Genomic DNA, 71,171 nt, shown 5'->3' on the forward strand with positions numbered 1-71,171 from the left:
TGTTCATGTCAGTTTGAGTTTCCGACCGAAATTAATTTTCGCCTCAAATTAGACAAGAGCTAATCCAATGTATTTCAAAATGTTCCATGTTGATCTTGTGGAAGCTAATCCCATCCGATTTGCAATTTCAATCGGATAGTTGTAATCTGCCGGGTTACATGTTTGCTGCATAAAGTGTTCAAAGCCTGTGTGTAAGTGAACAAACTGAGAGCAGAACATCAGTCAAAGCTGCACCTGCTACAGGCGGGACCCACATACACATTTATGCCGGATATATTTCTCAGTACATGCACCAAGGTCTGATCCTTGTATGATACAGCAAACCGAGCCGTAAAAATAACTTTATTCGCCGTTTTGATGTCGAACATGTCCAATGTTTATTCCCCGATAAACATGAACAAACTCTGAATCAATACTTGTTTAACTTTGTATATTTGAATAATGGTGGCCCGGTGCAATATCAAAATACTTAATTTTTCCAAATCTATTTGACCTCCGCAAGTGTTGTGTTAGTTTTTTTTCTAATGAGCGGCAAGTTCACAATGTGCTCATTGGTATCATATTTTTAAGATTTCTGTTCCGTACATGTGATGCAGAACAATAATGGATGAATGAATGTATCTCGACATCCTAAAACATGCCACATATTTTTATTGAATAATGGGCAGCGTTTAATGAGATTTTATAACGTATTTTTTGAATGTGCTGGACAGTGAATATTGAGTTTGTCCCGACGTCTCGGTTCATGATTTCCAGTTTGTATTCTCATCATGTTTACGAATCTTTATCGATGGCAATTTTTTTAAATTGCTTACTGACAGTGAAAAAAGATTGCACACTTCATACTTTTAACAAATGTTACATTAACTACCTAGAACTACTTTGAAGCTTGTTTTTTGAACGTTTAAAGAATTTGTTTTACTACAGATCATACTACAGTGCCCACAGCGTGATGTATACGCTGTTTTGTGAAAGAACTTTACAGAACTCGAGCTCAAATACAGTAGTCATATTTTAATTAGCGGATTTTACTCAAGCTGGCTATTCGTGGGGGCGGCATGTGGCGCAGTGGTTATCACTGGGACTGCGGCGCTGAGGACCTGGGTCCGAATCCCGGCCCTGGGTCACTGTCCGTGTGGAGTTTGCACATTCTCCCCGTTTCTGCTTGGGTTTCACCCCCACAACCCAAAGATGTGCAAGTTAGGTGGATTGGCCACGTTAAATTGCCCCTTAATTGGAAAAGAAAAATAATTGGCTACTCTAAATTTCTAAAAAAAAACAGCTGGCTATTCGTGGGAGTTGAATGACGTTAACATATAAATTGTTTGTTGAAGTAATGTTGCTTTAATTAATTTCATATGAGGGTTGTTGCCTTAGTTATTTTGCCATCTGATTGAACTTGGATTCCTGTGATATATGTCTCAAACTTAGATTTCAACCCTAACTGCTGACATAAAATAATATAGAGATGTTCTTCTATACGTCTTTTTGACCTGTACGTACAACGCTGCATGCAATTAAATATTAATTTAAGCTTTTAAATCGGTGTGACTTCATCTGAAGCCTGCATATTTTTGTGTGCGCGGCAGGTTCTGATGCTTCAGTGAATTCAACGAGTGGAGAGCACAATACAACGAGTCCTTTCCAGGCGACTAAATCCAGTAGCCAGTTCTGACACCAATATTGCTCAGGAATCATGTTGTCTGTCCTTGTGTGTGGACGGGATTCGAATTGAAACATTTAATCGATAATATTACAATGCTGATTCTTGATTAAGTTGTGAGGGCACATTTTCAATTAGTATTACCTCTCAGTAATTATCAGCAAGCATTCTTTGAAAGAATAAGGCTGGTGAAAATTCATGTGACGCCAAGGATCCTTTTACTTGATGCTTTAGTTGCTTTTATCATCATATTTTCATCATAGAATAGAATCATAGAATTTACAGTTCAGCAGGAGGCCATTCGGCCCATCGAGTCTGCACTGGCTCTTGGAAAGAGCACCCTACCCAAGGTCAACACCGCCACCTTTTCCCCATAACCCAGTAACCCCACCCAACACTCAGGGCAATTTTGGACACTAAGGGCTATTTTGGACACTAAGGGCAATTTTGGACACTAAGGGCAATTTATCATGGAAATCCACCTAACCTGCACATCTTTGGACTGTGGGAGGAAACCGGAGAACCCGGAGGAAACCCACGCACACACGGGGAGGACGTGCAGACTCCGCACAGACAGTGACCCAAGCTGGAATCGAACCTGGGACGCTGGAGCTGTGAAGAGATTGTGCTATCCACAATGCTACCGTGCTGCCCGTTTTAATTCAGTCCAGCTCGTCAGTTACATTGCCCTTTATAATTCGGAACTGTATCCGTAGAGTATCATGTAGAGATTCATTTCTCAGTTTCCTTAATCTTTACCCATTTTGGTGGTCCGATGCACTGTCACGTTCAGTGGAATATTGGCTGCTGTTCCACGGTCACCGTTAATGTTTTCCAGAATCAGACAAAAAATGCATCAGAGTAGTAGGTCATTCGGCACCCTGTGCTCTTAGTATCTCTATCAAAAATCTGTTCCTGCACTGCCAGTCCACATCTCTCTCCAAAGGTTCTTGTGCGTTCCTCCCGTTCAGGTCTTCAGAAAATCTGAAAATGTAGAAAGCGTTTCTCTCGGCAGGCTGAATGACCCGCCGGCCAGACTAATATCGGTTCCCAGCTTGCAGCCGCTAACCCTGAAATGTTGTTTTCTTTGTTCAATAGACCTTCTGACAACTGCATTTAAATGAGTTGAGGGAGCGCTGTCGAGGTCAAAGCCTCCCGTTTCTTAAATATTAAAATGCGTTGCTCCACTGTCATCCTTCAGGGTTTCATTTTAAACCTATGGTCAATAATTGTTTACCACTCCTTAAAGTTTCCTCCCATTCACTATAACCAGGCGACTCACAACCTTATACACTTCAATCAAAGCCCATCATGAGTTCCCCTGTTCTAAGGAAATCAACACCAGCCCCTGCAAACTTTCCTCAGAATTCCAACTTTGTACTTCCGAAAAGATCCTCGTTAATTTCCTCTGGAACCCCGTCCTCCTTTGCGCAACTACAACATTTCTGTAATGAGGTCAAAAAACTGAAGGTAGTGTTCAAATTGTGGCCCTAGTGACATTACAAACTGTCCAGCATAACCTCTTTACTCTTATAGTCTACCCCTTGATTAAGGGAGGGAATTGCTCCTCTCTTTAATTCCTTAGAGGAGTCACATTGGACGGGAAACGGTAATTCTGTTTCTCCCTTCACAAATACTGCCACATGGTATGCGTTTTCCTGCAATTCCTGTGTTTATTCAAGATTTACACCATCCACAGTATTTTATTTTGGTAAAAAAGAATAATATCCCATCGGCCTTCTTAACTGCGTAATCTACCTTCCCTGCTACCTTAATGTAAGTATGACCGCATAATTCAACATCCCACAATTCATCTAGACACCAGTATTATCCCGTTTTGGGGCCATCTTTAGTCCAATCTGACCTTTCAAATGAATCACAATCCACTTTTCCGTGTGGAATATCATTATCCGATTATCTGCACACTGGAGCAACTAATGATGTCCGATTTCATTCTCCAGTTCTATGCTCATTATCAACCATGCGGTGAATTTTGCCTCATCTGCAAACCTCTTGATAATACCCGCTAAACTTAAGTCCAATGAATGAATTTACTCAAGACAACGTGGAGAATGTGTAACTAAACACCGCGGAATCACTCATAGAAAGATCTTCGCACAAACCTGTCAACCATTTCACTGTCTTACTGCCACGACGCAGATCTGGTATAGAGCTTGTCACATTCTTCTTGATCACATTGACTTCAATTTTTGAACCAGCCTTCCTTTGAAAAAACTTGAAACCGTCCAACGAGGTCATATAAACTCCATTAAGCTCATTACAATCCCTGCTCACTTCCTCCTCAAAATTTCAACACATATGTTCAGTCACTATCTCTCCGGACGAAAGCACTGCTGACCACCTTCTCTTTGGCCATTCACTTCTAAGTATATAGTTTTTCCTGCCTCCCATAATATCTTCCAATTATTTGCCCGCTATCGTGATTAGATCAACTACCTGTAATTATAAGGTCTCCCCTAGGACTATCTTTAAGCAAAGTTGCAGTCCGCAAGACATTGGAATTACCCATGTAATCACTCACTTTCAAGGATGACAATACTGTACCTTCTTCTATTAGATTTATATTCAATCTTTTAAAAAAATTCAGTAATGACAGGATGTGCCAGCATTTATTTCCTATCTCTATTTGCCCTTACAGAAGACCAAAAGAACTAGGAGCAGGAATAGGCCATCTGGACCATCGACCCTGTTCCGCCAATCAATCAGATCATAGCTGATCTTTCTGTCCACTCAGCTCCACTTACCCGCACGATCACCATAACCTGAATTCCTTTACTGTTTCAAAATCTACCTACCTGGTCCTTAAACGCTTCCAAAGAACAAAGAACAAAGAAATGTACAGCACAGGAACAGACCCTTCGGCCCTCCAAGCCCGTGCCGACCATGCTGCCCGACTAAACTACAATCATCTACACTTCCTGGGTCCGTATCCCTCTATTCCCACCCTATTCATGAATCCAGCCACCCACTACCCTCTGCGTAAAAAACTTGCCTCGTACATCTACTCTAAACCTTGCCGCTCTCACCTTAAACCTATGCCCCCTAGTAATTGACCCCTCTAACCCGGGGAAAAGCCTCTGACTATCCAATCTGTCTATGCCCCTCATAATTTTGTAGACCTCTATCAGGTCGCCCCTCAACCTCCTTCGTTCCAGTGAGAACAAACCGAGTTTATTCAACCGCTCCTCATAGCTAATGCCCTCCATACCAGGCAACATTCTGGTAAAATTCTTCTGCACCCTCTCGAAAGCCGCCACATCCTTCTGGTAGTGTGGCGACCAGAATTGAACACTATACTCCAAGTGTGGCCTAACTAAGGTTCTATACAGCTGCAACATGACTTGCCAATTCTTATACTCAATGCCCCGGCTAATGAAGGCAAGCATGCCGTATGCCTTCTTGACTACCTTCTCCAACTGTGTTGCCCCTTTCACTGACCTGTGGACCTGTACTCCTAGATATCTTTGACTTTCAATACTCGTGAGGGTTCTACCATTCACTGTATATTCCCTACGTGCATTAGAACTTCCAAAATGCATTACCTCACATTTGTCCGGAGTAAACTCCATCTGCCATCTCTCCGCCCAAGTCACCAAACAAATCTAAATCCTGCTGTATGCCCTGACAGTCCTCATCGCTATCCGCAATTCCACCAATCTTTGTGTCGTCTGCAAACTTACTCATCAGACCAGTTACATTTTCCTCCAAATCATTTATATATAATACAAAGAGCAAAGGTCCCAGCACTGATCCCTGTGGAACACTAGTGGTCACAGCCCTCCAATTAGAAACCCATCCTTCCATTGCTACTCTCTGCCTTCTATGACCTAGTCAGTTCTGTATCCACCTTGGCAGCTCACCCGTGATCCAGTGTGACTTCACCTTTTGTACTAGTCTACCATGAGGGACCTTGTCAAAGGCCTTACTGAAGTCCATACAGACAACATCCACTGCCCTACCTGCATCAATCATCTTAGTGACCTCCTCGAAAAACTCTATCAAGTTAGTGAGACACGACCTCCCCTTCACAAAACCATGCTGCCTCTCACTAATACGCCCATCTGCTTCGAAATGGGAGTAGATCCTGTCTCGAAGAATTCTCTCCAGTAATTTCACTACCGCTGAAGTAAGGCTCACCGGCCTGTAGTTCCCTGGATCATCCTTGCTACCCTTCTTAAACAGAGGAACAACATTGGCTATTCTCCAGTCCTCCGGGACATCCCCTGAAGACAGTGAGGATCCAAAGATTTCTGTCAAGGTCTCAGCAATTTCCTCTCCAGCCTCCTTCAGTATTCTGGGGTAGATCCCATCAGGCCCTGGGGACATCTACCTTAATATTTTTTAAGACACCCAACACCTCGTCTTTTTGGATCTCAATGTGACCCAGGCCATCTACACACCCTTCTCCAGACTCAACATCTACCAATGTCTTCTCTTTGGTGAATACTGATGCAAAGTATTCATTTAGTACCTCGCCCATTTGCTCTGGCTCCACACATAGATTCCCTTGCCTATCCTTCAGTGGGCCCACCCTTTCCCTGGCTACCCTCTTGCTTTTTATGTACGTGTAAAAAGCCTTGGGATTTTCCTTAACCCTATTTGCCAATGACTTTTCTTGACCCCCCCTTCTTGCCCTCCTGACTCCTTGCTTAAGTTCCTTCCTACTTTCCTTATATCCCACGCAGGCTTCGTCTGTTCCCAGCCTTTTAGCCCTGACAAATGCCTCCTTTTTCTTTTTGACGAGGCCTGCAATATCTCTCGTTTTCCAAGGTTCCCGAAAATTGCCGTATTGATCCTTCTTCCTCACAGGAACATGCCGGTCCTGAATTCCTTTCAACTGACAATTGAAAGCCTCCCACATGTCAGATATTGATTTGCCCTCAAACATCCGCCCCAATCTATGTTCTTCAGTTCACGCCATATATTGTTATAATTAGCCTTCCCCCAATTTAGCACATTCACCTAGGACCACTCTTATCCTTGTCCACCAGTACTTTAAAACTTACTGAATTGTGGTCACTGTTACCGAAATGCTCCCCTACTGAACCATCTACCACCAGGCCGGGCTCATTCCCCAATACCAGGTCCAGTACCGCCCCTTCCCTAGTTGGACTGTCTCCATATTGTTTTAAGAAGCCCTCCTGGACGCTCCTTACAAACTCCGCCCCGTCTAAGCCCCTGGCACTAAGTGAATCCCAGTCAATATTGGGGAAGTTGAAGTCTCCCATCACCACAACCCTGTTGATTTTATTCTTTTCCAAAATCTGTGTACCTATCTGCTTCTCTATCTCCCGCTGGCTGTTGGGAGGCCTGTAGCAAACCCCCAACATTGTGACTGCACCCTTCTTATTCCTGATCTCTACCCATATAGCCTCACTGCCCTCTGAGGTGTCCTCCCGCAGTACAGCTGTGATATTCTCCCGAACCAGTAGTGCAACTCCGCCTCCCCTTTTACATCCCCCTCTATCCCGCCTGAAACATCTAAATCCTGGAACGCTTAGCTGCAAATCCTGCCCGTCTCTCAACCAGGTCTCGGTAATGGCAACAACATCATAGTTCCAAGTACTAATCCAAGCTCTAACTTCATCTGCCTTACCCGTAATACTTCTTGCATTAAAACATATGCACTTCAGGCCACCAGACCCGCTGTGTTCAGCAACTTCTCCCTGTCTGCTCTGCCTCAGAGCCCCACTGCCCCTATTCCCTAGCTCTCCCTCAATCCTCTCACCTTCTGACCTATTGCTCCCGTGCCCACCCCCCTGCCATACTAGTTTAAACCCTCCCGTGTGACACTCGCAAACCTTGCGGCCAGGATATTTATGCCTCTCCGGTTTAGATGTAACCCGTCCTTCTTATTTAGGTCACACCTGCCCAGGAAGAGCTCCCAGTGGTCCAGATAACGGGAACCCCCCCTCCTCCACCAGCTCTTTAGCCACGTGTTTAGCTGCTCTATCTTCCTATTTCTAGCCTCACTGGCACGTGGCACAGGGAGTAATCCCGAGATTACAACCCTAGAGGCCCTGTCTTTTAAGTCGCCTCAACTGCTTCACTGGGCAGGGAATTGCACAGATTTACAACCCTTTGGGTAAAGAGGTCCCTCCTCAATTCAGTCCTAAATCTGCCCCCCATTATTTAAAGGCTATGCCCCCTAGGAACAATTTCACCCGCTAATGGACACATCCCCCTGCTTATGTCTTAACTATTCCTTTCCTCTCGACTCCGGAATGAACCTAGTGAATCTCCTCTGCACCCCCTCCAGTCTCGTACATTCATTGTCAAGTAAGGAGACCAAAGCTGTAGACAGCACTCCAGGTGTGGCCTCACCAGCACCCTATACAGCTGCAACAAAACGTCCCTGTTTTGAAACTCCATCCCTATAGCAATGAAGGACAACTTTCCATTTGCCTTTTTAATTGCCTGCTGTACCTGCAAACCAACTTTTTGCGATTCATTCACAAGGAAATCCAGGTCCTTCTGTAAAACACGATGCTGCAATTTGTTCTCATTTAAATAATAGTCCATTTTGCTGTCATTACGACAAAAATTGATTTCCTCATATTTCCCAACATTTCATTCCATCTGCCAGGCCCTTGCACACTCACTTAAACGATTCATATTCCTCTGCATTTTTCAGTGTCCTTTGCATATTTTTCCATTAATCATAGTGTCATCTGCGAACGTTGTCACCGTGTAGCACCATTAGCTTGCTAAACACTACCTCGTTAATGATAATTACCGTTTTTGTATCCTGACCTGCCATAACCTCTTTCCCGTCAATTATTGACAAGTTATGTGTATCCTCCACTATGAAGACCGACACAGAATACCCGTTCAATGTCACGGACAATTCCAAATTTCCCATTATTAAATCTCCCTTCTCAATCTCCAAAGGACTAATGTTTTCCTCAAACACTCTTTTCCTTTTTATACATTTGTAGAAACTTTTTGCACCTGTTTCTTTCCAATATTCTGACCTAGTTTGCTCTCATAATGTATTGTACATTTCTTTATAGCTTTTATACGTGGCTTTCTTTCGACAGTTAAAGATTTCCCAATCCTCTAGTTTCCAACTTATCTTTGTCACTTTGTATGCCTTTTCTTTCAATTTGATACCCTCCTTTATTTCCTTAGATATCCATGATTGATTTTCCCGTTTTCCTGCAGTCCTTCCTTTTCAGTGGAATATTCGTTTTCTGAGCACTGTGAAAAATCGCTTTGAAAGCCTTCCACTGTTCCTCCATTGTCCCACGACAATGTCTTTGCTCCCAGTCTACTTTCGCCAACCACGCCCTCATCCAATTGTTCATAAATTCACAAGTTCATAAGATATAGGAGAAGAATTAGGCTGTTCAGTCCATCAAGTTTGCTCCGCCATTCTATCATGGCTGATATGTTCCGCATCTGCGACCTACAATGTTACAGACCTGGAGCTGGATTGTGAAATCAGCCAGAGCATCTCCGACCTAGAAAACATGACCTCGGAGCAGCAATAGGAAATTTAGCCACGCGAGTGTAATCCCCCTCAATGTGACCATGGCTGATCCCATGCATGCCTCAGTTCCACTCTCCTGCCCGTTTTCCATAACCCGTCAACCTTGACCAACTTTGTCTCCTATGTTTTTGTGCAAGACACTGGTATTGGATTTTACCTTCTCACCTTTCATCTGTGTTTTAAATGGAACCATACTGCGATTGTTCCTTCCGAAAGGATCCCTACCTACGAGAGAATTCTGTGTTTGACAAAGAGTCAACTGCGTTGACAAAGAGTCACTGGACTCGAAACGTTAGCGCTTTTCTCTCCCTACAGATGCTGCCATAGCTGCTCAGAATTTCCAGCATTTTCTCTTTCCTTTCTGATTCCAGCATCAGCAGTAATTTGTTTTTAGATCATTACGTATTCCTGTCTCAATGCACAGGGCCAGATAGAGAATAGCTTGCTCCCTCGTGGGGTCCATTACATATTGTTCGAGTAAAATGTCGCACATACATTCTATAAACTCCTCCTCAAGGCTGTCTTGAACAACCTGGTTTGTCCAATCGACATGTGGATTAAAATCCACTGTGACAACTGCCGTAATATTATTGCATGCATCAGTTTTTTGTGTCTTGCCCACCCACCATAATGTTATTATTTGGTGGTCTATAAACTACCCCAATCAGCGACCTTTTCTCCTTACTATTTCTAATTTTCTCCCAAATGGATTCAACCATTTTCTCCATAGACCCAATATCAACTCGCACTTCCGCCCTCATGTCACCCTTAAATATCAGAGCTGACCACCTCCCTTACCTTCCTGCCTGTTCTTCCGAATTTTCTGATACCCCATGATATTTAACTCCCAGTCGTGACCACCCTGCAACCATGACTCTGTAAAGGCCACTAAACCATACTCATTGGTGATGATTTGCGTCATCAACAAATTTACCTTGTTTAGAATGCTACTAACATTCAGATGAGGTGCTCTGATGCTAGGTTTCTTTTTTACCTTCTCTATGAATCGTAACACCTCCATTAATAACATCGCCTGAGTTATTCTTCCCTTTAACGTTTTTGCATCGTTTTCCCTGTAGTTGAATCCTGCTCCCCACATGCTAACCTGCCGTTCAGCTTCTCATTATCCATTATTCTTCCCGTAGATTCATCCATCTACAGTGGCAGGATTTGAACCTAAGTCCCCAGCGCATTACGCTGGGTCCCTGGCTAATTATTTCAGTGTACCACTACGCCACTGCCTCTCCATTATTGCACACTGCGAGGAGACCGGCAGGGTTTGCAATAAGGTTCAGACCCACATTCTTAATTCCGCATAATAGTCACCCGTTTGCTAGTTGAATGCCTTACTCCTTCCTTAATTATCCTTTTTTCCAGTAGGTATTGTAAACCATAGTTGTGTTCTATTGTAGCTTGCTTGCCAACATTTATTTCATGTTATCACATTGTTTTCCTAATTTTATTTTTGATTCACTGCTGCACGTGCTGTAGTCGTCTTGCTTTCCTTAGCATTGAGTGCGCACTAATGGACTAGTGCGCTCTACGTAACTGCCTCATCTAACCTTGTAAAACGCTTGACATCAATGGTCTATAGGTTTCACCATCTGACCTTTGCATGTCTCGAGATTATGTAGCACTGCTTTATCTTTAGGAAGCTGCTACCGGACTTTTGTTCAATGGATCTTCAGTTCAGTAGTATTGTGCTTACAAGAAATTACAACTTGAGCAAAGGTTCCTTACTTGCACTTCAAAAACATTTTTGTCAAAACAAACTAAATTGTGATAATTTCCAACTGCCATTTTGCCCACTGCTTCCCTTTCTACCTGCCACACTTCATTTCCTTGAACAATGTCCAGCACGTTCTGAAATGCCATTTTGTTGGACACTGATTCGGCGGCCAGAAACTCTGTCATGAATAATTCAGAACACCTGTTCAGTTCAGAATTCCATTGACACAGTTAATGTCCCGGTAGTTAAAACCTCCACCGTTACCAACATGTTGCTTTTTACAAACCATTTGTTACTTTGCTGCAGCGTGTGTGCGTGGGTTTATTCCGGGTGCTCCGGTTTCCTCCTACAGTGCAATTACCTGCAGGTTAGGTAGATTGGCAATGCAAAATTGCCCCTTTGTGTCCCAAATAGGTGAGGTCGGGTTACTGGGTTACGGGGATAGGGTAGAAACGTGGGTTTAAGTAGTGGGCTCTTTCCAAGGGCCGGTGCAGAGTCGTCGGACCGAATGGTCTCCTTCTGCACTGTAAATTCTATGGTTCTATAATTTCAATTATTCTATTATCCTCCAAATATTTGGAGGTTTGTAGTTCATCTCAATAGTTTGATCACCCTTTCTGTTACCTAGTCCAATCATTCAGTCTTCAGTTGAAGGTTTCAATCATAACATCCCTCGTCACTGCTGAAAATGTTTCCTGAACAGATATTGCCAACGTTCATCTTTGTTCATTCCCCTCTAAATCTGTTCTGCAACCTTGTAATGAAGCTGATAGCCCCATCTCTCTTTAAACCACACTCATCTAATGGCTAAAACAGAATCCCACTAAGTATCTATCTATTCACTGAACTCGTCTTCTTTATTTGTCATATTAATTGCATTTATCCCTCTTACCTTAAATACTGCCAAATTATTGTTATTTCATTTTCGAAGTTTAATAACCTCAGCCTTCCAAATCCATTCAGTAACTGTCGATTTCCACTCAATGTCTAACTTTGGGAGATCCCAATTCACTCGGAATTTACTATCTCCGGGAAACACGAGAATAAACGCCGCCCAACAACATGATTCTTCCAAACCGCTGAGAGTCACTAGCCGGTCCATTGACTTGCAAGTCCTTTGCCTTGTGCATCTCTGACCTCCCGCAAAGCTGGTCACAACACACCAGGACTAATGTTTTACGTAAATTTAAACTGCCCAATTCATTTTTTTCAAATTCAGGGACAGTTTTGCATGGACAATGCAGCTACCCGGCACATCTTTGGGTTGTGGGGGTGAGACCTATGTTCACACGCATCAGGAATCTAATCTGGTCGTGCTGAACAACAAATCATCGACCCCTTTGTATATTTAACTTAAACAGTTCGCGATCAGAGTATTTCATCCAACACTTCAGAATATTATTTGCCTTGGCTATTGCCTAACAACTGCAACCTTTGACCAGGATGAGTTAACGGGTAATGATGCATTAAAAAAAAAATACTGTTCACGCTATTGTCGCACCACGTTCGGAGTGTTTGTTCCACCTCCATTCGACCCGCTTTAATTGTGGGAATCTCTCATTTTCCAATCAGTTTTGTGGATCTCAGCTCAAAGAGGTAAACAGGAACACTTTCATCTCAGATATTTCTCTCCAGTTTGATTACACTTCTCGTGAAGATGAAGTGATGAATGTTTCAGCCAAGAAAATGTATTAAAAAGCAGTAGATGAGCGTATTTCGAATCACAAAAACGGAATACTGGAAATGAAAACTGAATGTGATTAATTATTCTGATTGATAACGTACATCAATCTCTTTTCGGCCACGATTTTCGTGTAAGTTCTGTATTGAATGGGTTTTATTCTTCTTAATCGCCCCTCTTCGACGAAATGAACCATTTGCGGCGTTTTCTCTCATTCTAGAATTCATGTACCAGCCGTAGCCTCTGCCAAATATCTCCCATCATTGTACCGTCATTTTAAAATTGTTGTTTCTTATATTACTGTGTGCTGCTGTCCTTTCATTGCTGATACCGGACGAGAGAAGTTCAGCTGAATAACAAACATTCTAATTAATGGTTTGAAACAAACTTAAATGTAAATTTCAGTCAGATGTTTCAGTGTCTATTGGAATCTCAGATTCGGGGATAGGGAGACAGAAAAAGTAATTGTTTCTATTAGCGTCTGTGAACGGGGAAACCATTTGCCCGCCCAAGTTGTTTGTATGCAACACTGTATAGAACTGCCTTATATCGGCATTGGCTTTCTCCTGTCCTGGAAATTCACTATTCCATTTCTTTGAGTTTGCATCATATTAACAAATTATCCCTTCTTGGTTTGTCCCTGGCTCAAGTGCTGAAGGCTCATTGTCCAATTATTTTTTTCAACCACAGTCTAAACTATATGACCAGTAAAGCAAATGGGATCACAAATCCCTCTGTGTAATTCATTCCACAGATTGAAGGAAGTTGCCATTTTACATTTTGCCGTATTTGTGACAATTCTGCGTGAAAGTTTCAATAATTTCTTACCTCAGCCAACTCTAATTTTTAGCATCTCATTTCAGGTGAACCTGGGAACAGCGAAGATGACCCGTCAGGTAATTTACTTTATTGTCACGTTATGTGTTTTGTTTTTGCGTTAGCATTGGCATTGAATACTGAAACTCGCATTACTTTTTAAAAAACAATTTATCAATTGTCCGATTCCCGTCCGCTACCCGTCCGCTACCGTAACAAACATTAAAACATTGAACACACACAAGGCTGCCATTTGACCCTTGATGTACTTAAATTCTGAACCAATACTTTTTCAGGTTAAGATCAATTCACACCGCCATATCTCTAGATCGAAATGCCTGTGCACGTTAACTGCATCCAGGATTTGTGTCACAGATATTGAGGTGCAGATGCGTACGTCCCTCTAATTGTTCCACCAATAGTTTTACTGTATCTTTCATGTCACTAACCTCTGCGCTTTGAAAACTGGATCATTATTATATCTTCTGCATATACCTAATACATTTTGATGGTTGAATTATTTCTCCACTGCTCTCTTCCAAAACATTAAGGCATCCTATCCTCCCGCACAGCTACATTTGGCCATTTCAGGTAACTTGTCAAATAAGAAACATATATTCCTTCTTGAAGGAGGAAAATAAGTGGCATTACTTAAAAGCATTTGGGTGGAACCAGGTGCAGGCAAACTTTTGCTGGTGCCAGAGGAACAGCGAATTCCAACCTCACCAATCAGTGATGATGTGAAGATGAAATTGACATTCAGCCCCTTACATTTTGTACTTGCACAGGTTACAAACAAAGCTAAAAATCTGGAAATATCTTTCAATCCAATAATGGTCTTTGCTTCTCTCTTCGTTCGGCATGTCAGTCCTGAACGTTATGAAGAACTGGCCATGCAGCGGTACAAGGTTCCTTAACCTGAAATATAGTCTGTGTCCACTGCCAACGGGTGTGATACTATCACATAGAATTAACAAATGCCTTCCAATGGGTCCAGTCGGAAACTGTAACTCGGCACATTTCCAAAACAGAAAGAACATGATTCCATTTGGACTTCACCAAAAGCCTCATTAATTAATCTGCGCCGCCAGAAATGTTGCCATCTTAATCCAGCCCTGAATTCTTCAATGTGGGAACCAAGAGAGGATATTTTCAGCTAGCCTGAGCGCCTGTGTTCATTGTTTCGGCAGCACTGTTTAAACGAGGGAATTAGTCGATCAAACCATCAATTCGAAACTCTCTCGCTGCAAGTGAAATTTAGCATGCTCCAATCCAGTTGCTTGCTCTGCAGTCCTGGTGTTGTAAGATTTCTTACACTGTTCATTACTCGAGGGATTTATTAAGTTTTGAGAGATTAAGTTCACTAAACACACACAATTGCTTGGATCCCTTTCGAGAATTTCATGTTATGTAATGTTTCCATACACAGAGAAGCAGGCGGAAACACGATGCAGATCGAATCTCGAAGAATTGAACGCCTATAACCGACAGCAGCATCTGAAATAAACCGTCGGCAGCATCTGAAATAAAACAATACTAAATTCTGCAAAACTATATTTGCCCCCCAATTTTCCGAAATGGACTTGGCGACATCAGGTGTTTCTGAAGATAATACATGACAGTGAAAACTGGATGAATGGGTGGATTTGCTTGTAATCAGGGAATGTTAGCGAAGTGGTGTGGCAAGAGGCCCATTTTGGACATCAGCACAATATAGATCAGCTGAGATAGAGAATCATTTCTAAGCAATATGTTCGTGTAGGCAGATGCTGGGGATGCAGCTTCATACCCATTCGCGGACGTGATCCATAATTTTCATTTTTCAGGATGGTTAAGCTGATATTGACTGAAGAATTTACCGTGTGTGAAACGTATAATCCTTTTGCGTTCTCTAATAGAAAATGTTCAGTTACGACTGTCCGAAGGTGGAAGCCGCTGTGCTGGACGACTGGAAATTTTATATCGTGGACTGTGGGGCACAGTTTGTAATGACGACTGGGACAATGTTGACACAGGAGTGGTTTGTCGGCAACTCGGTTGTGGAAATGCGTGGGATGCATTCCATGTTTCTTCTGGGCCAGGATCGGGACCAATTTGGTTGGATGACGTGCAATGCTCTGGTGACGAACCATTTCTCTGGAATTGTTCTTCAAACCCCTGGGGAGAACATGACTGTGGGCATCATGAAGATGTCAAGATTATGTGTTCCGGTAAGGAAATGTTAGAATTGCCTCTTTCCACACTGCGATAGGGGGTAGTTTTTTGAAGGGCCTCTACATTGTAAAATAAGCTGGAAATATATTTATTTTCATGATAATTCAAAATAAATGAGATGCATTGGCTTCAAGTCAAAAACGTGTATGATGAGCTGGGTTAATCGTGGGGGAGACAGTATGTTTCGGACGGTATTCTTTGTATTCTTTAATGATAATAAAACGCTTTATTGTCACAAGTAGGCTGTCATTAACACTGCAATTAATGTACTGTGAAAAGCCCCTTGTCGCCACGTTCCAGAGCTCTTCGGGTATACTGAGGGAGAATTCAGAATGTCCAATTCACCTAACAGCACGCCTTTCGGGGCTTGTGGGAGGAAACCGGAGCACCCGGAGGAAACCCACGCAGACACGGGGAGAACGTGCAGACTCCGCACAGACAGTGACCAAGCCGGGAATTGAACCTGGGACCCTGACGCTGTGAAGCCACAGTGATAACCACTGGGCTACTGTGCCGCCTTCTTAAATGAAGTGAGGGAGTTTCCTGCGATCCTCTGTCTGCCTCTGTTTTCTGTAGGAGAACATGGATGGGGCCGGCACTCGCTGAAGGTAACGTGGCAGCTGGTAAATCAGATGATTGAAATCATTTTACCCGCCTCTCCAGGTCGACAATTCAGCGAGTTCTCACTTGTGACATAGCGCTGGTATAAAATGTAACCGAAAGCAAATGTCTGAGGATAACAACAAATAACGCAAAGATCAGAAGCGTGAACTCGCCGGATAAGCAATAAGATTCGAGGTTGAAGGTCATAAAAGTTATGAAATGAATGAAAATCGCTTATTGTCACAAGCAGGCTTCAAATGAAGTTACTTTAAAAGCCCCTAGTCACCACATTCCGGCGCCTGTTCGGGGAGGCTGGTACGGGAATTGAACCGCGCTGCTGGTCTGCCTTGGTCTGCTTTTAAAGCAAGCTCGTTAGCACTGTGCTAAACCAGCCCCGAAAATAAAAATCGCTTATTGTCACAAGTAGGCTTCAAATGAAGATACTGTGAAAAGCCCCTAGTCGCCACATTCCGGCGCCTGTTCGTGGAGGCTGGTACGGGAATTGAACCCTGCTGCTGGTCTGCCTTGGTTTGCTTTAAGCTATTTATCCCTGTGCTAAACCAGTTATTGGATAAGAATTGATGCAGTTTGAGTAATAAACATAGTAGATTATAATACATCAGACTTGTATTAATATTCAAATCACTAGAATTCTTTTGATATATTATTGCTCAGCCCACTTAATTCCTCGACTTGAATCGGGACACAACAATTGCTCGGGGAGACTGGAGATCAGTAACGGTGCAACCTGGGAAACAGTGTGTGATCGTCACTGGGATTGGAATGACGCGAGTGTGCTCTGTCCTCACCTGAACTGTGGAGTCGCAGTACGCATGCGAGGAGGCACATATTTTGGAGAGGGTTCTGGGCTTATACGGAAGGACAGCTTCGATTGTAAAGGAAACGAGACAAACATAAATGACTGCCCTCAATCTGCAGTAAATCACCACGAGTGCAGTCACAGGAACGATATCGGCGTGATCTGTTCTGGTGAGTCCAAACCCACTGAGAGAGCGAATTTCCGCTAATATATAGAAAACTGAAGGGACCAATTGTTCATGTATTTACTCTAAAGTGTCCATATCTCAACGTGACCTGACAGTTCACAGATGTTGATAGTTTTGGACTCACTTTAAAATTATTCCCGTGTATTTAAAAATGACAATTTTGAAAGTTTCAGCTTTTGTTCTGCAAAAGTACAGACGTGCTGCTGATGTGTTTACTGTCTGCAGTGTAAACATGTTTCGCTTTCATATTCGACAGAAGCCTGGCTCTTAAACATCTAACCAGTCTTGCTTGATGTCACTAATAAGGGTCACGTCACGATCTACAAGTGCAGATAAATTACACAAATAGTACTTCATTAATATACGTTCTTATTATTTTGGAGACGGACTTATTGGCGAAAGTCAGCTACAAGAGTAGCTATTTGCAATTGTCATAGGAACAGGGCTAGGCCATTCAGTCTCTCGAGCCTGTCCCGCCATTTAATTAGTTAACTGACCTGTGACCGAACTCCACGTACCTGCCTTTGGCCCATATCCCCGATTAGATTTGCTCAAGGGAAATATATCTATCTCATATTGAAAACTTACAACTGTTCTGATCCAACTGTGTTTGTGTGATAGAGTTCGAAACCTCTACAACCATTTGAGTGAAGAAGTGCTTCCTAAAATCTCTCCTGAACCATCCAGTCCTAATTTTGCAACAATGCCCCCTAGGTTTTGAATCCGCAACCAGTGGAAATAGTTTATCTTTATTTACCCTGTTTTACCCTCTTAATATCTTGAATACTTTGATCAGGTAAGCCCTTGACCTTCTAAATTCTAACAATAAAGACCTAATTTGTTTAAAATCTCCTCCTAAATTCACCCCTGTAGTCCAGGTAAACCTATATCTCCCTCCCTCCGAGGTTAAATTGCCATTCCTCTGATGCTGCCAGTACTCCAAATGGGGTCGAACCAGCGTTTGATGCAGCTGTAGCATAACCGATGTGTATTTGTGCGGCAACCTTCGAGCATTCTATTAGCCTTGGTAATTATTTTTTGCAGTTGTTCGTGGTTTGTGAAAGATCTCTGCACTTGAATTTCCAAAACTTTGGGGGTGGACTGTAGGTACCATCTTTCCATTTAGAAAGTACTTTGTCCCATGCTTTTCTGGTCCAAAATAGATAACCTCACACTTGAAGACATTGAATTCCACCTGTCACAATTTTGCCCATTTGCTTCGTCTGCTATTATGCTACCATCTGCAATGTCTACAATGCCATCTGACTTTGTATCACCAGCAAATTTGGATATATGTTCTGTGATATCATGCACGTTATTGATGAATATTGTTAATAATTGGGGCCTCAATACAGATCCCTGCAGTAAACCACGAGTCACATCCTGCTAATTAGAGTACCTACACATTACCCAATTAGAGAAGCCCCCATAGATTGCAAATGTACCTTGTCCATGCGGAGAGCAGTCGGTCAATAGGAACATTTTCAATTACTTTCACAGGAACAAGGGGGGGTGAAGCATAAATGCGACGTCTCGAGAGATGAACAGAACGACCCCTGAACGGCCATGTTCTGTATTTCCTAATTAGGGTCTTTATGACTGATCAACGAATTATTTTGTTTTAAATGTAGAGTACCCAATTCATTTTTTCCAATTAAGGGACTATTTAGCGTGGCCAATCCACCTAGCCTGCACATCTTTGGGTTGTGGGGGCGAAACCCACGCAAACACGGGGAGAATGTGCTGCCTATCAACGAATTAATTTAACATTTTAAACATCTAAATTTAATGAATCTACCTGATAGAAATTCTGCAAGACAGTTTTATTGATACTGGTAGAATAATATAATTATTAATGTCAGATATGATTTATTTACACCATTCCAAGACCAATAGATTATTCCTGGAAGTAGCCAGTGGGATGTCGATGGTTTCGCATTGCATTGTTATTGCAGGTTAGGATGGAGGTCCTATTCCATCCCCTCACCCTCTCCCCCGCAAAGGAAGAACGATCAAATTTTAGCTACTGGGCACGTAGTCTACAGTATCCTGGGGGCAAATAATGGGGTTAACATATGGCCATCCAGTCATTTCGCCATCTACTTCTTATAATCAAATTTACAGTTATTGGTGTTTTTCTATTTATTCCAAATAGGTGACCATGGACCTCGATTGGTTGGTGGTGAGGACAGATGCTCCGGTCGGGTGGAAGTGCTGCATGGAGAGCAATGGGGGACGCTGTGTGATGTTCACTTTGGTTTCGAAGCCGCCAGTGTGATCTGTGAGCATCTGCAGTGCGGGGCGGTGAAGGAAATCCCGAGAGGCGCTCAGTTTGGAAAGGGAACACATCGTATGTGGAAGGAGAACTACAGGTGCCGCGGGAATGAATCCCGCTTGTGGGAGTGTCCGCTTTCATCCGCTGAACAATTTAACAGCTCACACGAGAATGACGTCAGTGTGGTCTGCTCGGGTGAGTTCGCTGAATCTCTCCAGACTGAGAATAACCGGATGTGGACACAGCACAAAAATAAGTCACGCGCTCCACATGGTCCGTTCTGCAAAAGTAACTCACCCAGTCACTCCTTCCCCATTTGCGCACTGGCCCAGCGGGTTGCTCTCCCAACATTCGTCAAATTATCTTCTAGAAAACACGATTGTTCCTTATCCATCACCTTCCTGCAAAGCTCCTTCCAGATCTAACCGCTCGCTGCATTTAATAAGGAAACAGTTTTACCTCAGATTACATCTCTTCTGCACTCTTTCGAGTTTAATAATGTCCTTTCTACAATACGATATAGAACTGTACAGTATTCCAAGTGTGGCCTCACAATTATCTGGGGCTGTTTTAGCACGCAGGGCTAAAAAGCTGGCTTTTAAAGCAGGCCAAGGCAGGCCAGCAGCACGGTTCAATTCCAGTACCAGCCTCCCCGAACAGGCGCCGGAATGTGGCGACTAGGGGCTTTTCACAGTAACTTCGTTTGAAGCCCACTTGTGACAATAAGCGATTTTCATTTCATTCATTATCTTGTGCAACCTCAGCAAGACGTCCCAGTATTCAATGTTCTGACCAAAGAAACCAAACATGCTGAATGCCTTCTTCACCACCCTGTCCACCTGCGACTCCAACTTCAAGGAGCTATGGAGTACAGGGTCTACTCCCATTTGGAAGCAAATGGCCGTATTAGTGAGAGGCAGCATGGTTTTGTGAAAGGGAGAGAGTCTCACTAACTTGATAGCGTTTTTCAAAGATGTCACAAAGATGATTGATGTAGGTAGGACAGTGGATGTTGCCTATATGGACTTCAGTAAGGCCTTTGATAAGGTTAGGGTTAGGGTAGACTGGTACAAAAGTTTAAGTCAAACGGGATCAAGGGTGAGCTGGCAAGGTGGCTACAGAACTGGCTAGGTCATAGAAGGCAGAGAGTAGCAATGGAAGGATGCTTTTCTAATTGGAGGGCTGTGACTAGTGGTGTTCCGCAGGGGTCAGTGCTGGGACCTTTGCTGTTTGTAGTCTACATAAATGATTTGGAGGAAAATATAACTGGTCTGATTAGTAAGTTTGCAGATGGCACGATGGTAGGTGGAATTGCGGATAGCGATGAGGACTGTCACAGGATACAGCAGGATTTAGATCGTTTGGAGACTTGGCGGAGAGATGGCAGACGGAGTTTAATCCGTAAAAATGTGAGGTAATGTATTTTGGAAGGTCTAATGCAGGTAGGGAATATGCAGTGAATGGTAGAACCCTCAAGAGTATTGAAACTCAGAGAGATCTAGGTGTACAGGTCCACAGGTCACTGAAAGGGGCAACACAGATGGAGAAGGTAGTCAAGAAGGCATACGGCATGCTTGCCTTCATTGGCTGGGGCATTGAGTATAAGAATTGGCAAGCCATGTTGCAGCTGTTTGAACCTTAGTTAGGCCATACTTGGAGTATAGTGTTTAATTCTGGTCGCCACACTGCCAGAAGTGTGTGGAGGCTTTAGAGAGGGTGCAGAGGAGATTTACCAGGATGTTGCCTGGTATGGCGGGTATCAGCTATGAGGAGCGGTTGTAAAAACTCGGTTTGTCCTCACTGGAACGTCGGAGGTTGAGGGGCGACCTGATAGAGGTCTACAAATTATGAGGGGCATAGACAGAATGGATAGTCAGAGGCTTTTCCCCAGGGTAGAGAGGGTCACTTACTAGGGGAATAGATTTAAGGTGCGAGGGGCAAGGTTTAAAGGAGATGTACGAGGCAAGTTTTTTTACACAGAGTGTAGAAGATGCCTGGAACTAGCTGCCAGAGGAGGTGGTGGAAGCAGGGACGATAGTGACATTTAAGGGGCATCTTGACAAATACATGAATCGGATGAGAATAGAGGGATACGGACTCAGGAAATGTAGACGATTTTAGTTCAGACGAGCAACATGGCCGGCCCGGTCTTGGAGTGCCGAAGGCCTGTTCCTGTGCTGTGCTTTTCTTTGTTCTTTGTTCTATGAACCTGTACCCCGAGATCTCTTTGTTCTGTAACTCTCCCCAACTCCCTACCATTAACTGAGTAGGTCCTGCCCCAATTCGATCGACCAAAATACATCACCTCACACGTATCTAAAGTAAACTCGACCTGCCATTCATCAACCACTAGCCCAATTGTTCAAGATTATTTTGAAATCCTAGATAACTTTCTTCACTGTCCAGTATGCCACCAATCTTGGCGTCCTGATGACAAAATGCACATAATCTGGTGATGTTGGCCTTGCCGGTTGAGGGAGTAAGGCATTTCATATTGCCCGCTGTGTTTCATATATTACAACAATAGCTGCACTTCAATATACACACCTATGACAGCAACGTGCTTTGAGGCACTGGATGGACACGAACATCATTCTGTTCTCTACGTTTCATTACTTTATTACCAACAAAGAGTCACTTCATATTCTCCTATGTTACATGTGATCTGCTCTTTTGCTTCCATTCCACCACTCTCAATGTCCTCTTGCAGTTTACGTGTTCCATTGTGGACTGCACTTCAAGCTTTGTTGTAAGTTGCAGAGTTTGAATTTGTAACCGTGATATCACGCCTGGCTAATTAATATCTCTTTCAGGAAAGGAAGGACCATTTACAAATGCAGCGTATCTCTTCTTCCATTGACAAAGAAAGAAGCCCGATTGTTTAACACTGCTAGATGTTTCCAGCCAAACAGTCAATTTCCCATGCTTACAGCCTTCATCCTTTTGATTACTTAGCTTCCCTGATAATCCCATGTGACCCTTTAACAAATCTATAATGGAAGTCCAGAAAAAACACATCAGCCGTAGCACCCTCATTAACACTCGCTGGTGCCTTGTCAAAAACACCATAATGGGAGTTATGTACAGGCCTCCTAACAGTGGTCAGGACCAGGGGCACAAAATGCACCACGAAATAGAAAGTGCATGTCAGAAAGGCAAGGTCACAGTGATCATGGGGGACTTCAATGTGCAGGTGGACTGGATAAATAATGTTGCCAGTCGACACAAAGAAAGAAATTCATTGAATGTTTACAGGAGGGCTTTTTGGAACAGCTTGTGATGGAGCCCACGAGGGAACAGGCCGTTCTGGACTTAGTGTTAAGCAATGAGCCAGACTTGATAAAAGATCTTAAAGTAAGGGAACACTTAGGAGGCAGTGATCATAATATGGTAGAATTCAGTCTACAATTTGAAAGAAAGAAGGTAGAATCAGATGTAAAGGTGTTACAGTTAAATAAAGGTAACTACAGGGGCATGAGGGAGGAACTGACGAAATTCGACTGGGAGCAGAGCCTAGTAGGAAATACAGTAGAACAGCAATGGCAGGAGTTTCTGCGAGGAATTGAAGACAGAGTACAGAGGTTCATCCCAAAGAAAAGAAAGGTTATCAGAGGGGGGGAATTAGGCAGCCATTGCTGACAAAGGGAGTCATGGAATGCATCAAAGCAAACGAGAAAGCCTTTCATGTCGCAAAGAGTAGTGGGAAGTCAGAAGATTGGGAAGGCTTCAAAAACAAACAGAGGATAACAAAGAGAGAAATAAGTAAAGCGAGGATCAAATATGAAGGTAGGCTAGCCAGTAACATTAGGAATGATAGTAAAAGTTTCTTTAAATACATTAAAAACAAACGGGAGGCAAAAGTAGGCATTGGGCCGCTCCACAATGACGCTGGTAATCGAGTGATGTGAGACAAGGAAATAGCTGAGCAACTAAATAAGTACTTTGCGTCAGTCTTCACAATAGAAGACATGAGTAATATCCCAACCATTCAGGAGAGTCAGGGGGCAGAGTTGAATAGGATAACTATCATAAAGGAGAAAGCGCTAGAGAAACTAAGAGGTCTAAGAATTGATAAATCTCCGGGCCGAGATGGGCTGCATCCTAGAGTTCTAAAGGAGATAGCTGAAGAAATAGTGGAGGCGTTAGTTATGACTTTCAAAAGTCACTGGAGTCAGGAAAAGTCCCAGAGGATTGGAAAATCGCTGTTGTAACATCCCTGTTCAAGAAGAGAACAAGAAAAAAGATGGAGAATTATAGGCCAATTAGCCTAACCTCGGTTGTTGGCAAGTTTCGAGAATCCATCGTTAAGGATGAGATTTCTAAATTCTTGGAAGTGCAGGGTCGGATTAGGACAAGTCAGCATGGATTTAGTAAGGGGAGGTCGTGCCTGACAAACCTGTTAGAGTTCTTTGAAGAAATAACTAATAGGTTAGACCAAGGAGAGCCAATGGATGTTATCTATCTTGACTTCCAAAAGGCCTTTGATAAGGTGCCTCACGGGAGACTGCTGAGTAACATAAGGGCCCATTGTATTCGAGGCAATGTACTAAGATGGATTGACGATTGTCTGTCAGGCAGAAGGCAGAGAGTTGGGATTAAAGGTTATTTTTCGGAATGGCAACCGGTGATGAGTGGTGTCCAGCAGGGTACAGTGTTGGGGTCACAGCTGTTCTCTTTATATATTAACGATCTAGATGACGGGACTGCGGGCATTCTGTGTAAGTTTGCCGATGATACAAAGATAGGTAGTATTGAGGAGGTTTGGAGGCTGCAGAAAGATTTAGACAGTTTAGGAGAGTGGTCCAAGAAATGGCTGATGAAATTCAACCTGGGCAACTGCAAGGTCTTGCACTTTGGAAAAAAGAATAGAGGCATGGACTATTTTCTAAACGGTGACAAAATTCATAATGCTGAAATGCAAAAGGACTTGGGAGACCTAGTCCAGGATTCTCCAAAGGTAAACTTGCAGGTTGAGTCCGTAATTAAGAAACCACATGCAATGTTGTCATTTATCTCAAGAGGCTTTGAGTATAAAAGCAGAAATGTACTTCTGAAGCTTTATAAAGCACGAGTTAGGCCTCATTTAGAATACTGTGAGAAAATTTGGGCCCCACACCTCAGGAAGGACATAGTGGCACTGGAGCGGGTCCAGCGGAGATTCACATGGATGATCCCAGGAATGGTAGGCCTAAGATACGATGAACGTCTGAGGATCCTGGGATTATATTCATTTGAGTTTAGGAGGATGAGGGGAGATCTGATAGAAACTTACAAGATAATTAATGGCTTAGATAGGGTGGATATAGGTAAGTTGTTTCCATTAGCAGGGGAGACTAGGACCTGGGGGCACAGCCTTAGAATAAAAGGGAGTCACTTTAGAACAGAGATCAGGAGACATTTATTTAGCCAGAGAGTGGTGGGTCTGTGGAATTCATTGCCACAGAGGGCTGTGGAGGCCGGGACGTTGTGTGTCTTTAAGACAGAAGTTGATACATTCTTGAGTTCTCGAGGAATTATGGGCTATGGAGAGAGGCGGGTAAATGTACTTGAAATCAGCCATGACTGAATGCTGGAGTGGACTCGATGAGCCGAATGGCCTTACTTCCGCTCCTATGCCTTATGGTCTTATGATCTTGTCATCAAACTTCATGAAGCTGAATAAATAGGATTTGTCTTTCAGTTATCGAGTTGCGTTCCTTTTGGTTAATCCATACTGGTCCAATGGACTGCGAGTTTTGTTCCAAATTATTATTTCTAATCATTTGCCAACTGGTAACATTCCACGGAATAACACACAGTAACTAAGGTATACTTACATGATTTCTTGAACAAAGGAGAAGTAAATACTGTGACTGCCATCAGCAGCAGCTAAGACGAATTGCAACAGTGTGTGTCTTATCTCTAAGTCTACTAAAACACATCGTAAATGCCCGTTTATTACCGACTATGAGGGCATGCCCTTTGATATGCTTAACGTGTTACAATCATGCTTGTAAAAACATTTATCTATCTACGTATCTATCTATATATAATATATATACTCTGTCTATCTATATACCTGTCTGTCTGTATTTTCCTATTTTGCTCTTATTTCTTTCTTACATTGCCCTTTTCTCCTCTGAAACATCTAAACTTTATTGTGTTCACAACGGTATGCGCCACATGAAATATTCCATTGGCAGACCTTCCTATTTTGTTTACTTCCATCACTCCATTCGTCCAGGGAACAATGGCGTTAACATAATCCTGCACCTGTTTGAGTCAAGCTCCCATCATAATAATAATCTTTTATTGTCAGAAATATGAAGTTACAGAGAAATGCTCCTAGTCGCCATATTCCGGCGCCTGTTTGGGGAGGCCGTTATGGGAATGGAACCGGCGCTGCAGGTCTTGTTCTGCATTACACACCTGCTGTCTAGCCCATCAGCGCCATGTGATCGTTCAAAGTATCTAACTGCGCTGAAACGTCAAAAAACGTCATTACACCTTACTGTATTTTTACATAACAGCACGTTCAATCTACTTTCGTCCATGTTACACTCACTTATTATTCTTACACTGACTGATATGACGCTCTTTACTCCTGTAATGCCATCTGCATTTTACAAATTCCCTGCACAATTGTTGTTTTCGCCCAAATATTACGTTGCTCCCCAATTCCTTGCGACATTCGTTCAAATCTACATAATTGAAAAGCAAATTAATTGAAATATCTGCCTCTGTTCTGTTCATTTGCAATAACATCCCAGCCGCTATTGGTCCCTCGCTCGCCAAACTGTTCCAGTGTCCGAGGACTGTCTGTCTTCCCTCGAGCACCATCTCGCAAGCAGTTCTCTCCCCTTTTATACTCCCCAGTCATGCTGGGATTAACGAGGAGGCCGCTGCAGCTGACATACTGCTTACTAGATTGTTCCTGGTTGCATTAAAGACCATCCCCGGGATCATGTCAATCATTCAACTTGTTCCAGACACGGATCAAGAATTTACGAAGTGGCACCATTCAGCTTGGCTATTGCCAAGAAAAGACATTTAAGTTAAAAATTCCGCCCTGATGAGGAGTGACAGCAAATGGGTAAAGTTGCTGACCTTTAACACATTTTTTAAAATTCTGTAGACAAAATCTTGTCACTGAGATTGATGAATGGAGGAAACCGGTGTGAGGGGCGAGTGGAGATTTACTACAACCACAGTTGGGGCAGAGTCCAGGACAGCCTCTGGGACATGGATGATGCCAAAGTTGTCTGTAGACAACTGGACTGCGGCCGCGCGATAGCCGCTTATAATGCTTCAAAGTACGGCGAGAGTGAAGGACCTGTGTGGGTGTATAATGTCCAATGTAGAGGAAATGAATCACATCTCTGGAGCTGCAGCCCATTTGAACAGAATCCGATTCTCAATAACAGCAATGGCGTTGGGGTTCTGTGTTCAGGTAATTAATGAACTCTCTGTTACGGAAACATGAGGGACATTTCTGAAGTGGGGTCCAGTGGGAATAAGCGTCAAGGGTCTATTGTGTTCCTTATTAACGTTCATTAACAGTGGAACATGATTGCAGAATAAGAGGAGACAGCTGTAAATGAACAAGAGAATTGTAAATGTTGTTGCGCCTTTAGCAACGCATAAATAAATTCGCATCATCAGAAATTAAATTAAGATTTATCCAGAAATGTTGTGTTCTTACTGTGGCTCATAGAACTTTACAGTGCAGAAGGAGGCCATTCGGCCCATCGAGACTGAACCTGCTCTTGGAGAGAGCACCCTACCCAAGAGCACACCTCCACCCTATCCCCATATCCCAGTAATCCCACCCAGCACTAAAGGCAATTTTGGACGCTATGGGCAATTTAACATGGCCAATCCACCTAACCTGCACATCTTTGAACTGTGGGAGTAAGCCGGAGCACCCGGAGGAAACCCACGCACACACGGGGAGAATGTGCAGACTCCGCAAAGACAGTGGCCCTCAGTGACAGTGACTCATATCTTGGTCAGAGGGTGAGGGAATCATTGTGATTTCGCCTGGGAAGGAGATGATCGTTAAGGAGGGAATACAGACGTTTTGATCAATTGTCTAAAGCCGTGACCACAAATTTTGCAGGAAGCAAGTTGTGATGCATAAAACGAAAATTATAGATGATAATAATAAAAATCTTAATTATTGTCACAAGTAGGCTTACATTATCACTGCAATGAAGTTACTGTGAAAAGCCTCTGGTGGCCACATTCCGGCGCCTGTTCGGGTGCACAAAGGGAGAATTCAGAATGTCCAATTCACCGAACAGCACGTCTTTCGGGACTTGTGGGAGGAAACTGGAGCACCCGGAGGAAATCCAGGCAGACACGGGGAGAACGTGCAGACTCCGCACAGCCAGTGACCCAAGCCGGGAATCAAACCTGGGACCCTGGAGCTGTGAAGCAACGAAGCAAACATAGGTTAGCTGAGGTTTTGGGGCTGACGTCAGCGGTTATGCTCACCATTTGGAATGCGTTGGAGGTCGCGAGGGAAGGGGGTAGTATATTTCACGTTGAACATGGTATTACGAACTTAAAGTTCATTTTCATTGTCGCAGCGGGCAGAGCAGACCAGGAGAGTGGGGAAGAGGGTGACGGCTAAAATCACATGCAAATTGATTCGGATAATTTTACAAAGTTTGATTAAATTCAAGTGTATGACATCTATAGCATTCTCGCTCTCTGTCGCTCTCTCTCTTTCTCTCTCGCTGTCTCTCTCCATCGCTCTCTCTTTCTCTCTCCCTTCCTCTTTCGCTCCCCCTCCCTCTCTCTCGCGCTCTCTCTTTTCCTCTCGCCCTCTATTTCTCTCTCTCTCGCCCTCCATCTCTCTCGCTCTCTCTCAATCTATCTCGCTCTCTCTCGCTCTCTCTCCCTCCCTGTCTCTCCTCCCGTCCCTCTCTCTCTTTCTCTCATTCTCTCCCCTCTATCTATCTCTCTCTCTCTCAATCTATCTCGCTCTCTCTCGCTGTCTCTCTCTTTCTCTATCTCTCCTCCCCCCTCCCACCGGCTCTTTCTCGCTCTCTCCCTCTCTCTCTCCCTCTCTTTCTCTTCTCTTTCTGACTCCCTCCCTCTCTCCCCCTCTCCCTCTCTCTCTCTCTCTCTGCCTCCCCCTCTCTCTCGCTCTCCCTCTCTCTCTCTCTATCTCCCGCTCTCTCTCTTTCTCGCTCCCTCTCTCTCTCGCTCTCTCTCTCTCGCTCTCTATATCTGTCGCTCACTCACTCTCTCTCTCTTCGATCTTTGTCTCTCTCCCCGACCATCTATTTCTTCCGCTCGTTGTCTCTAATACTCTCCACTATCTCTCCATCATCCCCCCCCGCCCCTTCCAGCTCCCCCGCACTGATCAGCGGTACATCAGTCAATGCGGACAGACCAATTAGGAGGAGTCGGCTGCACAGACAAATGTTCTACACATTTGGCTACACATCGAGCCCGCGCTGACATTCAATAAGATCAATAATGCTCTGATTGCAGCCTCCTGCCTCCTCCAGATACCGTTTCACCTCCTTGTTTATCAAGATTGAATCTACCTCTGTCATAAAAAATACAAACACTCCGCTTCTTTAATCTTACAGATAGAAATTCTCAACGACCCGTGAACTTCAGTCAGATGCGTGGATTGCGCCTAATTTAGCAGCACGGTAGCATTGTGGATAGCACAATTGCTTCACAGCTCCAGGATCCCAGCCAGTTTCGATTCCGGCTTGGGTCACTGTCTGTGCAGAGTCTGCACATTCTCCCCGTGTGTACGTGGGTTTCCTCCGGGTGCTCCGGTTTCCTCCCACAGTCCAAAGTTGTGCAGGTTAGGTGGATTAGCCATGATAAATTGCCCTTGGTGTCAAAATTGCCCTTAGTGTTGGGTGGGGTTACTGGGTTATGGGGATATGGTGGAGGTGTTTACCTTGGGAAGGGTGCTCTTTCCAAGAGCCGGTGCAGAGTCGATGGGCCGAATGGCCTCCTTCTGCACTGTAAATTCTATGATAAAATATCTACATAGTGCTAGATTCTCCACTAAGCGTAAATACTCTCCCCATTTACCAAGCTATCACGACCCCACCAGTATATAAAATTAAGGCTCTGATGAACCTCTCAGCAGTAGAGGAGTTGGGTTTCTAGAGAAGGTCACGGCCTGAAAGGTCAACTCCCGTTCTCTCTTCACAGACGCTGTATATTTTGAGAAATTTCTGATTTATGCCAATTTGAATTAATGAGTGAAGAGATCAAGTGGAGTTCCCGTGACAGAAATGCGCAGCAACAAGGAACATTGCAAATTGCTAAATCAAAACGGTGTAAGTGGCGTGATTAATAAGAACACATGCAGTTGCTGGTAAAACTGTGCATACAGAATTCAGACCACAAGGGCAGAAAGGTGGCGCAGTGGTTAGCACTACGGCCACCCGGCTCCGAGGTCCCAGGTTCGATCCCGGCTCTGGGTCACTGTCCGTGTGGAGTTTGCATATTCTCCCCGTGTTTGCATGGGTTTCGCCCCCACAACCCAAAGATGTGCAGGCTAGGAGGATTGGACATGCTAAATTGCTACTTAATTGTAAAAAAATGAATTGGGTACTCTACATTTTTTAAAAATAGAAATCAGCCCACAGAGACAAAATGGAAAACAAAGCATCGCCGAGGACAGGTGGAGGGACATTAGAAATGTCTGTACATTCTGCATTCTTTCTTTTCGGTAAGTCTAGATAGATGGTCTGTGGAATCTATCAAATGTCAGGGACGGATCAGAAATATTTCAGCTGCACATCATATCGTTCAAATTGAATGATGAACTACACATGAGGAATAACATGTTTTACTGTATTTCTTTCTCTCAGAACACAAGCAGCTAAGACTTACGGACGGTGGAAGTCCATGTGCTGGCCGTGTTGAGGTTTATTACAATGAGAAATGGGGCACAGTTTGTGATGATTCCTGGGATGTAACCGACGCTCGACTGGTTTGCAAACAGTTGGGTTGTGGAGATGCATTGCAGCTGACACTTCCTGCTTCTTGTGGACCAGGCACTGGGCCAATTTGGTTGAATGAGCTGGATTGCTTCGGGAACGAATCTTTCCTCTGGGATTGCCCCAACGCATCATGGGGAAGTCATGACTGCAGTCATAAAGAAGATGTGAAGGTCATGTGCTCAGGTAAATGTGATCTCAATCGCTGAATAGTCTTCAGTGCCCAGTGAAAATTCGTCCACAAGATATTTTAGTGAATTACAGTGAGAGAGATAGAGAGAAAGTAAGCAGAAAGAGAAGATAAACTGGCAATTTGGATCGTCCCATGTGCACCCCTGTATCCCCAAAAGATCACTTAATAAACCCCTGTCGATGTTTCCTTCTGTTCCTCATTGTCTCTCCTGTGTACTGTTCTAAGCTCTCCTCAAACACATCGGCACCATTCTTCCCGAAGATTACATGTTCCAAGTCCTAATTTCATCGTATTCTCTGGGCAGTGCGCAAATGTTTTCATACGAAATTCCAATGTTTTCATACTTAAGATAGATTTAACTCCACTAATTGGTGGTGGTGGTGGGGGGGGGGGGGGGGCGGGGGGACGGGGCGGGGGCGGTGATTGATCCTTCTGTATGACTATATGCATTGGCTCTGCAGAATGTCGACTGTTATTGTCCAATGAGTATGAAGCCACTTTAATAGCGCCACAAAGAAAATCACAATTAACCGGTCCTTTGGTGTCTATTATTGTTTTTGTGTATTTTGTGCATTTGTGCCTTGAATATACATCTCAATTTCCTCAGTTACAGCTTGCCATAATTTTTCCGATTGAAGGTCCAAATGGCCGATGTCAATGTTACACTTTCATGACTACAGGCGCAAACCGCGTCTAAAATTTTGCTCGCCGAATTTACCATTGTTTTGCAAACATTTTTTCAACAAGTTCTACTAATAGGTCAGAGTGTCGAACCTGGGCGAAATCATGTTGATAATCACCCTGCCGATTTTCACAGCATTCCCCGGCTAACCGTCCTACAAGGTTTTCAAATCACCAACGGCGGGAGGTCGTGCAAATGTTTGTTGAGGGGATCCGTGCCGATCATTCTTGATCATATAATTGAATTTCAGCTAATTTGCTGTTACCGATTATCATAGATTATCATAGAAGTTACAGTGCAGAAGGATGCCATTCGGCCCGTCGATTCTGCACGGGCTCTTGGAAAGAGCACCCTACCCAAGGTCAATACTTCCACCCAACCAATTTTGGACACTAAGGGCAATTTATCATGGCCAATCTACCTAACCTGCACAACTTTGGACTGTGGGAGGAAACCGGAGCACCCGGAGGAAACCCACGCACACACGGGGAGGGTGTGCAGACTCCGCACAGACAGTGACCTAAGCCGGAAGCGAACCTGGGACCCTGGAGCTGTGAAGCAATTGTGCTATCCACAATGCTACCGTGCTACCCTTAAGAACAAATTATCTACACTATATCATTTTACCGTTATCCATGTACCTATCCAATAGCTGCTTGAAGGTCCCTAATGTTTCCTACTCAACTACTTCCACAGGCAGTGCATTCCATGCCCCCACTACTCTCTGGGTAAAGAACCTACCTCTGATATCCCCCCTATATCTTCCACCATTCACCTTACATTTATGTCCCCTTGTAATGGTTTGTTCCACCCGGGGAAAAAGTCTCTGACTGTCTACTCTATCTATTCCCCTGGCACGGATTCCCTCTGACGTAATGAAGGCAAATGCTGACCGCAACTACTGAAATTCGTACAGGGTGACTCAATGTACATTCAACATTCACCAATCAATCTAACTTCATGTGTGTTTGTGTTTAATTCATAGAGCACAAAGAGCTTCGGCTGGTGAATGGAAAGCATCGCTGTGAGGGAAGAGTGGAAATATTTTACAATGGGATCTGGGGAACATTGTGTTCTGACAAGGTAGATAAGCGCGATGCTGAAGTGATCTGTAAACAGTTACAGTGCGGTCCCCTCGTGTCCATTAACTATGAGGCTTGGTCATTCGGTGAAGGATCCGGCCCTATTTGGCTCGATAAAATTGACTGTGGTTCACATGAGACAACACTATGGCAGTGTCAGTCAGACCCCTGGGGCCAACACAACTGTCATCACCGAGAAGATGCAGGTGTTGTCTGTTCAGGTAAGAAAATTATGTGAAAGTGCCGGCCTGGGACTGGGCTGGAAACAGTATGATGTCTTACAACACTAGGTTAAAGTCCAATTTGGAATCACTAGCTTTCGGAGCGCAACTCCTTCGTCAGGGGAGCGATGAAGTCTCCCCTGATGAAGTAGCTGCGCTCCAAAAACTAGTGATTTCAAATAAACCTGTTGGGCTTCAAACTGATGTTATCAGAATTCTCAGCAGGTAAGAAAATACATTTATCGATGTTCAGGTGTCATTTTAAACATTGATATCTAATAGAATCAGCATGTTTCTATTCGCAACAGAATCCAATGTGATAGAGCCGGAGCACCACATTTCACGGCAATGCACTGGTCAAACAGGTATTTGCCATTTTGTATTTTATCTACATCGTTTGAATTGTATTTCTTGCTTTTATTATGTCGATAATAATAACTGATCTCTTTGCCAGATTCTGGGCTGACGTTGCGGCTGGTTGGAGGTAATACTAGGTGTTCTGGGAGAGTTGAGATATTGTGTAATAACAGCTGGGTCACGGTATGTGATGACTCCTGGGATATGGCCGATGCTGAAGTTGTCTGCAGGCAGCTGGGTTGCGGCCTGGCTCTACAGGCTCCAGGTGGAGCCGCGTTTGGCATGGGTGACGGTGCTGTCTGGCTCGATGAGGTCAGGTGCACCGGAAGCGAATCCATTCTCTCTGACTGTCCATCCTCATCCGCAGCTCAACCTGATTGCCATCACAAGGAAGATGCCAATGTGATTTGTTCTGGTAAGGGTACGGCATAAGGTGTGGTGGTCGTTGCTGCGGGACGGGGTACTTGCACTTTGTGGTGTTTAATGCAATTCTTACGAAATTAAAAACGCATGTTTTATTTCAAGTAAATTCATAACGTGTTGTCCATTATTTTTGCATCATTCATTCCTCATTCCCAGAATTACCGCAGAGATCTTCTTCCACACCTGCAGGTACTTATTACCAACACATATCATTCGTATTAGCGCTAGTCTTGTTGATGTTTTCTTGTTGTTGATAATTTCTTTAGATTATATGTGTGGCTTCAGAACTTTAAACACATTAAAGAATATCAGTTGGCTTCCCTGTGTTAAAACGTCTTCTAAACTTTCATTAAGGACAGAAAGCGGAAACCACTTACACCCCGGAAGTGATCTGCATCACCCTGGGAGTCCTGTTAATCTGTGAGTTGATCGCACTGCTGCTGGTAATGCGGAACAAGTCAAATAGAAAAGGTGAGGGTGCAGTTATCCTGGTGCATTTCCATTGGATCTCGCATATTGATTCATATACAGACCAACCTTCAGTTCATTGGCCATTTGAAAAGACTGTCACTTCTCCTTGTTTAAACCTAATTTAAAATCTTACTCTGGTTTTGTTCGTTGGTTTCGTTCACGTCAATAGTCGACTCAGTTTTCTGTGACGATTAAATTGTAGAGTTGCCTACATGTCCAAATTTAAGTTCCCAGTTAATATGCCAGAATCCCAGATGCTCCTGCCCTGGATCAGAAAATGTCAGTGAACCTTTCTGGCTCCTGGGATCAGATCCAAATCAATCTTCTTCCTTTATTCAATTCTTCAGTTATACGTGTGCATCCGTCCCACTCGTGCAGGTTGTCGGTACGGTTGACAACCTCGAGCTCCCTAACCGGAATCCATCAATACCACGGTAGCACAAGTGATTAGCACTGTTGCTTCACAACGCCAGGGTCCCAGGTTCGATTCCCTGCTCGGTCACTGTCTGTGTGGAGTCTGCACGTTCTCCCCGTGTCTGCGTGTATTTCCTCCGGGTGTTCCGATTTCCTCCCACGGTCCAAAGACGTGCGGGTTAGGTGGATTGGCCATGACAAATTGCCCTTAGTGACCGAAAATGGTTAGGAGGGGTGACTAGGTTACGGGAGTAGGGTGGAAGTGAGGGCTTAAGTGGGTCGGTGCAGACTCGATGTGCCGAATGGTTTCCTTCTGCAGTCTATGTTCTATATCTGCAATCTGACAATTATTTGAGATTTGCTGAATTAGTCAATGATTATTCCGCATCCGAACACAATTATTGCACTAATATCCCAAACATCAACAGCCTCCCGTTCGAAGTAAAGGACAATTAGCTCTCACACAGATGTGTCACGTTAGGAAACATCACCACCTCAATGGTGTTTCACACCTGATGCTGTCGACAGCGATCAGACACAGTCTCTGCCAATGTCTCTTCCACAACATTTCCATGTCCATCAGAATCAATCGATCTTTTCCGAAGATTAAATCAAGTTAATTTTTACTTATGTGTCATCTCCTTGGTTTCAGATAAATATGTGCACATTCAGAACATCTCTCTCTCCCATACAATGGCACAAGAAGCAACCTGCAGAGTCACAGTTTTGCACACACATGCACGCATATACACACACACACATGGACGCATACACACACACATGTATGCATATACACACACGCACCATATATACAGACACATGTACGCATACATACACATGAACGCATGTACATGCACACATGTACGCATATACAGACGCATATACCATATATACACACACACTTGTACGCATATACACACGCATGCACGCATATACACACATGCGCACACTCACTGACTCATTTATGCACAATGGTACAAATAGTCTCACTCCAGAGATATATATCTCTCCCTCCGGCTCGCTCGCACGCATACAGACACTCGTATAAACACACTCACCCTGCCTCTTACACACATATACTGTTTTCACACACGCAGTTTCACTTGCACACACGTCCATATCCCATCTCTCCTGCACACAAACGCCAACACACACGCTCGCACTCACCCTCATGCACTCATGAAATGATTCACTTGCGTACACGGTATCTCTCTAATTTGCTCATGTACATACACACACATAGACACCAGCAATACTCATGCACACTGCCTCTCACACACACTCAGTCACACACACACCAACATATACCCATTCTCTCTCTCACACATACAATCAGTCACACATACATTAACTCGTTACAACCCGCACATATTCTCTCTGCTTCTGTTTAATTCTCTCTTAAGTTTGCTCCCACACACAAATACCAACATACACACACTCTCTCTCACACACACATGTAAAAGCATTCACTGATTTACTTGGGTACAGGTTATGTTATTATTTCCTCAAACCTGTTCTCTCACACACACAGGAACGCTCGGAAACGCTCTGTCTCTCTCCCTCTCTTCTCTCTCTCTCTCTCTATCTCTCTCTCTCTCTCTCTCTCACACGCACAAGCAGTGGCGAACAGACTATCTCCCTTTCCCTCTCGCACAATGACAAAAATAGCAACCTATAAAGTCACACTCACATACAGACTCGCACACACTCACACGAACACTCACGCACACCCAAGCACACTCGCTGACTTACTTGCACGGATGGACATACACACACGCTCTGCGGGTCTTGGTTTCTTTCCTGCTCTCTATCGCACAGGCACATAGACATAAACAGCGCCAGTCTCTCCCTCACACACGTGCTCACTCACACACTTGCACAAACATTGACGCCACTCTATCTTTCTCCCGCTCTAGCTCGCTCTCCCACTCACACAAAACAATAATTTTCGCACTAGCACTCACTCTCACACACCCATAGGCAGTCACTGATTCACTCGGCGAGACACACAATTTCTCTCCCTTGCTCTATAACTCTCCATCTATTTGTATCTGCGTGTGTCAGACACGCACACTGGGCTAAATCGCTGGCTTTGAAAGCAGACCAAGGCAGGCCAGCAGCACGGTTCAATTCCCGTACCAGCCTCCCCGAACAGGCGCCGGAATGTGGCGACTATGGGATTTTCACAGTAACTTCATTGAAGCCTACTCGTGACAATAAGCGATTTTCATTTCATTTCATTTCATTTAAGTTAACTGTTTTGGTCTCTTAATTATGGTCGCTATGAAGCTTTCTTTATTTTCATTCACAAATACTAAAGGCAATGCAATGCAACAAATGAAACGCTCCGTCTTCACTCCAACAGGTATCGTCACTGCCAACTGGGCTTCGCCATTCGCTTTGTACCCTGCAATTTATGAAGAAATTGACAATATCCCCCCTGGAAAGGAGTCAATCCAGACCCATGCATCAGGTTTGCATTTTCAATTCTAAATGCACTATACACCGGACAAGTAACTGTTTAATTGTAGCCCCGTTGAAAGTGCTCGTATGCAGCAGCGTTATTTCAGTGTTCGGTATATAGCGAGAAGAAAAATGGAATTGGTGAAGACTGTTTCTGCCCATTTTTGCTCCACTCTGTTCCACTCCTTGGTAAATAGCGACCTGAGCGTTTGTATCAGAACCAGTGAACAACACACAGCGTGTTGTTGCAATATGAAACACTTGCAAAATTCACCTATAATTACCAGATTCATTTCAACATACGTACTTTGAATGGTTTACATCTTGGCAATAATAATCCGGCTGTTATCTCATACTGGAGAGAAATCTAATTGGATTGTTGAACAGTGATTTGGGTGTACAAATATACCAAACACTAAAATATCGGTGCAGAATAACGACACCATCAAAATTAAAACACACGTAAGCGTTTATTTCCAGATGGATGGGATTGAGATTTAAAGAGGTTAAGCAGAACCTCCAAACAACATCTGTGACATAACATTTGGAGATTTGGCTGCGGTTCTGGTCTGAATGTTATCAAATTCAATGAAAACTCATAGGGGCTTGTGCAAAGCAATTGCAAAGATGCTCCTCGGGCTGATTCAAGAAGGACTGAAGTGAGAAGAAAAAAATCTTCTGATTTTCTAACTCGGATTCTGTCGAGTCGACCCAGCGGAGATAAGTCTTTCTCCAGTCTCGATTTAACTGCTCTAAAATAAAAGTGATGGAGATCCTTGGGGTCAGGACATGATTCAGGAGAATGAAACCCTGCCAACGGATATTGTAATAAAGGGTTACATTTGAAATTATATACACTTTTCTGATATACAATGCCTATCTCTAATTGGGATGCACTATGTGTTATCCTGCCTGTTACAGGGTAGCAGGTCTATCTCCAGTTGTCCTGATCTGGTGATACTGAATCTTCCTCTTTTCACTGAATTGCGCATGGTGACTCTGTTCCGAACATGTTGTTTATTCGCAAACACCAGGGAATTCTATGTGCACTGTTAAATTATTGTGATCTCTACTCCAAGGGACACAATGTTTCTGTGTTGTTTTCCGTTACAATGTTTCTGGGGCATCAATATATCCAATTATAATCCGTTTTCTTTTGTCTTTAACAGGCTCTGCTTCCAATGACTCCCTGAATCAGATCGGATATTACACCAGTCACAGTTTGGGCGACAAGGATGCTGAATCAGAAAACCGGGACTGGGAAGCGTCTAGTGTTCAGGGTGGGTGTATTCTCACTTTCTAGTTGATGGTGTTCACACTTTCAATCCAGAATAACATTGTAAATATCGCAAAGAACAATGATCCACATACTGGAGAACGTTTCAATTTAATTTAATTTAAGCAAATCGGCAAACATACATTATGACGAAATGAACTTCATACAGATCGCTGTCTGTTGTACAGAGGTATAAAACATTCAATTCATGTTGTTTTCCCCGATGAAGTGAGAAGTGAAATGTGGGCGCAGATATTTTTTAAATTGCATTCATTTAACGCTGACCCGACCAGATGTTATTGTCCAACCCGAACGGCCCTGCTGGCAATTTGGAGGGAATTCATGAGTAAACGGCATTATTGTGGATCTAGATTCACATGTGCGGCATAGCAGATCAGGGTGGCTGACTGCTTTCCCTCAGGGGACAGGGGACAGGAATAAAGCAGACTATTTAATACACATTCGATATTGAATTCCCGTTATTTATTGAATTCAAATGTCACTCTGTGCCATCGGGTGCTTCGAAATCGGGTATGCACCGACGATCTTCGGGTTCGAGAGAACGATTTGAGCTGTGACACTGCTCTGCCACCACCTCCCAAAATGTTCTCCGTCATTCGTTGGAATCCAGTGACAATAAACCACAAAATAAAAATGCAAAATTGACGTGGATCAATGATTTTCCAACCGATTAAACTCAGGGAACCTGAAGACCAAAATGGGTCCACTTCTCTGCCCTTCTCTTTTTTGGTGGATTAACATTCGAGGGAATCATTCTCATTATGCAGGAAATATAATTAGCTCCAGTGAAAATCACCATTCTCTTCTATGTTCGCTTCCAGACGTTGATGATGACGTTGAGGCAGAAACTGTTGACTCCAGGCGCCGACACTTGCTTCTCGATCTCGCCGCTGCGGATCTTTCAACGCTGACAATTGCTGGCGGTGATGCCTCTACTCTGGGTGAGATACGCCTTTGATGCGTCCCACAGCCGAGTTCCATCCGGGAGGAATGGACAAGCGAGAGGCTGCAGGGGATGTAAGGGGCTGGTTTAGCTCAGTGGGCTAGACAGCTGGTTTGTGATGCAGAACAAGGCGAGCAGCGCGGATTCAATTCCCATACCAGCTTACGCGAACAGGCGTCGGAATGTGGCAACTAGTGGATTTTCACAGTAACTTCATACTTGTGACGATAAAAGATGATTCGATATGTAGTCCATTCCATCCGGATGTGGCACACAACCGCGTTAATGGCAGTTTCTGCTGTCATTCGGCACAATTACATTTCGGAAATAATGAGTTTATCCTTCAAATAAGTTTATACTTGTTCAGTGTGAAACACCGAGCAGGAAATCCTTCCAGTACTCATTCTGAGTCTCCTGATTGAGGGCGCATACATTGCCACCCAGCGGGACAACACACCAATGTTATGCTTGTGGAAAACAATGTTATTTCATTCTGACACCAGGCAAGTTCCACACCCTCATGCTTTTACCATGCATAAACCATCGGTGCGCCATCTATCTCGCAGTCATCCCATTATTAATCCAACTGCTCTTTCTCCACATAGTAGACAACACTCTACTCTGGGTGAGATACACCACGGTTATTCCCCTTTACCGGCATCTGTTCCAACTAACAGTTGAAAATACCGAGAATGTTTGCATATAGCATGTAAGGATTGTTTAGATCATAGTGAAACTTGTTGAAAGTTTCAACTTTCAGGGCAGCACGGTAGCAATGTGGATAGCACAATTGTTTCACAGTTCCAGGTTCCCAGGTTCGATTCCGGCTTGGATCACTGTCTGTGCGGAGTCTGCACATCCTCCCCGTGTGTGCGTGGGTTTCCCCCAGGTGCTCCGGTTTCCTCCCACAGTCCACAGATGTGCCGGTTAGGGGGATTGGCCATGATAAATTGCCCTTAGTGTCCAAAATTGCCCTTAGTGTTGGGTGGGGTTACTGGGTTATGGGGATAGGGTGGAGTTGTTGACCTTGGGTGGGGTGCTCTTTCCAAGAGCCGGTGCAGACTCGATGGGCCGAATGGCCTCCTTCTGCACTGTAACTTCTATGATCTATGAAAGTCCTCTTTGTCCTTAAGGCCGTTTCTTTACACCTTTCAGGTTTAATGAAGAAGCACAAGGAGGCAACATCCCTAGGCATGTGACCGACTGGCGGGAATGTTCAGTGTTAAACAAAAGAAGAGAACCCAAGATTTTCCAACAACGTGTTCATGCCAATAATGTGTCACTTCGCGATATAAGAACTGGTTTAGTTTATTAAATATCAAATAAGAATGTGTTGAGTACCGAGATTCACGACGCTTTGTCTTCATGAACCTGCATTTCACTGACATTTCATAGGGACATAGAAACTGGGATCAGAAATAGGCCATTTGGAACTTTGCGCCTGCTCAACTATTTAATACGATCATGGCTGACGCTCAATTCCACATTCCCGTTTTGAGAACTCGGCAGCTTCGCTAATCTCTGAGTGAATCAATTTTTCCTCATCCCAGGCATGTGACAGGCGTGTTGCCTAAATTACCGCCTATTCTGATACTGTGTCCCCTAATTCTATACTCCCCAACAAGAGTGGTTCAGCGGCACAGTTAGCATGGCTGTCTCACATCGCCAGGACGAAGGTTCGATTGAAGCCTTGGGTGACTAGCTGTGTGGAGTTTGTACGTCCCCCCGCCCTATCAGCGTGCTCCTAAAGATGTGCACTCCAGGTCGTATTGAACGTTTTCCCCGTGTCTGCGTGCTCTCAGTGCCCGAAGATGTGTACTTTGGGTTGAGTTACAGGGTTGGGCGGTGATTGGGCCTGTCAGAGTGCTCTTTCAGAAGGTCGTTGCAGAGGCGATGGGGCGATTGGCCTGCTTCTGCGAACTTGCTCAACTTGTGTCAACCTTTAAGTCTCCTTGCATCTTACTCACAACTCATAATTACGCCTCGTTTTGTGCCGTCAAAAACCTTGGAAATGTGACATTTTGTGTCATCACACAGATCATTTATATACATCGTGAACAGCTGGGGTCCAAACACTGACCCCTGCGGTATCACACTAGACGCTGCCTGCCAATCGGAAAATGGCACATTTATTCCCGTCTGTCAACTAATTCTCAGTCCATTCAAATTCATTACCCGTGTGCAGCAGGGTGGCGCAGTGCTTAGCATTGCTGCCTCACGGCGCCGCAGTCCCAGGTTCGATCCCGACTCTGGGTCGCTGTCTGTGTGAAGTTTGCACATTCTCCCCGAATTTGCGTGGGTTTTGCCCCCATATCCCAAAGATATGCAGAGTAAGTGGATTGGTCACGCTAAATTGGCCCTTAAGTGGAAAAAATGAATTAGGTACTCTAAATTTTAAAAAAGTCAAAGACATTACTCCCTAATCCAGCTGTTTTTATTTTGCCACTACAATTTTATGAGGGAATTTACCCAATGTATTCTGAATGTCCGTATGCGTTACATCCACTGGATCTGCCTTATCTTCGCTCGTGGTTCCATCCTCAAACATGTCCAGTGGTTAGGCATGATTGGCGTTCTATACACCCATGGTCGTTTTGTCAAATCCTGTTCATGCTGTCCAAATGATCTCATATCACTTCTTTTTATAATAGACTCGAGCATCAGACTAACTGGCCTGCAGTTATATATTTATTTCTTCTCCCTGCCTTTTCATTGGTGGGAATACTTTTGCCACACTCCAATCTGTATTCAAAGTCTATAAACATTTGGAAGATGGCCATCAATACATCCAATATTTCCAGTTCCATGTCCTTTAATATACTGGGATGTAGACTATTAGACCCTGGTGATGTATTCATTTTACCCCCTAAGATTCCCAAACACTCGTGTCTTACTAACTCTGATTTTCTTCAGTTCTGCTCCTTTACTGGACTATTAGCTCGCTACCAATACTGGCAGATTATGTGTGCCCTCTTTTGTGAGGACAGAAGCAAAGTGTGTAATTCTTCTTCCATTTCGTCGTTACCAATTCCAATTTCCACGGCTTCTGCCCGCACCGACACTGGTCTTAAGCATTTTGTCTTCACATATTCACAGAACCAGCTTCGGTGAATTACTCTGTTCCCTGCAATATTACTGTTATCCTCTAATTTCCTCTCTTGGTCATTTTTGTCCTCATTTATTGAATTCTTTATTTGTCCTCCTTTATTTAAATGTTCCCAAACCTGAGGCTTGTTATTTTATTCCCCCTGACGATTATATATATATATTGTCTTTGGATTTAATATTATCCCTAATTTCTTATGTGAGCCATTGTTGAGCCACGTTTCCGCCTTTGATTTTCTTTGTGCAAGACAGGAATTAATAATTGTTGTCATACATGCAGACGTGCTTTAAACGTGAACCATTGTCTATCTACCATCAACCGTTTTAGTAAGATTTCCCAATCTATCCTTGTCAATAATATCCACGCATGTCCCATCATTCAGATTCAGGATCCGAGGTTCTGATTACACTACTTCACTCTCCATCTTAATGAATACATGGAACACATTCGGGTTATACTCCGCCAAGGGAACCCACAGCACTAGATTGTTAATTAATCGTTTCCCATTGTAAAGACCCTGTCTAGAATAGTCAGTTAGCTGGTTGCTTCACCAACATTTTGGTTTATAAAACCAATTCAGGAAGTCCCCCTCCGCTATTCCAATGCTCGTTAGGTTTGCCCAATCGCTATAAATCAAAGTGACCAATGATTACAATTTTAGATGTATTGAATTATTCATCGATTTCTTATATAATAGCTTCGCTTTCACCCCAAATGCTGTTTCTGGGCCTTGAGGCAACACTGGAAAGACGTTTGTGTCCCTTGGTATTTCTTACCTCCACCGTACAACTTCCAAATCAGGATGTTGGGAGTATATATATATATTGTTCCTCACTATTGGACTGATTTTCTGCTTTACAAACAATGCCCCCTCCAACTCAGTTTTCGTATTGGCTGTACTTCCTAATTTTTGAATATACCTGGATGTTCAGATTGGAAATTTTAACCTTGAAATTGAGTATTTCACTGTCCAGCTTTGTTGCATGGGTGAATCTTAAAATGTATTTGTTTCTTGAGCTGACATGAATTCATGATGTTTATTCGAACATAATTTTGTAACCACTTTATTTCTGGATGTCACTTGCAGTGACGATTGGTTTGAACCAGCAATAAATATTTGTTTTCCATGTATTATGACTTTCAACACGGCGCTCTACTGAATGACCACAGCCTGCTGAAGTCCCATGGCGGCTAAATACAGTCATCCAAAATGTTGTTTCAACTCAGTGACATCTCCCCCTGTCCGCCCTACTATCAATAAACCAACATCCATCATTAAACCATACTTTTCCAGGCCATCACATAATCATAAAAGCTGCAGTTCTGCATCACACAGTCTCAGATTTCGCAACAGAACGTTATGTTGACATAAGTGAATCTTTCCATTGTGTAAAACAATCACAGCTACAAGAAATACATTATTTAAAATTCCTTGGAGTGAAACGCAATAATGCCAACTTCAAAATCGCTATTGATCATTCTGTTTACTATTATTATGTCAGAATTCTGGTTAATTAAAGCCCTACTAATGTAATAAACACGAATCAGTAAAATCAGATACTGGAGCTAATAACAAACACATAGAAGTTCGAAATGAATGTCGAAATTATTCGGCAGCGCTCCTCTCTTGGCTGTCATCCCATGCACAGCATACTCCCAGAGGCAGCAATGCGGGTCATCTGCTCAGCACCAATTCGCCAAGCCTCCCCGTTAGCGGAAATTCTAAAAACAAGAAGGACGAATTGTTCTTATTTAAATGGAGGGGAATGAGGCAGGCACAACTGAACAGCAAGGCTGAAATATCACATTCCCGCAGGTAGTCATTCGCCAAGGGAACGATCGCATGGACAGAGCTGGTCGGCGATTAGCTTAATTATACACACAGAACTGATCAAACATGGGGTCATCACAAACAGGCTGGGGAAAATGCAGTTAGCTCATCATCCGGCACGTTGGCAGTGTGCATACCACTGCTCCCATTAGCACAGTACTGGCCCGGGGAGCCGTGTGCAATTCACGTCTCGGGTGAGTGCTCTGTGTGACGTTTGCAGTTTCTGTCCGCAGTCTCATTTTTTCCACAGTTCAAAAATGTGCAGGTTAGGTGCATTGGCCATGCTAAATTGCACCCTCGGGTAAGCAAATGGTGAGGTTGGGTTACTGAGTAAGGCGGGCTCAAGTAGGGTGCTCTTTCCTCGGGGGCTCTTTCCAAGCCTGCCAGTGCAGACTCGATGGGCCGAATGACACTGTAGGGATTCTATAATCCAAAGGAATAACGATAGACCAAAACTGGCGACTGTGGAGGCACCACAGACATAGAGCGCTACAGTCATTTGACGAATCAGTCATGAGTTCACCAGCTATGGTAGGTTGCTACCCACAAATCTCCCAGCCATGTGATAGAGAACAAACATATCACGCTCATTGTCTATGTGAGAAATCACACACAAACAGAAATATGATGCCTTAGTCGGATTAACAGATCCAGATCATCAGCAGTTATTGAGTTGGGATGGGGCGGGGCTGGAATAAATGTACTAAAACCAAGGGCTATGGGACGTATATAGGTCAGTGCATAGGACAGACCAACCGTATTGAGTTTGTAGTAATCATACTATCCGAGGTCACCCACATCAATAGCGGTGAAGACTAAATTATAATGTTTGTCCTGAAAATACACGTCACATCACAGATATCACAGGATACTCTCAGATTCTTACCAAGCCGCGGTCTATATGTGCCTCCAGATCAAAAGCATAGTATCTGGCTGTCAATCTTTATAACGGACGACAACATAATCCGGCCTCACATCTCATTCACAAGAAGAATTATACAGTTTCATAAATACAGCAGTTAATTTCGAGGCTGACATTGGGACCTCACTGATGGAGCAGTGCACTGTCTAACGGTCAGTCAGGAGCAAGTACTGTACTCAGATACACAGAACTGCCATGGCGCCATCCTGTCAGACGCTCAGTACTGAGGGGGGACTTCACTGTCTGCGGGTTAGCACTGCTCTTGAAGAGAACCATTGATGATTGGGATCCAATTATCGGCAGAGGTATGACTTTAAGTGGCGGTAACTATTGTGATCTACCCTGTGGACCCTGCGAGAGCACACCATCATAGAACTGTCAGCATCTTGGAAATACTTGTCTATCGGATTCATAGTACAGGGAAACCAATCAACTGTCGGAGGGACATGTGTGCGTGAGTGCTAAGCTGTCAGTGGGGTAGTGTGCAGTTGGGTCCTCACAGTCAGAGGGTAAGTACAATGAATCTGCTTCGCACAGGGTCGGTACAATCACAGAGTGGAATCAGCGCGAGATCTACACTGCGGGAGGGTCAATGATGTGGGTGTGCGGCACTGTAGGAGTGTCAATGCTGTGGGGGTGCGGCACTGCGGGAGGGTCATTGCTGTGGGAGTGCGGCACTGCGGGAGGGTCAGTGCTGTGGGAGTGCGGCACTGCGGGAGGGTCAATGCTGTGGGAGTGCGGCACTGCGGGAGGGTCAGTGCTGTGGGAGTGCGGCACTGCGGGAGGGTCAATGCTGTGGGTGTGCGGCACTGCGGGAGGGTCAGTGCTGTGGGAGAGCGGCACTGCGGGAGTGTCAATAATGTGGGAGTGCGGCACTGCGGGAGGGTCAATGCTGTGGGAGTGCGGCACTGCGGCAATGTCAATGCTGTGGGTGTGCAGAACTGCGGGAGCGTCAATGCTGTGGGAGTGCGGCACAGTGGCAGGGTCAATGCTGTTGGAGTGCGGCACTGCGGGAGGGTCAGTGCTGTGGGAGTGCGGCTCTGCGGGAGGGTCAATGCTGTGGGAGTGCGGCACTGCGGGAGGGTCAGTGCTATGGGAGTGCAGAACTGCGGGAGGGTCAGTGCTGTGGGAGTGCGGCACTGCGGGAGGGTCAGTGCTGTGGGAGTGCGGCACTGCGGGAGGGTCAGTGCTGTGGGAGTGCGGCACTGCGGGAGGGTCAATACTGTGGGAGTGCGGCACTGCGGGAGGGTCAATGCTGTGGGAGTGCGGCACTGCGGAAGGGTCAGTGCTGTGGGAGTGCAGAACTGCGGGAGGGTCAATGCTGTGGGAGTGCGGCACTGTGGGAAGGTCAGTGCTGTGGGAGTGCGGCACTGCGCGAGGGTCAATGCTGTGGGAGTGCGGCACTGCGGGAGGGTCAGTGCTGTGGGAGTGCGGCATTGCGGGAGGGTCAATGCTGTGGGAGTGCGGCACTGCGGGTAGCTCAATGATGTGGGAGTGCGGTACTGCGGGAGGGTCAGTGCTGTGGGAGTGCGGCAATGCGGGAGGGTCAATTCAGTGGGAGTGCGGCACTGCGGGAGGGTCAATGTTGTGGGAGTGCGGCACTGCGGGAGGGTCAATGCTATGGGAGTGCAGAACTGCGGGAGGGTCAATGCTGTGGGAGTGCGTCACTGCGGCAATGTCAATGCTGTGGGAATGCGGCACTGCAGGAGGGTCAATGATGTGGGAGTGCGGCACTGCGGGAGGGTCAATGCTGTGGGAGTGCGGCACTGCGGGAGGGTCAATGCTGTGGGAGTGCGGCACTGCGGGAGGGTCAGTGCTGTGGGAGTGCGGCACTGCGGGAGGGTCAATGCTGTGGGAGTGCGGCACTGCGGGAGGGTCAGTACTGTGGGAGTGCGGCACTGCGGGAGGGTCAGTGCTGTGGGAGTGCGGCACTGCGGGAGGGTCAATGCTGTGGGAGTGCGGCACTGCGGGATGGTCAGTGCTGTGGGAGTGCGGCACTGCGGGATGGTCAGTGCTGTGGGAGTGCGGCACTGCGGGAGGGTCAATGCTGTGGGAGTGCGGCACTGCGGGATGGTCAGTGCTGTGGGAGTGCGGCACGGCGGGAGAGTCAATGCAGTGGGAGTGCAGCACTGCGGGAGGGTCAGTGCTGTGGGAGTGCAGCACTGCGGGAGGGTCAATGCTGTGGGATTGCGGCATTGCGGAAGGGTCAATGCTGTGGGAGTACGGCACTGCGGGAGGGTCAGTGCTGTGGGAGTGCGGCACTGTGGGAGGGTCAATGCTGTGGGAGTGCAGCACTGCGGGAGGGTCAATGCTGTGGGATTGCGGCATTGCGGAAGGGTCAATGCTGTGGGAGTACGGCACTGCGGGAGGGTCAGTGCTGTGGGAGTGCGGCACAGCGGGAGGGTCAGTGCTGTGGGAGTGCGGCACTGCGGGAGGGTCAATGCTGTGGGACTGCGGCACTGCGGGTGGGTCAGTGCTGTGGGAGTGCAGCACTGCGGTAGAGTCAATGCTGTGGGAGTGCGGCACTGCGGGAGTGTCAATGCTTTGGGAGTGCGTCACAGCGGGAGGGTCAGTGCTGTGGGAGTGCGGCACTGCGGGAGGGTCAATGCTGTGGGAGTGCGGCACTGCGGGTGGGTCAGTGCTGTGGGAGTGCAGCACTGCGGTAGAGTCAATGTTGTGGGAGTGCGGCACTGCGGGAGGGTCAATGCTGTGGGAGTGCGGCACTGCGGGAGGGTCAATGATGTGGGAGTGCGGCACTGCGGGAGGTTCAATGCTGTGGGAGTGTGGCTCTGCGGGAGGGTCAATGCTGTGGGAGTGTGGCTCTGCGGGAGGGTCAGTGCTGTGGGAGTGCGGCTCTGCGGGGGGTGGGTGGTCAATGTTGTGGGAGTGCGGCACTGCGGGAGGGTCAATGATGTGGGAGTGCGGCACTGCGGGAGGGTCAATGCTGTGGGAGTGTGGCTCTGCGGGAGGGTCAATGCTGTGGGAGTGTGGCTCTGCGGGAGGGTCAGTGCTGTGGGAGTGCGGCACTGCGGGAGGGTCAGTGCTGCTGGAGTGCGGCACGGCGGGAGGGTCAATGCTGTGGGAGTGCGGCACTGCGGGAGGGTCAATGCTGTAGGAGAGTGGCACTGCGTGAGGGTAAATGCTGTGGGAGAGCGGCACTGCGGGTGGGTCAATGCTGTGGGAATGCGGCACTGTGGGAGGGTCAATGCTGTGGGAGTGCGGCACTGCGGGAGGGTCAATGCTGTGGGAGTGCGGCTCTGCGGGAGTGTCAATGCTGTGGGAGTGCGGCACTGTGGGAGGGTCAATGCTGTGGGAGTGCGGCTCTGCTGGAGGGTCAATGCTGTGGGAGTGCAGAACTGCGGTTGGGTCAGTGCTGTGGGAGTGTGGCACTGCGGGAGGGTCAGTGCTGTGGGAGTGCGGCACTGCGGGAGGGTCAGTGCTGTGGGAGTGCGGCACTGCGGGAGGGTCAATGATGTGGGAGTGCGGCACTGCGGGAGGGTCAATGCTGTGGGAGTGCGGCACTGCGGGAGGGTCAATGCTGTGGGAGTGCGGGACTGCGGGAGTGTCAATGCTGTGGGAGTGCTTCACTGCGGGAGGGTCAATGCTGTGGGAGTGCGGCACTGCGGGAGGGTCAATGCTGTGGGAGTGCGGCACTGCGGGAGTGTCAGTGCTGTGGGAGTGCGGCAGTGAGGGAGGTTCAGTGCTGTGGGAGTGCGGCACTGCGGGAGGGTCAATGCTGTGAGAGTACGGCACTGCGGGAGCGTCAGTGCTGTGGGAGTGCCGCAATGCGGGAGGGACAATGCTGTGGGAGTGCGGCACTTTGGGAGGGTCAATGATGTGGGAGTGCGGCACTGCGGGAGGGTCAATGCTGTGGGAGCACGGCACCGTGGGAGGGTCAATGCTGTGGGAGTGCGGCACTGCGGGAGGGTCAGTGCTGTGGGAGTACGGCTCTGCGATAGGGTCAATGCTGTGGGTGTGCGGCACTGCGGGAGGGTCAATGCTGTGGGAGTGCGGCACTGCGGGAGGGTCAATGATGTGGGAGTGCGGCACTGCGGGAGGGTCATTGCTGTGGGAGTGCGGCACTGTGGGAGGGTCAATAATGTGGAGAGCGGCACCGCGGGTGGGTCAATGCTGTGGGAGTGCGGCACTGCGTGGGGGTCAATGCTGTGGGAGTGCGGCACTGCGTGGGGGTCAATGCTGTGGGAGTGCGGCACTGCGGGAGGGTCAGTGCTGTGGGAGTGCGGCACTGCGGGAGGGTCACTGCTGTGGGAGTGCGGCACTGCGGGAGGGTCAATGCTGTGGGAGTGCGGCACTGCGGGAGGGTCAATGCTGTGGGAATGCGGCACCGCGGGAGGGTCAATGCTGTGGGAGTGCGGCACTGCGGGAGGGTCAATGCTGTGGGAGTGCGGCACTGCGGGAGGGTCAATGATGTGGGAGTGCGGCACTGCGGGATGGTCAGTGCTGTGGGAGTGTGCGGCCCTGCGGGAGTGTCAATGCTGTGGGAGTGCGGCACTGCGGGACGGTCAATGCTGTGGGAGTGCGGCACTGCAGCAATGTCAATGCTGTGGGTGTGCAGAACTGCGGGAGGGTCAATGCTGTGGGAGAGCGGCACTGCAGGAGGGTCAATACTGTGGGAGTGCGGCACTGCGGGAGGGTCAATGCTGTGGGAGTGCGGCACTGCGGCAATGTCAATGCTGTGGGTGTGCAGAACTGCGGGAAGGTCACTGCTGAGGGAGTGCGGCACAGCGTCAGGGTCAATGCTGTTGGAGTGCGGCACTGCGGGGGGTTCAGTGCTGTGGGAGTGCGGCACTGCGGGAGGGTCAATGCTGTGGGAGTGCGGCACTGCGGGAGGGTCAATGCTGTGGGAGTGCGGCACTGCGGGTGGGTCAATGCTGTGGGAGTGCGGCACTGCGGGAGTGTCAGTGCTGTGGGAGTGCAGAACTGCGGGAGAGTCAATGCTGTGGGAGTGCGGCACTGTGGGAGGGTCAATGCTGTGGGAGTGCGGCTCTGCTGGAGGGTCAATGCTGTGGGAGTGCAGAACTGCGGTTGGGTCAGTGCTGTGGGAGTGTGGCACTGCGGGAGGGTCAGTGCTGTGGGAGTGCGGCACTGCGGGAGGGTCAGTGCTGTGGGAGTGCGGCACTGCGGGAGGGTCAATGATGTGGGAGTGCGGCACTGCGGGAGGGTCAATGCTGTGGGAGTGCGGCACTGCGGGAGGGTCAATGCTGTGGGAGTGCGGCACTGCGGGAGTGTCAATGCTGTGGGAGTGCTTCACTGCGGGAGGGTCAATGCTGTGGGAGTGCGGCACTGCGGGAAGGTCAATGCTGTGGGAGTGCGGCACTGCGGGAGGGTCAGTGCTGTGGGAGTGCGGCAGTGAGGGAGGTTCAGTGCTGTGGGAGTGCGGCACTGCGGGAGGGTCAATGCTGTGAGAGTACGGCACTGCGGGAGCGTCAGTGCTGTGGGAGTGCCGCACTGCGGGAGGGACAATGCTGTGGGAGTGCGGCACTTTGGGAGGGTCAATGATGTGGGAGTGCGGCACTGCGGGAGGGTCAATGCTGTGGGAGCACGGCACCGCGGGAGGGTCAATGCTGTGGGAGTGCGGCACTGCGGGAGGGTCAGTGCTGTGGGAGTACGGCTCTGCGATAGGGTCAATGCTGTGGGTGTGCGGCACTGCGGGAGGGTCAATGCTGTGGGAGTGCGGCACTGCGGGAGGGTCAATGATGTGGGAGTGCGGCACTGCGGGAGGGTCATTGCTGTGGGAGTGCGGCACTGTGGGAGGGTCAATGATGTGGAGAGCGGCACCGCAGGTGGGTCAATGCTGCGGGAGTGCGGCACTGCGTGGGGGTCAATGCTGTGGGAGTGCGGAACTGCGGGAGGGTCAGTGCTGTGGGAGTGCGGCACTGCGGGAGGGTCACTGCTGTGGGAGTGCGGCACTGCGGGAGGGTCAATGCTGTGGGAGTGCGGCACTGCGGGAGAGTCAATGCTGTGGGAATGTGGCACCGCGGGAGGGTCAATGCTGTGGGAGTGCGGCACTGCGGGAGGGTCAATGCTGTGGGAGTGCGGCACTGCGGGATGGTCAATGATGTGGGAGTGCGGCACTGCGGGATGGTCAGTGCTGTGGGAGTGTGCGGCCCTGCGGGAGTGTCAATGCTGTGGGAGTGCGGCACTGCGGGACGGTCAATGCTGTGGGAGTGCGGCACTGCAGCAATGTCAATGCTGTGGGTGTGCAGAACTGCGGGAGGGTCAATGCTGTGGGAGAGCGGCACTGCAGGAGGGTCAATGCTGTGGGAGTGCGGCACTGCGGGAGGGTCAATGCTGTGGGAGTGCGGCACTGCGGCAATGTCAATGCTGTGGGTGTGCAGAACTGCGGGAAGGTCACTGCTGAGGGAGTGCGGCACAGCGTCAGGGTCAATGCTGTTGGAGTGCGGCACTGCGGGGGGTTCAGTGCTGTGGGCGTGCGGCACTGCGGGAGGGTCAATGCTGTGGGAGTGCGGCACTGCGGGAGGGTCAATGCTGTGGGAGTGCGGCACTGCGGGTGGGTCAATGCTGTGGGAGTGCGGCACTGCGGGAGGGTCAGTGCTGTGGGAGTGCAGAACTGCGGGAGGGTCAATGCTGTGGGAGTGCGTCACTGCGGCAATGTTAATGCTGTGGGAGTGCGGCACTGCGGGAGGGTCAATGATGCGGGAGTGCGGCACTGCGGGAGGGTCAATGCTGTGGGAGTGCGGCACTGCGGGAGGGTCAGTGCTGTGGGAGATCGGCACTGCGGGAGGGTCAATGCTGTGGGAGTGCGGCACTGCGGGAGGGTCAATGCTGCGGGAGTGCGGCACTGCGGGAGGGTCAATGCTGTGGGAGTGCGGCACTGCGGGAGGGTCGGTGCTGTGGGAGAGCGGCACTGCGGGAGGGTCAGTGCTGTCGGAGTGCGGCACTGCGGGAGGGTCAATGCTGTGGGAGTGCGGCACTGTGGGAGGGTCAGTGCTGTGGGAGTGCGGCACTGCGGGATGGTCAGTGCTGTGGGAGTGCGGCACGGCGGGAGAGTCAATGCAGTGGGAGTGCAGCACTGCGGGAGGGTCAGTGCTGTGGGAGTGCAGCACTGCGGGAGGGTCAATGCTGTGGGATTGCAGCATTGCGGGAGGGTCAATGCTGTGGGATTGCGGCACTGCGCGTGGGTCAGTGCTGTGGGAGTGCGGCACAGCGGGAGGGTCAGTGCTGTGGGAGTGCGGCACTGCGGGAAGGTCAATGCTGTAGGAGTGAGGCACTGCGGGAAGGTCAGTGCTGTGGGAGTGCGGCACTGCGGGAGGGTCAATGCTGTGGGAGAGCGGCACTGTGGGTGGGTCAATGCTGTGGGAGTGCGGCACTGTGGGAGGGTCAATGCTGTGGGTGTGCGGCACTGCGGGAGGGTCAATGCTATTGGAGTGCGGCTCTGCGGGAGGGTCAATGTTGTGGGAGTGCGGCACTGCGGGAGGGTCAATGCTGTGGGAGTGCGGCACTGCGGGAGGGTCAGTGCTGTGGGAGTGCGGCTCTGCGGGGGGGGGTCAATGTTGTGGGAGTGCGGCACTGCGGGAGGGTCAATGCTGTGGGAGTGCGGCACTGCGGGAGGGTCAGTGCTGTGGGAGTGCGGCACTGCGGTAGGGACAGTGATGTGGGAGTGCGGCACTGCGGGAGGGTCAATGCTGTGGGAGTGCGGCACTGTGGGAGGGTCAATGCTGTGGGAGTGCGGCACTGTGGGAGGGTCAATGCTGTGGGAGTGCGGCACAGGTGGAAGGTCAGTGCTGTGGGAGTGCAGCACCGCGGGGGGGTCAATGCTTTGGGAGTGCGGCACTGCGGGAGGGTCAGTGCTGTGGGAGTGCCGCACTGCGGGAGGGTCAATGCTGTGGGAGTGCGGCACTGCGGGATGGTCAATGCTGTGGGAGTGCGGCACTGCAGGAGGGTCAATGATGTGGGTGTGCGGCACTGCGGGAGTGTCAGTGCTGTGGGAGTGCGGGACTGCGGGAGGGTCAGTGATGTGGGAGTGCGGCACTGCGGGAGGGTCAATGCTGTGGGAGTGCGTCACTGCGGGAGGGTCAATGCTGTGGGAGAGCGGCACTGCGGGAGGGTCAATGCTGTGGGAGTGCGGCACTGCGGGAGGGTCAATGCTGTGGGAGTGCGGCACTGCGGGTGGGTCAATGCTGTGGGAGTGCGGCACTGTGGGAGGGTCAATGCTGTGGGAGTGCGGCACTGCGGGAGGGTCAATGCTGTGGGAGTGCGGCTCTGCGGGAGGGTCAATGCTGTGGGAGTGCGGCACAGTGGGAGGGTCAATGCTGTGGGAGTGCGGCACTGCGGGATTGTCAGTGCTGTGGGAGTGCGGCACTGCGGGAAGGTCAGTGCTGTGGGAGTGCGGCACTGCGGGAGGGTCAATGCTGTGGGAGAGCGGCACTGCGGGAGGGTCAATGCTGTGGGAGTGCGGCACTGTGGGTGGGTCAATGCTGTGGGAGTGCGGCACTGTGGGAGGGTCAATGCTGTGGGAGTGCGGCCCTGCGGGAGGGTCAATGCTGTGGGAGTGCGGCTCTGCGGGAGTGTCAATGCTGTGGGAGTGCGGCACTGTGGGAGGGTCAATGCTGTGGGAGTGCGGCTCTACGGGACGGTCAATGCTGTGGGAGTGTGGCTCTGCGGGAGGGTCAATGCTGTGGGAGTGCGGCACTGCGGGAGGGTCAATGCTGTGGGAGTGCGGCACTGCGGGTGGGTCAATGCTGTGGGAGTGCGGCACTGTGGGAGGGTCAATGCTGTGGGAGTGCGGCACTGCGGGAGGGTCAATGCTATTGGAGTGCGGCTCTGCGGGAGGGTCAATGTTGTGGGAGTGCGGCACTGCGGGAGGGTCAATGCTGTGGGAGTGCGGCACTGCGGGAGGGTCAGTGCTGTGGGAGTGCGGCTCTGTGGGGGGGGGGGTCAATGTTGTGGGAGTGCGGCACTGCGGGACGGTCAATGCTGTGGGAGTGCGGCACTGTGGGAGGGTCAGTGCTGTGGGAGTGCGGCACGGTGGGAGGGTCAATGCTGTGGGAGTGCGGCACTGCGGTCGGGACAGTGATGTGGGAGTGCGGCACTGCGGGAGGGTCAATGCTGTGGGAGTGCGGCATTGTGGGAGGGTCAATGCTGTGGGAGTGCGGCACAGCGGGAAGGTCAGTGCTGTGGGAGTGCAGCACCGCAGGAGGGTCAATGCTGTGGGAGTGCAGCACTGCGGGAGGGTCAATGCTATTGGAGTGCGGCTCTGCGGGAGGGTCAATGTTGTGGGAGTGCGGCACTGCGGGAGGGTCAATGCTGTGGGAGTGCGGCACTGCGGGAGGGTCAGTGCTGTGGGAGTGCGGCTCTGCGGGGGGGGGTCATTGTTGTGGGAGTGCGGCACTGCGGGACGGTCAATGCTGTGGGAGTGCGGCACTGCGGGAGGGTCAGTGCTGTGGGAGTGCGGCACGGTGGGAGGGTCAATGCTGTGGGAGTGCGGCACTGCGGTCGGGACAGTGATGTGGGAGTGCGGCACTGCGGGAGGGTCAATGCTGTGGGAGTGCGGCACTGCGGGAGGGTCAGTGTTGTGGGAGTGCGGCACTGCGGGAGGGTCAATGCTGTGGGAGTGCGGCATTGTGGGAGGGTCAATGCTGTGGGAGTGCGGCACAGCGGGAAGGTCAGTGCTGTGGGAGTGCAGCACCGCGGGGGGGTCAATGCTTTGGGAGTGCGGCACTGCGGGAGGATCAGTGCTGTGGGAGTGCGGCACTGCGGGAGGGTCAATGCTGTGGGAGTGCGGCACTGCGGGAGGGTCAATGCTGTGGGAGTGCGGCACTGCAGGAGGGTCAATGATGTGGGTGTGCGGCACTGCGGGAGGGTCAGTGCTGTGGGAGTGCGGCACTGCGGGTGGGTCAATGCTGTGGGAGTGCGGCACTGCGGGTGGGTCAATGCTGTAGGAGAGCGGCACTGCGGGAGGGTCAATGCTGTGGGAGAGCGGCACTGCGGGTGGGTCAATGCTGTGGGAGTGCGGCACTGTGGGAGGGTCAATGCTGTGGAAGTGCGGCACTGCGGGAGGGTCGATGCTGTGGGAGTGCGGCTCTGCGGTAGTGTCAATGCTGTGGGAGTGCGGCACTGTGGGAGGGTCAATGCTGTGGGAGTGTGGCTCTGCGGGAGGGTCAATGCTGTGGGAATGTAGAACTGCGGTTGGGTCAGTGCTGTGGGAGTACGGCAATGCGGGAGGGTCAGTGCTGTGGGAGTGCGGCACTGTGGGAGGGTCAGTGCTGTGGGAGTGCGGCACTGCGGGAGGGCCAATGATGTGGGAGTGCGGCACTGCTGGAGAGTCAGTGCTGTGGGAGTGCGGCACTGCGGTAGGGTCAATGCTGTGGGAGGGCGGCATTGCGGGAGTGTCAATGCTGTGGGAGTGCGGCACTGCGGGAGGGTCAGTACTGTGGGAGTGCAGCACTGCGGGATAGTCAATGGTGTGGGAGTGCGGCACTGTGGGAGCGTCAATGCTGTGGGAGTGCGGCACTGCGGGAGGATCAATGATGTGGGAGTGCGGCACTGCGGGAGGGTCAATGCTGTGGGAGTGCTGCACGGCGGGAGGGTCAATGATGTGGGAGTGCGGCACTGCGGGATGGTCAGTGCTGTGGGAGTGTGCGGCCCTGCGGGAGTGTCAATGCTGTGGGAGTGCGGCAATGCGGGACGGTCAATGCTGTGGGAGTGCGGCACTGCAGCAATGTCAATGCTGTGGGTGTGCAGAACTGCGGGAGGGTCAATGCTGTGGGAGAGCGGCACTGCAGGAGGGTCAATGCTGTGGGAGTGCGGCACTGCGGGAGGGTCAATGCTGTGGGAGTGCGGCACTGCGGCAATGTCAATGCTGTGGGTGTGCAGAACTGCGGGAAGGTCACTGCTGAGGGAGTGCGGCACAGCGTCAGGGTCAATGCTGTTGGAGTGCGGCACTGCGGGGGGTTCAGTGCTGTGTGAGTGCGGCACTGCGGGAGGGTCAATGCTGTGGGAGTGCGGCACTGCGGGAGGGTCAATGCTGTGGGAGTGCGGCACTGCGGGTGGGTCAATGCTGTGGGAGTGCGGCACTGCGGGAGGGTCAGTGCTGTGGGAGTGCAGAACTGCGGGAGGGTCAATGCTGTGGGAGTGCGTCACTGCGGCAATGTCAATGCTGTGGGAGTGCGGCACTGCGGGAGGGTCAATGATGTGGGTGTGCGGCACTGCGGGAGGGTCAATGCTGTGGGAGTGCGGCACTGCGGGAGGGTCAGTGCTGTGGGAGATCGGCACTGCGGGAGGGTCAATGCTGTGGGAGTGCGGCACTGCGGGAGGGTCAATGCTGTGGGAGTGCGGCACTGCGGGAGGGTCAATGCTGTGGGAGTGCGGCACTGCGGGACGGTCAGTGCTGTGGGAGTGCGGCACTGCGGGAGGGTCGGTGCTGTGGGAGAGCGGCACTGCGGGAGGGTCAGTGCTGTCGGAGTGCGGCACTGCGGGAGGGTCAATGCTGTGGGATTGCAGCATTGCGGGAGGGTCAATGCTGTGGGATTGCGGCACTGCGGGTGGGTCAGTGCTGTGGGAGTGCGGCACAGCGGGAGGGTCAGTGCTGTGGGAGTGCGGCACTGCGGGAAGGTCAATGCTGTAGGAGTGAGGCACTGCGGGAAAGTCAGTGCTGTGGGAGTGCGGCACTGCGGGAGGGTCAATGCTGTGGGAGAGCGGCACTGTGGGTGGGTCAATGCTGTGGGAGTGCGGCACTGTGGGAGGGTCAATGCTGTGGGTGTGCGGCACTGCGGGAGGGTCAATGCTATTGGAGTGCGGCTCTGCGGGAGGGTCAATGTTGTGGGAGTGCGGCACTGCGGGAGGGTCAATGCTGTGGGAGTGCGGCACTGCGGGAGGGTCAGTGCTGTGGGAGTGCGGCTCTGCGGGGGTAGGTCAATGTTGTGGGAGTGCGGCACTGCGGGAGGGTCAATGCTGTGGGAGTGCGGCACTGCGGGAGGGTCAGTGCTGTGGGAGTGCGGCACTGCGGTAGGGACAGTGATGTGGGAGTGCGGCACTGCGGGAGGGTCAATGCTGTGGGAGTGCGGCACTGTGGGAGGGTCAATGCTGTGGGAGTGCGGCACTGTGGGAGGGTCAATGCTGTGGGAGTGCGGCACAGGTGGAAGGTCAGTGCTGTGGGAGTGCAGCACCGCGGGGGGGTCAATGCTTTGGCAGTGCGGTACTGCGGGAGGGTCAGTGCTGTGGGAGTGCGGCACTGCGGGAGGGTCAATGCTGTGGGAGTGCGGCACTGCGGGATGGTCAATGCTGTGGGAGTGCGGCACTGCAGGAGGGTCAATGATGTGGGTGTGCGGCACTGCGGGAGTGTCAGTGCTGTGGGAGTGCGGGACTGCGGGAGGGTCAGTGATGTGGGAGTGCGGCACTGCGGGAGGGTCAATGCTGTGGGAGTGCGTCACTGCGGGAGGGTCAATGCTGTGGGAGAGCGGCACTGCGGGAGGGTCAATGCTGTGGGAGTGCGGCACTGCGGGAGGGTCAATGCTGTGGGAGTGCGGCACTGCGGGTGGGTCAATGCTGTGGGAGTGCGGCACTGCGGGAGGGTCAATGCTGTGGGAGTGCGGCACTGCGGGAGGGTCAATGCTGTGGGAGTGCGGCTCTGCGGGAGGGTCAATGCTGTGGGAGTGCGGCACAGTGGGAGGGTCAATGCTGTGGGAGTGCGGCACTGCGGGATTGTCAGTGCTGTGGGAGTGCGGCACTGCGGGAAGGTCAGTGCTGTGGGAGTGCGGCACTGCGGGAGGGTCAATGCTGTGGGAGAGCGGCACTGCGGGAGGGTCAATGCTGTGGGAGTGCGGCACTGTGGGTGGGTCAATGCTGTGGGAGTGCGGCACTGTGGGAGGGTCAATGCTGTGGGAGTGCGGCCCTGCGGGAGGGTCAATGCTGTGGGAGTGCGGCTCTGCGGGAGTGTCAATGCTGTGGGAGTGCGGCACTGTGGGAGGGTCAATGCTGTGGGAGTGCGGCTCTACGGGACGGTCAATGCTGTGGGAGTGTGGCTCTGCGGGAGGGTCAATGCTGTGGGAGTGCGGCACTGCGGGAGGGTCAATGCTGTGGGAGTGCGGCACTGCGGGTGGGTCAATGCTGTGGGAGTGCGGCACTGTGGGAGGGTCAATGCTGTGGGAGTGCGGCACTGCGGGAGGGTCAATGCTATTGGAGTGCGGCTCTGCGGGAGGGTCAATGTTGTGGGAGTGCGGCACTGCGGGAGGGTCAATGCTGTGGGAGTGCGGCACTGCGGGAGGGTCAGTGCTGTGGGAGTGCGGCTCTGTGGGGGGGGGGGTCAATGTTGTGGGAGTGCGGCACTGCGGGACGGTCAATGCTGTGGGAGTGCGGCACTGCGGGAGGGTCAGTGCTGTGGGAGTGCGGCACGGTGGGAGGGTCAATGCTGTGGGAGTGCGGCACTGCGGTCGGGACAGTGATGTGGGAGTGCGGCACTGCGGGAGGGTCAATGCTGTGGGAGTGCGGCATTGTGGGAGGGTCAATGCTGTGGGAGTGCGGCACAGCGGGAAGGTCAGTGCTGTGGGAGTGCAGCACCGCAGGAGGGTCAATGCTGTGGGAGTGCAGCACTGCGGGAGGGTCAATGCTATTGGAGTGCGGCTCTGCGGGAGGGTCAATGTTGTGGGAGTGCGGCACTGCGGGAGGGTCAATGCTGTGGGAGTGCGGCACTGCGGGAGGGTCAGTGCTGTGGAAGTGCGGCTCTGCGGGGGGGGGTCAATGTTGTGGGAGTGCGGCACTGCGGGACGGTCAATGCTGTGGGAGTGCGGCACTGCGGGAGGTTCAGTGCTGTGGGAGTGCGGCACGGTGGGAGGGTCAATGCTGTGGGAGTGCGGCACTGCGGTCGGGACAGTGATGTGGGAGTGCGGCACTGCGGGAGGGTCAATGCTGTGGGAGTGCGGCACTGCGGGAGGGTCAGTGTTGTGGGAGTGCGGCACTGCGGGAGGGTCAATGCTGTGGGAGTGCGGCATTGTGGGAGGGTCAATGCTGTGGGAGTGCGGCACAGCGGGAAGGTCAGTGCTGTGGGAGTGCAGCACCGCGGGGGGTCAATGCTTTGGCAGTGTGGCACTGCGGGAGGGTCAGTGCTGTGGGAGTGCGGCACTGCGGGAGGGTCAATGCTGTGGGAGTGCGGCACTGCGGGAGGGTCAATGCTGTGGGAGTGCGGCACTGCAGGAGGGTCAATGATGTGGGTGTGCGGCACAGCGGGAGGGTCAGTGCTGTGGGAGTGCGGCACTGCGGGTGGGTCAATGCTGTGGGAGTGCGGCACTGCGGGTGGGTCAATGCTGTGGGAGAGCGGCACTGCGGGAGGGTCAATGCTGTGGGAGAGCGGCACTGCGGGTGGGTCAATGCTGTGGGAGTGCGGCACTGTGGGAGGGTCAATGCTGTGGAAGTGCGGCACTGCGGGAGGGTCGATGCTGTGGGTGTGCGGCTCTGCGGTAGTGTCAATGCTGTGGGAGTGCGGCACTGTGGGAGGGTCAATGCTGTGGGAGTGTGGCTCTGCGGGAGGGTCAATGCTGTGGGAATGTAGAACTGCGGTTGGGTCAGTGCTGTGGGAGTACGGCAATGCGGGAGGGTCAGTGCTGTGGGAGTGCGGCACTGTGGGAGGGTCAGTGCTGTGGGAGTGCGGCACTGCGGGAGGGCCAATGATGTGGGAGTGCGGCACTGCTGGAGAGTCAGTGCTGTGGGAGTGCGGCACTGCGGTAGGGTCAATGCTGTGGGAGGGCGGCATTGCGGGAGTGTCAATGCTGTGGGAGTGCGGCACTGCGGGAGGGTCAGTACTGTGGGAGTGCGGCACTGCGGGATAGTCAATGGTGTGTGAGTGCGGCCCTGTGGGAGCGTCAATGCTGTGGGAGTGCGGCACTGCGGGAGGATCAATGATGTGGGAGTGCGGCACTGCGGGAGGGTCAATGCTGTGGGAGTGCTGCACGGCGGGAGGGTCAATGCAGTGGGAGTGCGGCACTGCGGGTGGGGCAATGCTGTGGGAATGCGGCACTGCGGGAGGGTCAATGCTGTGGGAGTGCGGCACTGCTGGAGGGTCAATGCTGTGGGAGTGCGGCACTGCGGGAGGGTTAGTGCTGTGGGAGTGCGGCACTGCGGGAGGGTCAATGCTGTGGGAGTGCTGCACTGCGGGAGGGTCAATGCAGTGGGAGTGCGGCACTGCGGGAGGGGCAATGCTGTGGAAATGCGGCACTGCGGGAGGGTCAATGCTGTGGGAATGCGGCACTGCGGGTGGGTCAATGCTGTGGGAGTGCGGCACTGCGGGAGTGTCAATTCAGTGGGAGTGCGGCACTGCGGGAAGGTCAATGCTGTGGGAGTGCGGCACTGCGGGAAGGTCTGTGCTGTGGGAGTGCTGCACTGCGGGAGGGTCAATGCTGTGGGAGTGCGGCACTGCGGGAGTGTCAATTCAGTGGGAGTGCGGCACTGCGGGAAGGTCAATGCTGTGGGAGTGCGGCACTGCGGGAGGGTCAGTGCTGTGGGAGTGCGGCAGTGAGGGAGGTTCAGTGCTGTGGGAGTGCGGCACTGCGGGAGGGTCAGTGCTGTGGGAGTGCCGCACTGCGGGAGGGACAATGCTGTGGGAGTGCGGCACTGCGGGAGGGTCAATGCTGTGGGAGTGCTGCACGGCGGGAGGGTCAATGCTGTGGGAGGGCGGCATTGCGGGAGTGTCAATGCTGTGGGTGTGCTGCACTGCGGGAGGGTCATTGCAGTGGGAGTGCGGCACTGCGGGTGGGGCAATGCTGTGGGAATGCGGCACTGCGGGAGGGTCAATGCTGTGGGAGTGCGGCACTGCTGGAGGGTCAATGCTGTGGGGGTGCGGCACTGCGGGAGGGTTAGTGCTGTGGGAGTGCGGCACTGCGGGAGGGTCAATGCTGTGGGAGTGCTGCACTGCGGGAGGGTCAATGCAGTGGGAGTGCGGCACTGCGGGAGGGTCAATGCTGTGGGAGTGCGGCATTGCGGGAGGGTCAGTGCTGTGGGAGCGCGGCATTGCGGGAGGGTCAATGCTGTGGGAGTGCGGCACTGCTGGAGGGTCAATGCTGTGGGAGTGCGGCACTGCGGGAGGGTTAGTGCTGTGGGAGTGCGGCACTGCGGGAGGGTCAATGCTGTGGGAGTGCTGCACTGCGGGAGGGTCAATGCAGTGGGAGTGCGGCACTGCGGGAGGGGCAATGCTGTGGGAATGCGGCACTGCGGGAGGGTCAATGCTGTGGGAGTGCAGAACTGCGGGAAGGTCAGTGCTGTGGGAGTGCTGCACTGCGGGAGGGTCAATGCTGTGGGAGTGCGGCACTGCGGGAGTGTCAATTCAGTGGGAGTGCGGCACTGCGGGAAGGTCAATGCTGTGGGAGTGCGGCACTGCGGGAGGGTCAGTGCTGTGGGAGTGCGGCAGTGAGGGAGGTTCAGTGCTGTGGGAGTGCGGCACTGCGGGAGGGTCAGTGCTGTGGGAGTGCCGCACTGCGGGAGGGACAATGCTGTGGGAGTGCGGCACTGCGGGAGGGTCAATGCTGTGGGAGTGCTGCACGGCGGGAGGGTCAATGCTGTGGGAGGGCGGCATTGCGGGAGTGTCAATGCTGTGGGTGTGCTGCACTGCGGGAGGGTCAATGCAGTGGGAGTGCGGCACTGCGGGTGGGGCAATGCTGTGGGAATGCGGCACTGCGGGAGGGTCAATGCTGTGGGAGTGCGGCACTGCTGGAGGGTCAATGCTGTGGGAGTGCGGCACTGCGGGAGGGTCAGTGCTGTGGGAGTGCGGCACTGCGGGAGGGTCAATGCTGTGGGAGTGCTGCACCACGGGAGGGTCAATGCAGTGGGAGTGCGGCACTGCGGGAGGGTCAATGCTGTGGGAGTGCGGCATTGCGGGAGGGTCAGTGCTGTGGGAGTGCGGCATTGCGGGAGGGTCAATGCTGTGGGAGTGCGGCACTGCGGGAGGGTCAATGATGTGGGAGTGCGGCACCGCGGGAGGGTCAATGCTGTGGGAGTGCGGCACTGCGGGAGGGTCAATGCTGTGGGAGTACGGCACCGCGGGAGGGTCAATGCTGTGGGAGTGCGGCACTGCGGGAGGGTCAGTGCAGTGGGAGTGCGGCTCTGCGATAGGGTCAATGCTGTGGGTGTGCGGCACTGCGGGAGGGTCAGTGCTGTGGGAGTGCGTCACTGCGGGAGGGTCAGTGCTGTGGGAGTGCGGCTCTGCGGGAGGGTCAATGCTGTGGGAGTGCGGTTCTGCGGGAGGGTCAATGCTGTGGGAGTGCGGCACTGCGGGAGGGTCAATGATGTGGGAGTGCGGCACTGCGGGAGGGTCAATGCTGTGGGAGTGCGGCACTGCGGGAGGGTCAATGCTGTGGGAGTACGGCACTGCGGGAGGGCCAATGATGTGGGAGTGCGGCACCGCGGGTGGGTCTATGCTGTGGGAGTGCGGCACTGCGGGAGGGTCAGTGCTGTGGGAGTGCGGCACTGCGGGTGGGTCAATGCTGTGGGAGAGCGGCACTGCGGGAGGGTCAGAGCTGTGGGAGTGCGGCACTGCGGGAGGGTCAATGCTGTGGGAGTGCGGCACCGCGGGGGGGTCAATGCTTTGGGAGTGCGGCACTGCGGGAGGGTCAATGCTGTGGGAGTGCGGCACCGCGGGGGGGTCAATGCTGTGGGAGTGCGGCACAGCGGGAGTGTCAATGCTGTGGGAGTGCGGCACTGCGGGAGGGACAATGCTGTGGGAGTGCGGCACTGCAGGAGGGTCAATGAAGTGGGTGTGCGGCACTGCGGGAGGGTCAGTGCTGTGGGAGTGCGGCACTGCGGGAGGGTCAATGCTGTGGGAGTGCGGCACTGCGGGAGGGTCAATGCTGTGGGAGTGCGGCACTGCAGGAGGGTCAATGATGTGGGTGTGCGGCACTGGGGGAGTGTCAGTGCTGTGGGAGTGCGGGGTTGCTGGAGGGTCAGTGCTGTGGGAGTGCGGCACTGCGGGAGGGTCAATGCTGTGGGAGTGCGGCACTGCGGGAGGGTCAATGCTGTAGGAGAGCGGCACTGCGGGAGGGTCAATGCTGTGGGAGAGCGGCACTGCGGGGGGGTCAATGCTGTGGGAGTGCGGCACTGCGGGAGGGTCAATGCTGTGGGAGTGCGGCACTGCGGGAGGGTCAATGCTGTGGGAGTGCGGCTCTGCGGGAGTGTCAATGCTGTGGGAGTGCGGCACTGTGGGAGGGTAAATGCTGTGGGAGTGCGGCTCTGCGGGAGGGTCAATGCTGTGGGAGTGCAGAACTGCGGTTGGGGCAGTGCTGTGGGAGTGCGGCACTGCGGGAGGGTCAGTGCTGTGGGAGTGCGGCACTGCGGGAAGATCAGTGCTGTGGGAGTGCGGCACTGCGGGAGGGCCAATGCTGTGGGAGAGCGGCACTGTGGGTGGGTCAATGCTGTGGGAGTGCGGCACTGTGGGAGGGTCAATGCTGTGGGAGTGCGGCCCTGCGGGAGGGTCAATGCTGTGGGAGTGCGGCTCTGCGGGAGTGTCAATGCTGTGGGAATGCGGCACTGTGGGAGGGTCAATGCTGTGGGAGTGCGGCTCTGCGGGAGGGTCAAAGCTGTGGGAGTGTTGCTCTGCGGGAGGGTCAATGCTGTGGGTGTGCGGCACTGCGGTAAGGTCAATGCTATTGGAGTGCGGCTCTGCGGGAGGGTCAATGTTGTGGGAGTGCGGCACTGCGGGAGGGTCAATGCTGTGGGAGTGCGGCACTGTGGGAGCGTCAGTGCTGTGGGAGTGCGGCTCCGTGGGGGGGGGTCAATGTTGTGGGAGTGCGGCACTGCGGGAGGGTCAATGCTGTGGGAGTGCGGCACTGCGGGAGGGTCAGTGCTGTGGGAGTGCGGAACGGCGGGAGGGTCAATGCTGTGGGACTGCGGCACTGCGGTAGGGACAGTGATGTGTGAGTGCGGCACTGCGGGAGGGTCAAAGCTGTGGGAGTGCGGCACTGTGGGAGGGTCAATGCTGTGGGAGTGCGGCACAGCGGGAAGGTCAGTGCTGTCGGAGTGCAGCACCGCGGGGGGGTCAATGCTTTGGGAGTGCGGCACTGCGGGAGGGTCAGTGCTGTGGGAGTGCGGCACAGCGGGAGTGTCAATGCTGTGGGAGTGCGGCACTGCGGGAAGGTCAATGCTGTGGGAGTGCGGCACTGCAGGATGGTCAATGATGTGGGTGTGCGGCACCGCGGGTGGGTCAGTGCTGTGGGAGTGCGGGACTGCGGGAGGGTCAATGCTGTGGGAGAGTGGCACTGTGGGAGGTTCAATGCTGTAGGAGAGCAGCACTGCGGGAGGGTCAATGCTGTGGGAGAGCGGCACTGCGGGTGGGTCAATGCTGTGGGAGTGCGGCACTGTGGGAGGGTCAATGCTGTGGGAGTGCGGCACTGCGGGAGGGTCAATGCTGTGGGAGTGCGGCTCTGCGGGAGGGTCAGTGCTGTGGGAGTGCGGCTCTGCGGGGGGGGGTCAATGTTGTGGGAGTGCGGCACTGCGGGAGGGTCAGTGCTGTGGGAGTGCGGCACGGCGGGAGGGTCAATGCTGTGGGAGAGCGGCACTGCGGTAGGGACAGTGATGTGGGAGTGCGGCACTGCGGGAGGGTCAGTGCTGTGGGTGTGCGGCACTGCGGGAGGATCAATGCTGTGGGAGTGCGGCACTGCGGTAGGGACAGTGATGTGGGAGTGCGGCACTGCGGGAGGGTCAGTGCTGTGGGAGTGCGGCACTGCCGGAGGGTCAATGCTGTGGGAGTGCGGCACTGCGGGAGGGTGAATGCTGTGGGAGTGCGGCACTGCGGGAGGGTCAATGCTGTGGGAGTGCGGCACTGCGGGAGGGTCAGTGCTGTGGGAGTGCGGCAATGCGGGATGGTCAATGCTGTGGGAGTGCGGCACTGCGGTAGGGTCAGTGCTGTGGGAGTGCGGCACTGCGGGAGTGTCAGTGCTGTGGGAGTGCGGCACTGCGGGAGTGTCAATGCTGTGGGAGAGCGGCACTGCGGGAGGGTCAATGCTGTGGGAGTGCGGCACTGCGGGAAGGTCAATGTTGTGGGAGTGCGGCACTGCGGGAGGGTCAATGCTGTGAGAGTGCGGCACTGCGGGAGTGTCAATGCTGTGGGAGTGCGGCACTGCGGGAGGGTCAATGCAGTGGGAGTGTGGCACTGCGGGAGGGTCATTGCTGTGGGATTGCGGCACGGCGGGAGGGTCAATGCAGTGGAAGTGCGGCACTGCGGGAGGGTCAGTTCTGTGGGAGTGCGGCACTGCGGGAGGGTCAATGCTGTGGGATTGCGGCATTGCGGGAGGGTCAATGCTGTGGGAGTGCGGCACGGCGGGAGGGTCAGTGCTGTGGGAGTGCGGCACAGCGGGAGGGTCAATGCTGTGGGAGTGCGGCACTGCGGGAGCGTCAGTGCTGTGGGAGTGCGGCACGGCGGGAGGGTCAATGCTGTGGGAGTGCGGCACTGCGGTAGGGACAGTGATGTGGGAGTGCGGCACTGTGGGAGGGTCAATGCTGTGGGAGTGCGGCACTGCGGGAGGGTGAATGCTGTGGGAGTGCGGCACTGCGGGAGGGTCAATGCTGTGGGAGTGCGGCACTGCGGGAGGGTCAGTGCTGTGGGAGTGCGGCACTGCGGGAGGGTCAATGCTGTGGGAGTGCGGCAATGCGGGATGGTCAATGCTGTGGGAGTGCGGCACTGCGGTAGGGTCAGTGCTGTGGGAGTGCGGCATGCGGTAGGGTCAGTGCTGTGGGAGTGCGGCACTGCGGGAGTGTCAGTGCTGTGGGAGTGCGGCACTGCGGGAGTGTCAATGCTGTGGGAGAGCGGCACTGCGGGAGGGTCAATGCTGTGTGAGTGCAGCACTGCGGGAGGGTCAATGCTGTGGGAATGCGGCACTGCGGGAGATTCAATGCTGTGGGAGTGCGGCACTGCGGGAGGGTCAATGCTGTGGGAGTGCGGCACTGCGGGAGGGTCAATGCTGTGGGAGTGCGGCACTGCGGGAGGGTCAATGCTGTGGGAGTGCGGCACTGCGGGAGGGTCAATGCTGTGAGAGTGCGGCACTGCGGGAGTGTCAATGCTGTGGGAGTGCGGCACTGCGGGAGGGTCAATGCAGTGGGAGTGCGGCACGGCGGGAGGGTCAATGCAGTGGGAGTGCGGCACTGCGGGAGGGTCAGTTCTGTGGGAGTGCGGCACTGCGGGAGGGTCAATGCTGTGGGAGTGCGGCACTGCGGGAGGGTCAATGCTGTGGGAGTGCAGCACTGCGGGAGGGTCAATGCTGTGGGATTGCGGCATTGCGGGAGTGTCAATGCTGTGGGAGTGCGGCACGGCGGGAGGGTCAGTGCTGTGGGAGTGCGGCACAGCGGGAGGGTCAATGCTGTGGTTGTGCGGCACTGCGGGAGGGTCATTGCTGTGGGAGTGCGGCACTGCGGGAGGGACAATGCTGTGGGAGTGCGGCACAGCGGGAAGGGTCAGTGCTGTGGGAGTGCAGCACTGCGGGGGGGTCAATGCTTTGGGAGTGCGACACTGCGGGAGCGTCAGTGCTGTGGGAGTGCGGCACAGCGGGAGTGTCAATGCTGTGGGAGTGCGGTACTGCGGGAGGGTCAATGCTGTGGGAGTGCGGCACTGCAGGAGGGTCAATGATGTGGGAGTGCGGCACTGCGGGAGGGTCAGTGCTGTGGGAGTGCGGGACTGCGGGAGGGTCAGTGCTGTGGGAGTGCGGCACTGCAGGAGGGTCAATGCTGTGGGAGTGCGGCACTGCGGGAGGGTCAATGCTGTAGGAGAGCGGCACTGCGGGAGGGTCAATGCTGTGGGAGAGCGGCACTGCGGGTGGGTCAATGCTGTGGGAGTGCGGCACTGTGGGAGGGTCAATGCTGTGGGAGTGCGGCACTGCGGGAGGGTCAATGCTGTGGGAGTGCGGCTCTGCGGGAGTGTCAATGCTGTGGGAGTGCGGCACTGTGGGAGGGTCAATGCTGTGGGAGTGCGGCTCTGCGGGAGGGTCAATGCTGTGGGAGTGCAGAACTGCGGTTGGGTCAGTGCTGTGGGAGAGCGGCACTGCGGGAGGGTCAGTGCTGTGGGAGTGCGGTAATGCGGGAGGGTCTGTGCTGTGGGAGTGCGGCACTGCGGGAGGGTCAATGATGTGGGAGTGCGGCACTGCTGGAGAGTCAGTGCTGTGGGAGTGCGGCACTGCGGGAGTGTCAATGATGTGGGAGTGCGGCACTGTGGGAGTGTCAATGCTGTGGTAGTGCGGCACTGCGGGAGGGTCAATGATGTGGGAGTGCGGCACTGCAGGAGGGTCAATGCTGTGGGAGAGCGGCACTGCGGGAGTGTCAATGCTGTGGGAGTGCGGCACTGCGGGAGGGTCTGTTCTGTGGGAGTGCGGCACTGTGGGAGGGTCAATGCTGTGGGAGTGTGGCACTGCGGGAGTGTCAGTGCTGTGGGAGTGCGGCACTGCGGGAGGGTCAATGATGTGGGAGTGCGGCACTGTGGGAGGGTCAATGCTGTGGGAGTGCGGCACTGCGGGAGGGTCAATGCTGTGGGAGAGCGGCACTGCGGGAGGGTCAGTACTGTGGGAGTGCGGCACTGCGGAATGGTCAATGGTGTGGGTGTGCGGCACTGCGGGAGGGTCAATGCTGTGGGAGTGCGGCACTGCGGGAGGGTCAATGATGTGGGAGTGCGGCACTGCGGGAGGGTCAATGCTGTGGGAGTGCTGCACTGCGGGAGGGTCAATGCTGTGGGAGGGCGGCATTGCGGGAGTGTCAATGCTGTGGGTGTGCTGCACTGCGGGAGGGTCAATGCAGTGGGAGTGCGGCACTGCGGGAGGGGCAATGCTGTGGGAATGCGGCACTGCGGGAGGGTCAATGCTGTGGGAGTGCGGCACTGCGGGAGGGTCAATGCTGTGGGTGTGCGGCACTGCAGGAGTGTCAATGCTGTGGGTGTGCAGAACTGCGGGAGGGTAAATGCTGTGGGAGTGCGGCACTGCAGGAGGGTCAATGCTGTGGGAGTGCGGCACTGCGGGAGGGTCAATGCTGTGGGAGTGCGGCACTGCGGCCATGTCAATGCTGTGGGTGTGCAGAACTGCGGGTAGGTCAATGCTGAGGGAGTGCGGCACAGCGTCAGGGTCAATGCTGTTGGAGTGCGGCACTGCGGGGGGGTCAGTGCTGTGGGAGTGCGGCACTACGGGAGGGTCAATGCTGTGGGAGTGAGGCACTGCGGGAGGGTCAATGCTGTGGGAGTGCGGCACTGCGGGTGGGTCAATGCTGTGGGAGTGCGGCACTGCGGGAGGGTCAGTGCTGTGGGAGTGCAGAACTGCGGGAGGGTCAATGCTGTGGGAGTGCGTCACTGCGGCAATGTCAATGCTGTGGGAGTGCGGCACTGCGGGAGGGTCAATGCTGTGGGAGTGCGGCACTGCGGGAGGGTCATTGCTGTGGGAGTGCGGCACTGCGGGAGGGTCAATGCTGTGGGAGTGCGGCACTGCGGGAGGGTCAATGCTGTGGGAGTGCGGAACTGCGGGAGGGTCAGTGCTGTGGGAGTGCGGCACTGCGGGAGGGTCAATGCTGTGGGAGTGCGGCACTTCGGGAGGGTCAATGATGTGGGAGTGCGGCACTGCGGGACGGTCAATGCTGTGGGAGTGCGGGACTGCGGGAGGGTCAGTGCTGTGGGAGTTCGGCACTGCGGGAGGGTCAATGCTGTGGGAGTGCAGCACTGCGGGAGGGTCAATGCTGTGGAAGTGCGGCACTGCGGGAGGGTCAATGCTGTGGGAGTGCGGCACTGCGGGAGGGTCAGTGCTGTGGGAGTGCGGCACTGCGGGAGGGTCAGTGCTGTGGGAGTGCGGCACTGCGCGAGGGTCAGTGCTGTGGGAGTGCGGCACTGCGGGAGGGTCAATGCTGTGGGAGTGCGGCACTGTGGGTGGGTCAGTGCTGTGGGAGTGCGGCACTGCGGGATGGTCAATGCTGTGGAAGTGCGGCACTGCGGGAGGGTCAATGCTGTGGGAGTGCGGCACTGCGGGAGGGTCAGTGCTGTGGGAGTGCGGCACTGCGGGAGGGTCAGTGCTGTGGGAGTGCGGCACTGCGCGAGGGTCAGTGCTGTGGGAGTGCGGCACTGCGGGAGGGTCAATGCTGTGGGAGTGCGGCACTGCGGGAGGGTCAATGCTGTGGGAGTGCGGCACTGCGGGAGGGTCAGTGCTGTGGGAGTGCGGCACTGCGGGAGGGTCAGTGCTGTGGGAGTGCGGCACTGCGCGAGGGTCAGTGCTGTGGGAGTGCGGCACTGCGGGAGGGTCAGTGCTGTGGAAGTGCGGCACTGCGGGAGGGTCAATGCTGTGGGAGTGCGGCACTGCGGGAGGGTCAGTGCTGTGGGAGTGCGGCACTGCGGGAGGGTCAATGCTGTGGAAGTGCAGCACTGCGGGAGGGTCAATGCTGTGGGAGTGCGGCACTGCGGGAGGGTCAGTGCTGTGGGAGTGCGGCACTGCGGGAGGGTCAGTGCTGTGGGAGTGCGGCACTGCGCGAGGGTCAGTGCTGTGGGAGTGCGGCACTGCGGGAGGGTCAATGCTGTGGGAGTGCGGCACTGCGGGAGGGTCAGTGCTGTGGGAGTGCGGCACTGCGGGATGGTCAGTGCTGTGGGAGTGCGGCACGGCGGGAGGGTCAGTGCTGTGGGAGTGCGGCACTGTGGGAGGGTCAGTGCTGTGGGAGTGCGGCACTGCGGGATGGTCAGTGCTGTGGGAGTGCGGCACGGCGGGAGAGTCAATGCAGTGGGAGTGCGGCACTGCGGGAGGGTAAATGCAGTGGGAGTGCAGCACTGCGGGAGGGTCAGTGCTGTGGGAGTGCAGCACTGCGGGAGGGTCAATGCTGTGGGATTGCGGCATTGCGGGAGGGTCAATGCTGTGGGATTGCGGCACTGCGGGTGGGTCAGTGCTGTGGGAGTGCGGCACAGCGGGAGGGTCAGTGCTGTGGGAGTGCGGCACTGCGGGAGGGTCAATGCTGTGGGAGTGCGGCACTGCGGGAAGGTCAGTGCTGTGGGAGTGCGGCACTGCAGGAGGGTCAATGCTGTGGGAGAGCGGCACTGTGGGTGGGTCAATGCTGTGGGAGTGCGGCACTGTGGGAGGGACAATGCTGTGGGAGTGCGGCCCTGCGGGAGGGTCAATGCTGTGGGATTGCGGCTCTGCGGGAGTGTCAATGCTGTGGGAGTGCGGCACTGCGGGAGGGTCAATGCTGTGGGAGTGCGGCACTGCGGGAAGGTCAGTGCTGTGGGAGTGCGGCACTGCAGGAGGGTCAATGCTGTGGGAGAGCGGCACTGTGGGTGGGTCAATGCTGTGGGAGTGCGGCACTGTGGGAGGGACAATGCTGTGGGAGTGCGGCCCTGCGGGAGGGTCAATGCTGTGGGATTGCGGCTCTGCGGGAGTGTCAATGCTGTGGGAGTGCGGCACTGTGGGAGGGTCAATGCTGTGGGAGTGCGGCTCTGCGGGAGGGTCAATGCTCTGGGAGTGCGGCACTGCGGGAGGGTCAATGCTGTGGGAGTCGGCACTGCGGGAGGGTCCATGCTGTTGGAGTGCGGCACTGCGGGAGGGTCAGTGCTGTGGGAGTGCGGCTCTGCGGGAGGGTCAATGCTGTGGGAGTGTGTAACTGCGGGAGGGTCAATGCTGTGGGAGTGCGGCACTGTGGGAGGGTCAAAGCTGTGGGAGTGCGGCACTGCGGGAGGGTGAATGCTGTGGGAGTGCGGCACTGCGGGAGGGTCAATGCTGTGGGAGTGCGGCACTGCGGGAGGGTCAGTGCTGTGGGAGTGCGGCACTGCGGGAGGGTCAATGCTGTGGGTGTGCGGCACTGCGGGAGGGTCAGTGCTGTGGGAGTGCGGCACTGCGGGAGGGTCAGTTCTGTGGGAGTGCGGCACTGCGGGAGGGTCAATGCTGTGGGAGTGCGGCACTGCGGGAGGGTCAATGCTGTGGGAGTGCAGCACTGCGGGAGGGTCAATGCTGTGGGATTGCGGCATTGCGGGAGGGTCAATGCTGTGGGAGTGCGGCACGGCGGGAGGGTCAGTGCTGTGGGAGTGCGGCACAGCGGGAGGGTCAATGCTGTGGGAGTGCGGCACTGCGGGAGGGTCAGAGCTGTGGGAGTGCGGCACTGCGGGAGGATCAATGCTGTGGGTGTGCGGCACTGCGAGGAGGGTCAGTTCTGTGGGAGTGCGGCACTGCGGGAGGGTCAATGCTGTGGGAGTGTGGCACTGCTGGAGGGTCAATGCTGTGGGAGTGCGGCACTGCGGGAGGGTCAGTGCTGTGGGAGTGCGGAACTGCGGGAAGGTCAGTGCTGTGGGAGTGCGGCACTGTGGGAGGGTCAACGCTGTGGGAGGGCGGCACTGTGGGTGGATCAATGCTG

General features: G+C 51.5%; 2 protein-coding genes across 2 annotated transcripts; both read left to right on the forward strand.

The window, feature by feature from the left end:
- Nucleotides 1–18,210: 18,210 nt before the first annotated feature.
- LOC140399663 (scavenger receptor cysteine-rich type 1 protein M130-like) lies at nt 18,211–33,126 on the forward strand (the record flags this gene model as incomplete). Its single annotated transcript, XM_072489207.1, has 7 exons — nt 18,211–18,253; nt 19,382–19,696; nt 26,616–26,930; nt 30,337–30,651; nt 32,326–32,643; nt 32,952–33,008; nt 33,098–33,126. Coding segments are annotated over exons 1-7 (1,392 nt in total), but the record flags the coding sequence as incomplete, so codon positions are not given.
- A 66-nt stretch (nt 33,127–33,192) lies between these two features.
- LOC140399611 (antigen WC1.1-like) lies at nt 33,193–43,036 on the forward strand. Its single transcript, XM_072489136.1, has 7 exons — nt 33,193–33,415; nt 33,580–33,612; nt 33,778–33,894; nt 36,674–36,781; nt 37,941–38,051; nt 38,890–39,009; nt 40,167–43,036. The coding sequence occupies exons 1-7, from the start codon at nt 33,205–33,207 to the stop codon at nt 40,208–40,210; spliced, it is 744 nt and encodes a 247-aa protein (XP_072345237.1). The 5' UTR covers nt 33,193–33,204; the 3' UTR covers nt 40,211–43,036.
- The last annotated feature ends 28,135 nt before the right edge of the window (nt 43,037–71,171 follow it).

Source organism: Scyliorhinus torazame, chromosome 23 (genome assembly GCF_047496885.1).
Source record: "Scyliorhinus torazame isolate Kashiwa2021f chromosome 23, sScyTor2.1, whole genome shotgun sequence".
Taxonomy (NCBI): Eukaryota; Metazoa; Chordata; class Chondrichthyes; order Carcharhiniformes; family Scyliorhinidae; genus Scyliorhinus; species Scyliorhinus torazame.

Excerpts from the sequence above, each read along its gene's own strand:
- LOC140399611 (XM_072489136.1), top strand. The coding sequence starts at position 33,205 with ATGGCCGATGCTGAAGTTGTCTGCAGGCAGCTGGGTTGCGGCCTGGCT. Across the intron at positions 33,613-33,777 it reads ATCTTCTTCCACACCTGCAG|GACAGAAAGCGGAAACCACT; the intron begins GTACTTATTACC and ends ACTTTCATTAAG. Across the intron at positions 38,052-38,889 it reads GGAAGCGTCTAGTGTTCAGG|ACGTTGATGATGACGTTGAG; the intron begins GTGGGTGTATTC and ends GTTCGCTTCCAG.